The 50739-nt window shown below is 46.4% G+C and overlaps 1 protein-coding gene across 1 annotated transcript; it reads left to right on the forward strand.

Annotated features, from left to right (window-relative positions):
- Positions 1-5702: 5702 nt before the first annotated feature.
- Positions 5703-36381, forward strand: MICOS10 (mitochondrial contact site and cristae organizing system subunit 10). Its single transcript, XM_044237305.1, has 4 exons — positions 5703-5839; positions 32692-32739; positions 33818-33927; positions 36141-36381. Exons 1-4 carry the CDS (start codon positions 5776-5778, stop codon positions 36153-36155), a joined length of 237 nt encoding a protein of 78 aa, XP_044093240.1. The 5' UTR covers positions 5703-5775; the 3' UTR covers positions 36156-36381.
- The last annotated feature ends 14358 nt before the right edge of the window (positions 36382-50739 follow it).

Genomic DNA, 50739 nt, shown 5'->3' on the forward strand with positions numbered 1-50739 from the left:
ATGACACTTGAGCTCTGGCGGGAGAAACAGGACCGGGGAGGGGGTGGGGAGGACAGGAGAGGAGTACATACACAAGAATGTGATTGCAATTTTTGATATGCACTAGGAAGGAAACAAAGAGGGTGGTGGGCAGATAGAGAACAGGGACAGAGCGGGGATCTGCCGTGGGTTTAGCAGCCAGGGTCCCAGCAAGAAACACATGGTACACCCAAAGGGGGATGTGGAGAGTTTAATAAGTTACGCATTAGTAACAGTGGGAGGCATTGCCTGCATTATGTCCGCAGTACTGTGCAGCCTGGGTGGCTTAAAGTAACAGCATGTTATTCTCAGTGCTGGAGGCTAGACGGCCAAAATCAAGGTGTCTGCAGGGTCAGTTTCTTCGTGGAGGCTCAGAGGGAGAATGTGTTTCACGCCTCTCTCCCAGTTTCTGGTGATTGCCGGGAGACCTTGGCTTCCCTTGGCTTGTTGCCAGGTATCTCTAGTCTCTGCCATCATCATCCCCCTGTTATCTCCCCCTGCATCTGCCTGCCTCTGTATTTTTTCTCCTCTTATAAGGACACCAGTCATTTTGGATTTAGGGTTCCCCTTATTCCACTATGATTTAATCTTAACTAATACCATCTGCCATGACCCTATTTCCAAGTAAGTTCACATTCTGAGGTTCCAGAAAGGATGTGAATTGGGGAGGACTATTCAACCCAGTGTACCTGCTTTTTTTTTTTTTTTTTTAAAGATTTTATTTATTTATTTGACACAGAGAGATCACAAGTAGGCAGAGAGGAGGCAGAGAGAGAGAGGAGGAAGCAGGCTCCCTGCTGGGCAGAGAGCCCGATGCGGGACTCGATCCCTGGACCCTGAGATCATGACCTGAGCCGAAGGCAGCGACTTAACCCACTGAGCCACCCAGGCGCCCCGTACCTGCTTTTTTGATAAAGATTTAATTTTGCAGTGTCTTCGTCATCTTCTTTTTCAGGGACACTTTCATTCCACTCAAATCTCCTACTCCTGCCATATTATGGATTCAGAACATACGATCGAGTAGTATCAACACTTGAGAAGTGAGGGTTATCCTAATGAGATGCCATGACACACCAATCACATTGGCAACAATTTTAGAGTGTAATTAAAAATCAACTGTTGGGGGGCGCCTGGGTGGCTCAATGGGTTCAAGCCTCTGCTTTCAGTTCAGGTCATGATTCTGGGGTCCTGGGATCAAGCCCCCCAGGGTCCTGGGATCAAGCCCCGTATCAGGCTCTCTGCTCAGCGGGGAACCTGCTTCCCTTCCTCTCTCTCTGCCTGCCTCTCTGCCTACTTGTGATCACTGTCTGTCAAATAAATAAAGTATTTTAAAAAAATAAAAATAAAAGTCAACTGTTGGGGAGGATGGGGAATAACAGGCATGTTCATACACTGCTGGTGAGGACATAAACTGGTGTAATCACTTTAGGATAAAGTTGTCAGTATCTAGTAAAGCTGAAGATGAGCATTCCTATTGTCCTCCTTAGTTACAGATGCTATAAAAATGTATGCCAGTGTGCATCAGAATACATGTACAAGAATGAGAAGTCTTGTGGGTAATAAGCCCCAAATGGAAACAACTCAAATATCCATGGACAATAGAATAAGTAAACACATTATGGGTAGAATATAATGGAGTACTGTATAGCAATGAAACCAGGACAAATTATACACGCAACACAGGTGAGTCGTAAAGCATAATAATGAACAAAAGAAGTCAAATAACATAAATAGAGACAGTATGATTCCATTTATGTAAGGTTCGAAAGCAGCAAAATTAAACCATATTATTTAAGGATATGTGCACAGGCAACAACGCTTAAAGAAAAGCAAGGAAATGAGTCACATGAAAGTCAGGATAGCGGTTATACTTGCAGGGAAGGAAAGGATGTAATTGGACAAAGGACTCACACAAGCTTGGGCTTCCGAGATGCTAGCTATTTTCATTTTACACCAATTTATTTGTTACACTGTATTTAGACTTTTAGCACTTTTCTGTACTCTTGTTAACACATACACATGTAAAACGTGTATGTGGGCTTTAGAACCAGACAAAGAAGCTACTTAGTAGCTGTTCAACTCTGGATACACAGCTCAAGAGGTGAAACCATCTAAGACCCTCTGGGGGAAAGGAGATAGGAAGCAAAAAAATGTATATCTCCTTTTAAGAAAGGAATTCACTTTTAATTGAAGGGAAATGGAAGGAAAAAAAAAAACCCCAAACCTCCTGGAATCTAAAAGACCTTTATTTGTGCAGGTGCTGTGCTATAAAATATTCTAATCTGCGTTGTTAATGAAGCTGGATTTACAGCCTAGTAAACCAAACAAAGAGCTTATGTTTAACTGAGTAACCGGTTGAGGGTGACATCTTGACTCCTTAAGTGACAGTTTTCACTCTTTCATTTTTCTTCTGTTCAGTGTGAAAAGATGCCAGCTCGCTTGCTGTGAAATTGCTTTATTACAGGACTCTGTCTTTACCCACTTGAAGTGCAAACTTCATCTTTGTGAAACTTGTTCCATACAGTTGAGAGAAGTCCTAGCCACAGTAATAGTGACTTACACAAAGAGATCCAATTAGGAACCAAGTGCTACTTCAGGCAGTTTGGAGCTATGCAAACATTTTGACATGACATTGCTAACCTTTGAAGACTTCCTTACTCTGTGTTTGTGACACAAGAAGACATTCATCTTGTATTTTCCCTGCTTCGGCCCTGGAGTCTCTGTAATGTTCCTAAGGAGTCCTTGTATTTAGAAGCCAAGAGCCAGGCTTGCATATTGCTACTGATGGGTCATTGATTTTCTTTCTTCTTTTGTTTTCTTTTTTTCTGTTTTCTTTTCTTCTCTTTCTCCATTCCTTCCTTCTTCCTTCCTTTCTCTCTCTCTCTTTCCTTCCTTCCTTCCTTCTTCCTTTCTTTCATTTTTAAGTGGATTCCATGCCCATGTGGAGCCCAACATTGGGCTTGAGCTCACAACCCTGAGATCAAGACCTGGGCTGAGATCAAGAGTTGGACTCTTAACCAACTGAGCCCCCAGGTGCCTGGGGTCATTGTTTTAGACCTTTTCCTACACAGGATCAGGAAATATGCATGCATATATTTGTATTTACCTCTGTTTTATTAAATATCATGAGTTCATACCAATACATTCAATTCCAATCCAAAAGCAAAGAGGTCTTGCAAGGGTTCCCCCATTCCATGTTTGTAAATCCCTTCGCCAGCACTGGGAAATCTGTTTCTAAACATTTCAAATGTTTACTAAGTTTACAATGAAAGTATTGCTGTTTTTTAATGTCTATGCTCCACACTTGTATTGGTCTTTGTTCTCCAAGAGCCATGAAAACACAGAGTTTTCATTTCTTTTATTCAACCAACACGTATTTATCTAGCAAACATTATGTGTCACATAATGTTGTAGCAGTGGGGATACAGCAGTGAACAAAACATTGTGTTGGGAAAGGGACAGAAAGAGAAAAAAATAGATACAAGCCTAGGAAATGACAAAGCTGGGATCTAAACCCAGACAGACTGACTCCAGAATTTATTCTATACCATCTGCCTCTGATTGCTTTTGTAAGTTGCTCTCTGCCTTCTACAAAAGTTTACAACTCTCTCGAATCCAATAAAAATGCCTCTGTCAGTTTCTAATTCTACACAACGCAGAGCCTTGTGCATCTTCCATACGACTTCTCTGAGACTCAGTTTCCAAATTTGTGAAAGTGAAGATACTAATTTTAATCTGCTGTGAGGATAAATGGAATTATATGAAATGACTGGTGCTATTTGTGACACAGCATAGGTATTTAGTGAAATTAGTTTTTTTTCCTTTTTCAACACAAATGCTATACTATACAACACCCCTAGAACAGTGTTTTTTGTTTTTTAAAGTTGGCTCCACACCCAACATGGGTCTTGAACTCATGACCCTGAAACCAAGAGGCTCAGGCTTTACTGACAGAGCCGGTCAGGTGCTCTGAGAGAATTTTTCTCTTTAATTCATCCAATCAATCATTATTTATTCATTCACCCATTCTTACATCCATTCAAAAAAAGCATTTATTGAGAATCTAATATATACCAGGCTCTCTGCTCGTCATTCAGGATACAAAAATGGCACGGACCTCATTCTCACAGAGCTCCCAGTCACATCCAAGAGATACACAAAGAATTAGAATATAATCTGATAATGTAACTCAGACGAGAGCTAGAAGAAGGGTGGTCATGGACGGAAGACTTCCTGAAGGAAGGGGCTCTGTCATGGCAAGAACTGGTCCGGCACTTGTACTGTTAAAGTTGCCAAAAATAAATGAATAAATTAATGGGTCAATGAATTCAGTTCAGTTCAACAAGTACTTCATAGAAGATTCATCCTGCTGTCCAAGGCATTGCACTCTGAACAGGGAGTGTGCGGACGAAGGGGAATGAGCTTCCAGTTTTACTGGCAGATACAATCATCTGTAAAGAGATGTTCTAATAGAATGTGGAGAATTCTATGGGGTACCCAAGCTACTTGGACAATAAGAAGATAGAGGGATCTCTACGCTCTATTAGTGGATGAAGAGGGGGCTCTAAGATCTATTAGTGTAGGCTTCCAAGAATGAACTCTGAGTCTTGGATATATATGGAATGTCATTGACAACTTTTTTTTTTTAAAGATTTTATTTATTTGACAGAGAGAGATTACAAGTAGGCAGAGAGGCAGGCAGAGAGAGAGGAGGAAGCAGGCTCCCCACTGAGCAGAGCCCCATGTGAGGCTGGATCCCAGAACCCCGAGACCATGACCTGAGCAGAAGGCAGAGGCTTTAACCCACTGAACCACCCAGGTGCCCCTCACTGACAGCTTCTAATCAGGATTAATATGGTCAAATTTGTGTTTGTTGGTAGCATGGGGAAGGCAAACGGGGAAGGAGGGCTAAAATCAACACCACCAGCAAGGAGGTTGGATTATGAACACGAGGCTTGAGCTAGACGTTTGAGCTGGAGATAGAATTTGAAAGTGGTTGCCATCACTCAGGGAGAGTATGCAGAGGGAAAAGGGGATGGTGGGGGGAACTCCTTGGAACCCACACCCTTTAAGCAGCTGGCGGAGAAAAAGCAACCCAGGAAGGACACCGAAAGATTAGAGTTGGGAGCAGAACTAGGAAAGTCTGTGTCCTGGAGGTCGGATGAATAAAGAGAAAGCGGAGACAAGGAGGACCAGGAAGGAGGGCGCAGTTGTGCCCAGCGCCGTGTAGAGGTTCCAAAGCATCCCTTTCTCTCTGGCCTAGGTGACCTTTGTCAGAGCAGTTTCCCAGGTCGTGGCGCAGGCGGGAGTCCCACTGCAATAAACGAGTCAATGAGGGAGTAGAAACAGTCCAGGGAGTACATGAATGAATAAATCAACGCTGTGCCCTCACTTTCCCTGGGACTTTCCAGGGCCAACGCCGGGCGCTGGTGCGGAGGACGGGCCTTCCCGACAGAGCTCTGGATGCCGCCCGGGAAGCCTGTCAGCCTCGCAGCCTTCAGGTAGGCGCGGCTCCAAGGTCAGGGTCACCTCGGGCCTCCTGGCAACCCGTCACCCTGACAACCAACTGAAGGGAAGGAAAAAAAAAAAACCACCCACAAACCGGAAAGGGCGGAAGCATTCAGATCATCTCGCGATATCTGTCAGGCCGGCGCCGGCCTTCCGGGCCTGGGCCCCGCGGCCGGCTCTCGCGAGACTTCCCTGCAGTTGGAGCGCGGGGCCCGACCTTAAGGAAAGCGGGAGCTGCGGGTGGGGAACATGTCGGATTCAGAGCTCGGCAGGAAGTGGGACCGGTGCATGGCGGACGCCGTGGTGAAGATAGGTAAGGGGCCTCACGCCCCTGGCAGGCCCCGCCGGGAGCCGAGCGGCCGGCTTCAGGTCCCGCTGACCAGGCCGGCGGAAGGGAAGCTCTGGGGGAGGTCAGGCCGACCGCTCTGATCCAGCCCCTCGGGCCGGGGCGAGCTGACCGAGCCGGGCGGGAGACCACTCGGGCGGCGGAGGGACGCGGCCGGAGGAGCCTCGGCCCCCGCGGGAGGCGGGAGGGGAGGAGTCGCAGCTCCGGGAGCGAGGGGTTGCGGGGCAGTCGGGCTGGCAGGTCGCCGGAGAGGTGCAGAGCTCCTCGAGTAGAAAGCGGTCTGCAGGGCGCAACCTCGTGCCAGAGGCTGGACATTCTCCTCCCCGGTGCCACATTCCCAGCACGGGGCGTGGAGCCGGGTCAGGGGTCACAGAGCTCGCCAGCTGAAACAAGTGCCTTCTAAAGAAGGTCATGGGGAGCGTTTTATAGACACTGCCAGGCCCTAACGAGCGTCGCTGTCATTCCGGAGTCGTAACCCGGTTTATTGGCAGCAGAGTAGTCTGCGGCCTGAAATTGGAGACCTAGTGATCTGGAGGGAGAATTGCCCTGGGAAGTAAGGGACTGGACACCTTTTAGTCCCGGGTGTAACTCCGCGGAGCCTTTTCACACGTGCTCAGTGACGACGCCGATTATGAAGTCACTGGATGGAGGGGAGGGAAAGATGGGAGTTCACTTATGGAGCGTGTACTAAGTGCCAGACACTGTGGTAGGTGTGCAACTCAGTACATTTATCTCATACAGGTCGTGAAATCGCGAGTCAGTGAACGGTTTTGTCCAGGGTCCAAGAAGTGACAAAGTTGCTCAGAAATGGCAAAGTTGGAAGTGTAACTCAGGTTTTCTGTTTTCGAGTCCCATGCTTTTTCTTTGATACTAATTCTTACCAAATTTGATGTTTTTTTTCTTTAATGGAAAACTTGAGTATTTAAGGGGATTTAGGATTGTGTCCATTGAATGACGGTGTTGGAAAAGAACGAAGATGGTAAGCGCGGTGAGAGCAGAGATGAGTTCTGGTTGTAGTCACTGCCGTTGCCCAGACCCTTTCTGGGTTTGCTTGTGCTTAATAAAAATTGTCGAGAAGGACTTAGTAAGAGGAGTACGTACTTGATCCCAGCTGTCGCTTCACCCTTGAATTCACTTACCAGCTGTGTGATTGGGGGCAAGTTGTTGAGCCCCTCCGTCCCTGTGTTTCCTCATTTGTAAATTGACAACAGCAATTATTATCTCACAGAGTTGTTAGGATTACAAGTTTAAGTAAAGGCTTGGGTATGAATCACTTATTAAGAATGGGTTATTCTGTAAGTGAGCCAAGAAATACAGTTTTTGCTATTGTGAACAGTTCACGTTTAGGAGAGATTTAACATGTGACTCTTAAATGACCACACTACTAAGCACCACAATGACAGTAGGTACACGAGTGGGAGGCGGACGGCTCAGTTTGACGTCATCCCTCTGGCTCTTCACCCTGGTCCCCATCCCCACTAGCTTTGTGGCTTTGGGTTGGCTTTCTTCTGCCACTATGAAATGGGGTTAAAAAGATTAGCTGAAAGAATTAGGAAGATTGAAGGATAGTAAAGTATGCAGGAAACTGAGCGCAGTGCCTGGCCCTTACAGAGGCAGCAGATGTGGTCATAATAATTGTTGATATTAATATTGTGTCACTGAGGATCACCTGAGGGAGTGAGCGGCATGGCTGTCATTTGTGAGTGGGACATTGGTGGGGGAAGGGTGTACACAAGGGAAATAATTCAGTGAGACACAGTGATACATGATTACCTATAAGACTTGAAATGAGCGCTTCAGGCTCCTTGCGTTGTAGAGCTGTATGAACCCAGTCATTTGGTGATGGGCTGAGGTCATCTAGTGAGAGTTTGCAAGGAAAATGGGCCTTCATCCGACCTTTGGAGAATGACTTGGACTTGGATAGTCAGGGAGCGTGGGAAAACTGGAACAGAGGCCCAGCCCAGTTGAACTCTTGTAGATTGAAGCATGGAGAGGTTAAGAAGCTAGCCATGGAGGAGCGGGGGTTAGAACCCGGGCATTCTAAATCCAGTACCCCTGCTCCGTGAAGAAGGCTGGTTTGGGTGGAGTCAGAATTGTGAACTGTCGTAGAGAAATTCCACTTTATCTTAACGGCTCCTGAGTTGCTTTTGGTTTTTTCACATGGGTGGTTCGGATTCAACACAGCTGCCCTAAACACCTCTTACTTTCTGCTTCTAGGGCTCATTAGCTCTAAGCTGGTGGGGAATCATGGGATGGTTTTAAGCAACAAATACTTACTGAATTCTGGGCCAGTCTGTGGGCAAATAGAGAAGCAGAAGGCATTTCACTTCCCTCAACAGGGAATTGGTGTGATATAAATGGAATTTTGGTATGATTGTTCTGGCAGTGTTTTATACAGAACAGGTCAGGAGTTGAGGAGGCCAGCGGTGCTGTGGATTTGAAGTGGTGAAAGTCTGCTCTGTTAGACCAGAGAGGAATGGGTGTATTGGAGAAACGTTCAACTTTGTTCCCCATTTATAAAATGGAGATAGAAATTCTCACCTCCTAGGCTAGAACAGTGCCAAGTTCATAGTAGGAACTCAGTAAATGCTATTTTCGTCATCTTTCTCTCCAACTGGTTAACTTTGCCTCATTCTTCTTCTTACAGAGAAGACTCCAAGGTTAGAATGTGGTTAAGGGGTGATCCGCTGATGGGAACTTGGACATAAAACACCTCGTTGGGGCGCCTGGGTGGCTCAGTGGGTTGAAGCCTCTGCCTTCGGCTCAGGTCTTGATCCCAGGATCCTGGGATCGAACCCCCCATCGGGCTCTCTGCTTAGCAGGGAGCCTGCTTCCTCCTCTCTCTCTCTGCCTGCCTCTCTGCCTACTTGTGATCTCTCTGTCAAATAAATAAATAAATCTTAAAAAAAAAAACAAAACACCTCATTTACACGAAGTAAGGAAGGACTAGAAACTGATCATGGGGAATGACAGAAGACCAGTGAGAACAGCGATCATGATTTTGGTCACTTTTTTACTTACATGATTGAGTTGTTTGAGAATGATAATGAAGCTGAGTAGAAAGTTTTAATTTTGTGGGAGAAGCTGAGTTCAGATTTGGAGGGTGTCGTCCCTTTAGTAGTGGCCTTAGAGAAAGGGCATAAGAGTGAGGAAGCACAGAAGGGATACTCGGGGAGCCTTTAGTCTGAGAGTCTTGGAGACGATGGAGATGAGCGCACTCTGTAGTGAGCAAATTGGTTCCTTTTCCCGTTGGCAGTGATGTGAGACCCTTCAAACCTCCTTGGCTGCTTGCTGCCTGGTCCTTCAGGATGGAGGTGGACACTCACAATGGCCGCCCGCCAGAAGTAGATGGGAGGTTTTGTCGAAAATAGAGGCTTTCAGCTACATATTGGTAATTTCAGGCTCTGGCTTGACAAGAGACTGAAGGGAATCCAAGGTGAATGGACAGCTCCCTTTGGGAGGGCTTCTCTGTGTTTGGCTGCCTTAAACCCGAAGGGTTTTTGTTCTTTTCCCTCTGGTTTGCTGAAAAATGACTTTTCACTGCTCATGTTTAGCCTAGATGTAGTACAGCTGAGTTAAAGAACATACAAGCTTGTACTTAGACGGTAGTTCTTTAGAAAAAACTGCTCTTCGCGGATCTCTTACTCTGAAGCTGGAGCAATGTCTCAACAGAAAATTCTGTGATTTCATCCTGTGGGAAGAGCTACATCGGTTCACAAATACCTTTTCCCTGCCCTTCGCCGTCATAAGAAAAGCAGTTTTATTTCCCTCGTTAATTTTGGTTTTAAGATACTATTTGTGTATAATAGGAGTGTGATAGGATAGGTGGTTTCTAATATAGCTTGACCTAATATATTGGGCCCACGAATCAAACAAAACAAAACACATGCCTCCCTGTAATAGACACAATAGACCATTGTTCCTTACACATCTGTTCTTTCAGCTCTTGTGCCTTTCTTTTCCTTTCTCCCCCTCACATTTTTACCCTTCTCTTTGGCCTGTGTTCTTATTCCTGCCACTCATATGCCTTGCCTAGCTAGTTCCTCCATAAAGCTTGAGCTTAATGTATTTTTATGAATAAATTTGTTAGCATTGAATAAGTTCCTAGGTGTCCTGTTTATTCTCCATCACATCACTAATTTTTCTTAGTAGCACATGGCACCATCTGAAATTTGTGATTTTTTTCTTTACTTGATTGTCCATCCTCGCTAGAATATGAACTCATGAGGCCCAGAGACATTTTTGTTCCCTGTTGATCGCCTAACCCCTGACACAGAGAAGGCATACAATAATTACTGTTAGAAAGACGTGAATTGCTGAGAATTTTGCAGACTACATTCTGTGCCTATATTTGCTTCTCGCTGTGTGTTTATTAACTGAATGAATTAGCATTTAAGTTGAAAAGTCAAGTCAGGTAGATTTCAGGTGAATTTTTGCTAGTTCACATGTTTGACTGTGTGTCCCTGTAATTTAGGGGCTTTTTACCAACTCTTTATTTCATCTGGGGATGTAAATTATTGTCAGTAGATCTTCATAACAAAGTAGTAGTAGAAATGTTTGGGAGTAGTCAGCTAAGAAACATGAACCAGAGAACACTTTTGTATTTAAACAAGTATAGGGTGATGTTGGTTTCAGTGGTAGTGCCAAAGCTTTATTGCAGGAAATTAAAAAGGAGTGAAGATTACATTTTATGAATGGCATGTTCCGTTAGTTTTTATGTGAATGCGTCATTAATCGTTTTTTGCTAATTTTATGGATTTACTTTTAAGTTTTATCAGATTTATTGAATGCTCTGGTTTTCTTTCTGCCCTCAGTTCACAGACTGCGCCGGCTGTTTTCCTTGTACATACCGAGTAATTTGTGTGTACCCACATGAATAAATCACACCTTCTTGTTAATGAGGCTAGAAGGCAAGATATCTTGCCAAAATAGAGGGCTTAAAAGCTCTGGGACAGAGCTGGTACCCTCAGCTTGTGCTTGTTTCCCTGGATTGGATGCGTGGTTCTATCTGTTTTCTGTTTCCCTGGGAAAACACGATTCCAGGAGATGAGAAAAACCCAGCTATAAGACTTCAGGAGGTGCTTCCCTGTGATCTGAGAATTTCTAAGCCCTGCAAGGGTGGGTCATGGAAGCACTGCCATTGTCCTCAGAGCCTTGTTATAACTCTCTCTTGAATGCTGGAGGTCCGGCTGGCTGGCTGTGACCTCATGACCAAGTCGATGTCTGCGTGATAGTGGCCGGGCCTCAGAGTTGCAGATTTGCCCAAGGAGGCTTGGAGGAAAATCTGATTCCAGTACTTCCTGAATTCATGCGGAGGTCCTGGGTTTCCTAATGTGACTTGCAAAGTTGTACAATGGGCTGTGTCCCTTTTTCCCGCATTTCTCTTCCACTGAGAGGCCAGAGTCCAGAATATCTAGTCTTACTAACTTGTGAATTGGCCAGGAGATCAGAAGGGAAGGAGATGGTCATGGTTGGGGCAAGGATGTCCGAGGCTGTGGTGCCTTCCTGGAAAAGGCTGTCTCTGCAAGGCAGGTATATTCAGCACAGCAGGGTTTTCATTTTCTTGGTAACGAGGAAAAGTGCAAGCCTGGGACATTGGGAAACAGCCCTGGAGTGTGTTGCGTTCAGTGGACTCTGGGGCATTCACAGTCCTTTCCTTTTCTTTTCCCTGGCTCAGTTGGTAGTGTGTGTCTTTTGATCCCAGGATCATGAGTTTAAGCCCCACATTGGGCACAGAGTTTATAAGAAAGAAAGGAAGAGGGGTGCCTGGGTGGCTCTGTGGGTTAAGCCTCTGCCTTCTGCCTCGGGTCATGGTCTCAGGGTCCTGGGATCGAGCCCTGCATCGGGCTCTCTACTCAGTGGGAACCTCTCTCTTTGCCTGCTTCTGCCTACTTGTGATCTCTGTCAAATAAATAAAACAAATCTTTAAAAACAAACAAACAAACAAATAAAACAAATCTTTAAAAACAAACAAACAAACAAACGAAAGAAAGAAAGGGAGGGAGGGAGGAAGGAAGGAAAGAATAGAAAGAAAGGGAGAGAGAAAGAAGTTCCTCTTTGTGCCTCAGTTTCCGCATCTGTGGGATGGTAGTGTCTTTCTCAGGGGGTTGTTAAAATTAAGGATAAAATGAGATATTCTTTATAGAGCAATTAGGGCATTACCTGTACTTGATAAATATTAGCTGCAGGCATGTGAATGAAAGCTGGCAGTCATAAGTTAAAATATTTACCACATTTGCTTTCATCTTGTAAGTAGTATGGAAGCCTGATGATCAGTATTCCAGTTTATATATGTAACAGTAATTGTTAATGTATATTCACCAGCCCACCACCCCCAATTTAATGCCAGGGATTCTGGAGAGCCTGGGGGGTGCGGGGCACAGATGGTCAGTAGCAGCCTTACCCTGGAGGGGCTTACCTTCTGGAGGAATGTGCAAAGAAGGTAGTGACCTTGTAGAGTGTGTAGGCATTTAGTAGGGGACCAGGTGGAGGACTGCATTCAGGGCCTTGCAGCTGTGCAGGCGTCGTCCCAGAGGACCGAGAGGCTCTGGCTTCTGCTGGAAATGATGACAGCGGCAGCCATCTGTCCAGCACTTAGCGCGAGCTGGCAGACCCTGGCATTTCCGTTTTACATACATGACCACACTTAAGCCTGATAGCCCTATGGCGGATTTCCCCTTTTTGTTCCCCCCATTTTTTTTTATTGTGATAAAATACACATAACAGAATTTACCATCTGATCCACTTAAAAATGTGCAGGTGAATGATAGTCCATTCGTAGTGTTTTACAGTTAACGCCGCCACCCCTCTCCGTGACTCTTCATCTGTGAGCCTGAAACTCTGGACCCATTTAATACTGACTCCCCATTCCTGCCTACCCCCAGCCCCTGGCCACCTCTGTTCTACTTTCTCTCTCTGTGATTTTGACTTCTCTAAGTACCTCCTGGAAGTACAGTCCCACAGTCCTTGCCTTTTTGAAACTGACTTATTTCAGTTTATGTGATGCCCTCAAGGTTCACCCACGTTGTGGCATACATCAGAATTGCCTCCTTTTTAAATCTGAGTAGGATTTTGGGGTGTGTGTGTGTGTGTGTGTGTAACACATTTTGCTTATTCATTCAGCTGTGGACAGATGGACACTATTGTGAGTAATGTTGCTGTGAACACGGTATACACCTGTCTTTTGAAGACCTTGCTTTCAATTCTTTTTGGGTACATACCTAGAAGTGGCATTGTTGGGTCCTATTGTAAATCGATTTTTAACAGTTTGAGGATCTGCCACACTGTTTTCCACAGCAACTGGACCATTTTACGTTCCCACCCGTAGTGCACCAGTGTCCCAATTAGTTCACATCCTCACCAACAGTTGTTTCCTTCCTGCCTTTTTTTTGACAGTAGCCATCCCAGTGGGTGTAAGCTAGTATCTCATTGATCTCGTTGTGGTCTTGATTTGCATATCCCTAATGATTAGTGATGTTGAACATCTTCACATGTGCTCACTGGCCATATGTATATCTTCTTTGGAGAAATGTCTGCTCAAGTTCCTTTTCCATTTTTGAATTGGTTTATTGTTTTGTTTTAGGAGTTCTCTTCTATATTCTGGACATTAACCCCTTGTCAGATAAATGATTTACAAATACTTCATTTATTTGAGAGAGAGAATGAGAGAACCAGAGGAGAGGCAGAGGGAGAGAGAATTCCAGGCAGACTCCCTGCTGAGCACGGAACCCAATTCGGGACTCGATCCTATGATGCTGAGATTGTTACCCGAGCCGAAACCAAGAGTCAGATGCTTAACCAACTGAGCCACCCAGGCACCCCTATCATGGGATTTTGATAAGGATTGCTTTGACTTTGTAGATTGTTCTGGGTAGTATTGACATGTATTAACAAACAGAATGCTGTTTATTAGTTTTTAATACTAATATTTATATTAATGATAATTATATTAATACTGTTAGTATTAATACCATTTATTTTGCTACCATAGAATACCACAATATGGATATATACAATATTTTGTTTATCCATTTACCAGCTGATGGACATTTTTGTTGTTCATACTTTTTTTTCTTTTTTTAAGATTTTCTTTGTTTTTGAGAGAGAGCACGAGTGGGTGGGGGGAGGAGGCAGAGTCCAGGACCCTGGGATCATGACCTGAGCCAAAGGCAGACGCTTAACTGACTGAGCCACTCAGGCGTCCAGTTGTTTGTACCTTTTGGCTTTTAGGAATAATGCTGCTGTGATCAAATATACAAGTTTTTTTTTGTCGTTGTTGTTGTTTTTAAGATTTTACTTATTTATTTGGCAGAGAGAGATCACAAGTAGGCAGAGAGGCAGGCAGAGAGAGAGAGGGGGAAGCAGGCTCCCTGCTGAGCAGGGAGCCCGACGTGGGCCTTGATCCCAGGACCCTGAGATCATGACCCAAGCTGAAGGCAGAGGCTTAACCCACTGAGCCACCCAGGTGCCCAGATATACAAGTTTTTATGTTGGGGTCTGTCTTCATTTCTCTTGGGTACGTATGCCCCACGGGTGGGTTTGCTGCTTGCTGGTTGTGTGGCAGCTCTTTGGGTAGCATTAGGAAAAACCATGGAATGTGAAGGCGAAGAGTGACGTGGTTGGGTTTCTGATTTCAGAAAGATCACTGAATAGCGCCAGGAGAATGAGTTAGAAAGGACCGAGATGAAGGCAGAGAGATTGGTTAGTATGTTGTTGTGAATTTATGCTGAAGATGGGGTGATCTGATAGAAGAAACCAAAACTAAGATGGGGACAGAGAAGTGGAACGGAGACCGATGTCCCAGTGCTCTGCAGCGGTCCTACTTACAGAACTTGAAATGTGCACCCTCAGGAGTCAGGGTCTATGTAAATGGAGGTGGTCTTGCTCTCGACAAATAGGAGAGGCAGGAGGGCAGCCCAGGCAACACTTTGCAGTTTATTAGTTTCTGGTACCTCTTGGGCTAGGTCGCTGGTTATATGTGGCTCAGTGAACAGAGATGAAATTGCTTTGCCATGCGTTCATTTTCATGAAAAGAAAGGGTTTGGCCTTGTTTTCTTCCTTGTTAAGAAAGTGGGACTTGAAATGACTTAGCAGGTGACCTCCTTAGAATTAACCAGCAGATTGTGTGTTTTCATCCAATAATCAGTTAAGTGTAGTGAAATTAATTGTGAAGGCCATCTTCATGTAAAAAAACAAAACAAAACCACTATACTGAAAGAGGCCAATGAATAAGGTCATGGAAAAAGAAAGCAAATTGTTGTTTCTCTGTAAATATCAGTTCATCTGATAAATGTGGGTTGCCACAAAGTATTGGTGGCTCACCAAAAACAGCCTTTTGGTAGCCTGTGTTTGCAAACTGATCTGTCTTAGTTTCATGGAGTGATATCACTTAGGCTACACTAAAATACTTCAAAGGGTTTTTGGCTGTTTATAGGTTTTGGGTCTCAAATTTGTACATGTTAATTGTTGAGTTAGTAGCCATATTTTGTTTGTTATATGTATTTCTAAACAGTTTTTGAGAGTAAAAATACTTTTTTCCGTCTGCGGCAGCAGTATGAATAATGGAACATTGTGATCTTGCTAGAGGGGAATTTTGTGTTAGTGTTATAGAATAATGTAATTAGGCACTATATGGGACTTCCAAACATATTTAGATTTTTGTTCTGGCTGTGGTTTCATGCTTTCCTAAAATGTGGCCTGAAACAGTTTATTAGCAAATATGCCGAATTGCTTTCTCTGGCAAGTGCATTTCAGTATTGAATCCAAGTGAAAACACAAATATTTACTTACAAAAGTCTTTTTGGTGTGGTAGTATTTTTACTGTGGCCATTGACCCACTAGTAAAATGTGAGGGCATTGCTAGATTGGATCTTGTTTATTTAAAGACCATGAGAGAGAGAGAGAGAGGAGGCTAACTTTGTGTGAATGCCTGGTATCTGCCACTGTACTTGGTACACTAATGTATTATCCCCTTTTTACCCTCCTGGCAACTCAGTGAGGAAATTTGTATTCTCTCTCTAGCAAGAAAAATAATGCTCAGAGATACTTATAAAAATTGAGCTGATTTTTAAATCTGTATTAAAGTGTAAACAATCCAAAGTCGCCAGAGCGATTTTTACAATGAAAAACAAAGTTGGGGGCGCCTGGGTGGCTCAGTGGGTTAAATGTAGCCTCTGCCTTCGGCTCAGGTCATGATCCCAGGGTTCTGGGATCCAGCCCCTAGTGGGGCTCTCTGCTCAGCAGGGAGCCTGCTTCCCTTCCTCTCTCTCTGCCTGCCTCTCTGCCTACTTGTGATCGATCTCTCTCTCTCTCTCTCAAAATAAGTAAATAAAATCTTTAAAAAAAAAAAAGAAAAACAAAGTTGGAAAAGTACAATCAATACCTGCCATCAAGGCTTATTTTAAAGCTGCAGTAAACGAGACAGTGATACTGGGGAAGGGAGACACACCTAGGTCAGTGTCAAGAAGTAGACCCATCAGGGGCGCCTGGGTGGCTCAGTGGGTTAAACCGCTGCCTTCGGCTCAGGTCATGATCTCAGGGTCCTGGGATCGAGTCCGGCATCGGGCTCTCTGCTCAGCGGGAAGCCTGCTTTCTCCTCTCTCTCTCTCTGCCTGCCTCTCTGCCTACTTGTGATCTCTCTGTCAAATAAATAAATAAAATCTTTAAAAAAAAAAAAAAAAAAAGAAGTAGACCCGTCAGTAGATGGTCAGTTAAAGATGCCAAGGCGGTTTAACGGGGAATGGAACATCTTTCCATCAAACTGTGCTTGACTAGCTGGGCATCCATATAGAGGGAAAAAAACTGAACTTCATTATCGTGCATAAAAATTAACTGGAAAGAATCATGAACCTAAATGTGAAAGTTAAAACTGTAAAACTCCAGAAGAAAACATAGGAGAAAAATTTCTGTGACCTTGAGTTCCGAAAAGATTTTTTTAGGTCACAACAAAGTCACAAAGAAAAAAATCTGATACATGGGATTTGACCCAAATCTAAAACTTTTGCTCTTTGAAAGACACCATTAAAAGCACAAAAAGGCAAGCCACAGAATGGGAGAAAATATTTGCAGTACATGTATCTGACAAAGGACTTGTTTCCATAATAAATAAAGAATTCTTGGGTGCCTAGTTGGCTCAGTCATTTGGTTGAGCACCTGCCTTGCTCTTGGGTGTAATATCCCAGGAACACTCCCCCCCACCCCAAGTGGTGAGTCTGCTTCTTCCTCTGCTTCTGCCCCACCCCCACCTTGTGCTCTCCCTTGCTTTCTCTCTCAGATAATATCTTTTTAAAAAATAAAGAACTCTTAAATTTAGTGGTAAGAAGACTGCATTTGAGAAAATGGGTAAGGGTGCTTGGGTGGCTAAGTTGGTTAAGCATCCGCCTTCGGCTCAGGTCATAATCCCAGGGTCCTGGCATCAAACCAGAGTTGGCTCCCTGCTTCTCCCTCTCCTGCTATCCCTTCATCCTGCTCGTGCATGCGCGCATGCTCTCTCTGTCTCAGATAAATAAAATCTTAAAGAAAGAAAGAAAGAAAGTGGGCAAAATGTTTGATAAGATTCTTCACAAAAGAAATTATACTAGGGGTGCCTGGGTGGCTCAGTGGGTTAAAGCCTCTGCCTTCAGCTCAGGTCATGATCCCAGGGTCCTGGGATCGAGCCCCGCATTGGGCTCTCTGCTCAGCAGGGAGCCTGCTTCCCCCTCTCTCTCTGCCTGCCTCTCTGCCTACTTGTGATCTCTCTCTGTCAAATAAATAAAAATTTTTTAAAAAATTGATACATGAAAGGATGTTCAATATCATTAGTCATTAGGGAAATGCAAATTTCAGTCATAATGAGAATACCCCTCCACACCATTAAAATAGTTAAAAAAGACAGACTGCACTAAAGTTTGACTAGGATGTTGGACAGGTAGAATTCTGGTGCACTGTTGATAGGGTTGTAAAATAGTACAACCACTTAGTAGTTTTTTGTATATATACCGTCTAGTCACTCTACTCATACGGATTTACCCAAGAGAAATGAAAACATTTGTTCACATGAAGTCTTATGCGTGAATATTCATAACAGCTTTACTCATAATGCCCCAAACTGGAAAGAACCCAGAAGTCCTTCAGCAGGTGAATGGATAAGAACAAAATATAGACTGTCTATAAAGTCGACTGTTCATTAATAAAAGGAACAAATACTAATACATACAATAGCATACGTACATTTCAAAATCATCTTGAGTAACAAGCTAGACACAGAAGAGTATATACTGTATTCCATTAAAAAAAAAAAAGTAGAATCCATGCCCATTATGGGGCTTGAGCTCACAGCTAAGAAATTAAGTCGCGCGCTCTACCAACTAAGCCAGCCAGGCACCTCCACTGTATTCCATTTATATGATGCCATTTGTATATAGAATTCTAGAAAATACAAACCAGTCTGTAGTGACAAAGTAGAGAAGCGGTTGTCTCGGGTAAGAGTGGAGGGAAGGGTAGGCTGCAGAGGGACACAAGGGAACGTCGAGGGGTGGCGGCAGTGTTCTGTTTCACGTTGGAGTGGTGGTTTCACAGGTATAGACATGTGTCCAACACCGTAAGTGGCCGCAGTTCGTTCTGCAGAAATAATACCTCCAAAAGTTCTTTAAAGCCCGAAAGAAGGAAAATACTCCATGTTGGTGACGATAAAAGCAGCCACAGCCTCAGACTGCCTGTGGGAGTCTTGATCGGTGAACCACTTTGGAAAACTGGCAGTATTTACGAGAGCTAACCAGATGTATACCCCGTGACACGACGATTTCAGGCCTGGGTATCTACCCAGCAGACGTGCCCCTGTGTCCACCAGATGACTTGCCCTGGAATGTTCATAGAACACTATTCATAATGGCCCTGCCTGGAAGCTCCCCAAATGCCCATCAGCGGAGAATGGATAAGTAAATCAGGCTACACTGATGTGATAGTGTGCTCTATGGCAATGACCGTGAACGACCTCCTGCAGCTGTTCATGGTGTTCGGCTAACATTCTCACTGTGTGAGTCCACTGCCAGAAGTTTAGAAACGGGCAGAACTACTCACTTGTCAGAATATGATTGCCCTCGGATGGAGAGCTTTGCAAAAGGGAGCCCAGGCAGGCTTCCTACGGTGTTGGTAATCTTCTGTGCCCTGCCCTGGCACACCGTGGGTGTTTTTCGTCTGCAAATACATCCCGTGGTGCACTGAATTGTGCAGCTTTCTATCTGTATGTTGTGATTTAGTAAAAAGTTTTTTTTTTTTAAATAAAATTTTTTTTAAGATTTTATTTATTTATTTGTTTGACAGGTAGAGCTCACAAGTAGGCAGAGAGGCAGGCAGAGAGAGAGAGGGGGAAGCAGGCTCTCCGCTGAGCAGAGAACCCAATGCAGGACTCGATCCCAGGACCCCGAGATCATGACCTGAGCTGAAGGCAGCGACTTAACCCACTGAGCCACCCAGGCGCCCCCAATTCAGTAAAAAGTTTTTAAAAGACATGTGCTGTGGGGTACCTGAGTGGCTCAGTCAGTTAAGTGTCTACCTCTTGATTTAGGCGCAGGTCATGGCCTCAGGGTCAGGGGAATTGAGTCCTTGTGGGGTCTCAGGGTCAGTGGGATTCCTCCTCTCTCTCTCCCTCTGCCCCTCCCCCTGCTCACAGTCTCTCTAAAATAGTAAATAAATAAATCTTAGGAAAAAAGATGTACTATTACAGAATGGTGTCCTTTATAAAGTGAGAAAAGCAAATTGTAAAACATGCATGACATGTGGTCCCATGTATATAAATGGAATGATAAACAATAAACCAAATTATCTCTTGGGAAGGATGATGATGTTAGGTGGGGAAGATTGTTACTTTGCTGTTTTTATAATGTAAGCAAGAAAACACATAAGAACAGTTCTGTTTAAAAAAAAAAAAGTTATTTAGGGGCGCCTGGCTGCTTACTTGGTGAAGCATGAGACTCTCGATCCTGGGGTTATAAGTTTGAACCCCATGCTGGGTGTAGAGATTACTTGAAAAGAAAGTTTTTTTTTTTTTTAAATTTATTTGACAGAGATCACAAGTAGGCAGAGAGAGAAAGAGAGAGGAGGAAGCAGGCTCCCCACTGAGCAGAGAGCCCGATGTGGGGCTCCATCCCAGGACTCTGGGATCATGATCTGAGCTAAAGACAGAGGCTTTAACCCACTGAGCCACCCAGGCACCCCTTGAAAAGAAAGTCTTAAAAAAAATTTTTTTTAAGTTATTTGTGGAGTCCGTTTGGTTCCTGTAGTTGAAGATTATGAATGATCTTCAAATGCGTATGTTACGTCTAGTTTGTTATTTAACAGGTTAGTACTTTAAAGTGAAAACCTTTTTAAGCTTTCTGGCCAATTTTGAAATCATATTTGCGCCTGTTAATGGAGTTTCTCATTGGGTGACCTGTTAGTGGGTTTGCTTTTGGTGGGTGTGATGGCCCATTGTTGCCTGAAGACCCCAGTAGGATAACCTCCCTGGTTGAGGAAGCTGAGGGCTGTTCGCCGGAGAAGCCGTGTGGGATAGTGAAAAGCCGAATGGGCTTGGGTCAGTTACTGACTCGCTCTGAGACTCAATTTCCTACTCTGTAGGAAACTGGTTGTCTTTTTTTTAAAGTAGGCTTCACGCCCAGTGTGGGACTCAAACTCATGACCCTGAGGTCGAGAATCATATGCTCAACCCACCGATCCAGCCAGATGTCGCTCTTCATCTGTATGCTTGCAGTGCTAGTCCCTACATGATTTTGATGAGCTCAGGATGAGATACTAATCAAAATGGATATGAAAGCACTTTATAAATTGTAAGCCCCTAGACGGGTGGTTCTCCGCTGGGAGTGATTTATAGCTACGCTGTGGGAACATTGGGCAATGTCTGGCGACTTGTGTGGTTGCCATATAGGGAGTGGGGGAGTGGGAGTGCTGTGGACACCTAGCGTGTAGGGACAGGGATGCTGCTAGTCATCCTGTCATGCGCAGAACGGCACCCAAGGGTTGTACACCCCGAATGCCGGTAGTCGAGTTTGAGAAACCTTGCCCTAGGCTTGTGTAACTTCCTGAACTTCTTACTCTCTGTGGTTCCCCCGCCGCAGCCTTCCAGACTAACGCTCACACAACATGGGTCACATATTCGTGTATCACGTGCATGTACTTTCTCAGCAGCTGAAATTGATGTGAGAAACGAAGAAGAAAAAGTAACAAATAGAATAATTAGAATGATTTGAAAGAAAGCATAGCCCATTATTTTTAGGGCCTTAAAAAAACACCGCATGCATGCATATGGGAAGGATAGGGCATATGAGAATATGAGTCCATATTGATGACGACAGGAAGCCAAGTAGCAGAATGGTGTGCGGCACGGCTGGGAGAGCCGGCTGGCCGCAGGGCTTTTTCCCAGGGTGCTTCAGTTGGGTTTCTGCAGGTAGAATTTAGAACTATTTGATTGAGAGTTAACAGTGCAAATGGGAGGAATTGAAATCCCGTGTGTTTATGTCAAGTTTCTTTATCCAACCTAAAGCTGCATTAGAATGCTTAGAATAGTTTATAATTATTGTAACACTCTGACATAATTGTTGACAGATTTGTAGACTTATTTTGACAAATGTTTACGAGTCAGAACAAATGTTTCTGATTGTCAGAATTTACACATGTAAACCACTCAAAATTTCTGTCTGATTTTCAATGATTAACTGGAGTGAATGGTTTAAGCAGCACATTTCACCTTTTGCTAAGAAGCAGCCCTAAGAAAGCTGCTACTTTCTTGGCATCATCTCAAATGATTAAATTGAAATCATTAGTTCAAAGGCTTTTTTTTTTTTTTGACCATTTTCTTATAAGCCTACATGTGACAAATCCTGAACTCACAACCTCATAAATATCCCATTTTGATCAGAAGCAAAAATAGAGTATATTAATGCTCTAGTCTCACATTGTCTTGACATTAGAATATGTGCTACCAATCTTAGGAATTCCCAGAAAAGACTGGCTCTCACCATCAAAAACCCACAGCGTATTTTTCTTCTTGTTCCCACTACAACTTGAAATTCATTTTATTTCAGCTCATAACTTGTTTTAGAAGACTTTTTTTTTCTTTACTCAGTTTATGAAAATTAAATTCTTGGCTTTTTTATGTATGCAAGTGCAGTGGTTTGGAGAGGTGTATTTATGGGGCTCTGTGGAATAAGGATGCCTTCAAGAAAGACTGCAGACCACTACTGGAATATAAAGTCAGCTGGGCACTGTTGCTTGTCTTGGGCCCCTTATGAGAGTCAGATTTGAATAGCAGAGAGAAAGATGCTTTCAGAAGCCCCGAAACTCAGATGAATCCTTGCAACACCTTTGCAAAGGCTCTTTTGGGATATATTCCCCATTTGCACCAGCAGGATCTTAAATGCAAAACCACTGGTGTATTTTTCAAATATTTGAGCCCCTTTTCTATCTCTGCTCACCTTTGTCCATGACTGTCTTAAGGATCCCTTATTTAAGAGTCGTTACTGAGTGTGGTCACTCCCACTGCTTAGAAGTTCCTAACCCCGGACCGGACCGTAGTCACGCCTCTAATGCCTTCCCTTTCCATCCTGCCTAGCAGGGGGGACAGGGGAGCGAGAGACCACAGTATATAAACTACCATTTTCCAGGCAGATGGGCAGAGGAGAGTGCGGTCTGGACCTGTTTCCCCCTTGGGCTGCTGTGACAGCTTTCTCTTGTCGGCACCCCCCGTTTCTGATGTCTCTGATGGGGGCCCCTTCACATCTATCCCCGTTGCCACCAAAGCAGGCATATTGTCAAGTGCTCATTGGGTATGTTGTTTCCCTCGCTTGATTCCCATTAGTTTCCCTCCTGCTTACAGTAGAGGCCGGGGGTGGGGGGGTGCTTAGTGCAGCAAGAAACACCCTTGCTCTGTTGACCTCACACTGGATGACTTGGCAGCAAGGAGCTCCTGGGAGCCCGTTTCCCTTGCCCCCTCTCTACCCCCCAAGAATGGTTTGGGTGTCTTCCTCAGTGCTTTTCATGCTTTGTACCTGTTCCCGTCATCGTACCTTGCACCTCAACCTCCCGGTTACAGTCAGTTCCAGCCCCGGACCACGAGCTGACCGATCGCAGGGCCTGGCCTGGCAGCTGGCACATAGTAGGGGCTCAGTTTGTATGCTTAAGGAAATACTCACGCATAGTGTTGGCTGGCACAGCTTGGGAAGGCATTTCGTCTACTTTAGGGTGTCAAAAGTATTTAAATAGCTTTGTGTGTCTGTGAGGGGGACAGTCAAGCACAAGGCCTCTGGAGTCAAGCTGCCTGGGTTCAAATCCCAGATGTGTGCCCTGGGGCAAGGAACGTACCCTTTCTGTGTCTCTGTTTCTTGACCTATAAGATGGGGCTAATGAAGGAAGTTTATCGTGAGGATTAAATGAGATAACGGACTCCTGAAGCATAAGTGCTTAGGGAATGCTTTTCACTTAATGTTCTGTAGTGTTCCTGAAAACATTGTAGATGTCCCCCCCCCTTTTTTTTTTAGGATTTTATTTATTCATTTTAGAGAGCATGGGGGCAGGGATTAGAGGGGGAGGGACAAGCTGACTCCTTGCTGAGCTCAGAGCCAGACATGGGGCTTGATCCCACGACCCTGAGATCATGACCTGAGCCGAAATCAGGAGTCTAACACTCAACTGATGGAGCCACCCAGGCGCCCCAACTGTTGCCGTTTTATAAACCCAGTTATGTTTTAGATAAAGGGGATTTGGTATTAAAAGGTTAGTTGATGAATGTTATAAATATATATAACTATTATAAATAGCACCCATCTTTTTCTAGTTATCCAGATAGAGGTTCTCAGCATTTTCTTTGACAGCCTGCCCCAGTGCGGCCCCTAAACCCCAGACTCACATATACATAATCAGTTGTTAAGCCTGTAAATTCTGCCAGCAAAATGTCTTCTTCCTTTCCAAGTGATCCTACACACCTTAGTTAGACGAGTCTTACTAAAGCACGGGTTCAATCAAGTTACATATTTTTTCTTTCAAAGATTTATTTATTTGACAGAGAGAGAGGGAACACAAGCAGGGGGAGTGGGAGGGGGAGAAGCAGGCTTCCTGCTGAGCAGGGAGACCCATGCAGGGCTTGATCCCAGGACCCTTTTTTTAATCTCAAAGCCAGCTGCTTAAGGACTGAGCCACCCAGGGACCCCTCATATTACATATTAAAAAAAAAAAACAAAAACTTTAGGGCAGCCTCCTGCCTGCTAGAGTAAGTCCCGTGATATTTTGGGGCTTTCAGAATGGCCCTGATCCCTTTCTAGCCTTATCTCCTGCTCTAGGACATGCTTCATGCTTCAGGCAGGTTCTCCCCGCCCACCTCCCTGCTCCCCTGTTTCCCTGTATGAGCCTTGGGTGGATGGAGCACGCACCCCTGTATATAGACTTGGGCTGTTAACTGTCTGCTCTTTAAGACAACTCCAATGACACTTCTTTCGCAGGCATTTAAAAAAGTCTTCCCAGCTAGGGGCGCCTGGGTGGCTCAGTGGGTTAAGCCACTGCCTTCGGCTCAGGTCATGATCTCAGGGTCCTGGGATCGGGTCCCACATCAGGCTCTCTGCTCAGCAGGGAGCCTGCTTCCTCCTCTCTCTCTCTGCCTGCCTCTCTGCCTACTTGTGATCTCTCTCTGTCAAGTAAATAAATAAAATCTTAAAAAAAAAAAAAAAAAGTCTTCCCAGCTAAGTGTGTTCCTCCCACTGTCTTCCTCTGGACCAGCGGAACATGGTCCCCTCCCAGTTTTCTGGATACCTGACTTATTCTCCTTCCCTGATGAGAAGCTCCACAGGGAAGAGACTCTGTCTCACTTATTTCTGACCTAAACTCTTGTCCTTCAGCACTCAGTAAATATTTGTACTTTTGATTTGTTCTTGAACAAGCTCACCACCTTCTCCCTACTCCCTTCTCTAACCCGCCGAGATGGTTTGGCTGGTTGGGAGAGGAAGGGGGTGACAGTTACGCTGTGCCGTGTGCTGTTCTTCCAGGCTTTTTACACACACTGTGATGTGTCATCCTCGCTGTTCCCCGGTCGGGGACAGGTCCTGTCGGTATTCCTGATTTCCATATGTAGAAACAGATGCCGCGGAAGTTCTGTCCTTTGCCCAAGGACTGAGACACGCTGAGACTAATAAGTAACCTAACTGGTATTCTCCTTCATGTCTGGCCGGTCTTACCCCAAGTCCACACAGCCTTATCGCTGAAGTAGACCGCCCTGTAACAATTCCCACCTTCAAAGAGGAAACACCTGTGCCTTCTGCTTAACAAATGCTCATAAACGTGGTTTAAGTAGATGCACAAGGAAGAGAAATTACCGGTTCTTGTTTCTCCATTGAATTTGTCACTTGAATCGGGAGTAGGCAACCTCGTAGTCGCTATCATGACGTCCATGTTGGTAATCCCGAATCCCTGATTCTTACATTTCCTTTCCCAGAGATGAGAATCCAGTTACTGTATTGATGGGGATGGGCTGGAGGGATGGCGGTGTTGGGAGGGAGGACACTCACTGGAAGTACCCTTTTGAACAGTTTGGATGAATTTGGATTCATTTGATCAGCTCTCAGCTCATTTGGTTTCATCCAGTCTCGGCCAGTGAGCAGAGGGAGTACTTCCCAGTTTGAGTTTTGAGTTGTGGACTCTTTCTCATTGATTCTGCGTAATTTCAGGCTTTTGTTATCCCTTCTGAAAAGTCAGACATCTGTGGTTTCTGTTGTTTTCTTGAGGGACTGAAGAGTGCCATAGTCATAAACTACGTGTCATAGTGCAGAAGACACGTTATCATGTAGAGCAGGGGACCAGTTGTCCTGCTGTTTCCACCCTCCATGAAGTTGATCCCTGCGTGTAGGAAAGAGCCGAGACTTTGGAGTCAGACAGCCTGGGTTGGAATTCTACTTTTTTAGTTGTGTGTACTCGGGTAAGTCAGTTCCACTAAACTGTTTCCTTTTCTGGGAGACAGGATTGTAGTACATCTCCTAACGCGGTTCTGCGGATTCAATGAAATAATACACAGAAACAGTCTACAGTGCCCGACACTGTCAATGTTAGTACCTCCAAAGCCTCCTCTCCCAGATAAGTGTAATGCATTGCGTCTTTTACTGTGTTTATTGAAACTTAGTAATTCTGCATTTTTTTCAGTCTCCCTTAAATTAGTCTAAAGAGCGTTTTCTCATTTTCCTGCATGCTATGCCCACATGTGAATTTATTAGCTAATTATATGTTAGTAAAATGTGTACCAAACCTGTTCCTTTCTTTGTGCATTCTTGGAAAGCTGTATGGCTGTCAGAATTCCCAAAGTTGGATCATGTGCCACACGCACTCAGTTAATGAGTTTGGCTGTTCTTGAAGCAGAGCACCCCAGTAATGACTTCCACATTTGCCTTCCCTATCTTTATTGTGTTCTGCTGACTGGCTTGCTTGTTCTGATCAGGATCCTGGGAATTGACGTCCACCTGAGAAATTCCCTCAGATGTTCTGGCCTCCGTCTAGTCCGGAGAGACCCAGGAAGGTGGAGGACTTGTACAATATGACGTTCTTGGTCTGGTTCCTGTATACCCTGCAGCACCGCAGACTTTGGAGAGGCTGGTTAACACAGACTGAATTTACCATCGCTGGGTCTTTGGTCCAGCCCACTTTCTTGGTTAATTCACACGACTTGGCATTTACATGTGAACACCTGGGTCCGTCCTTCTTTGCCTCAGAGCATTAAGTAACACAGTTTGGAGCTGACTTAAAACTTTTTTTTTCCTCATAAATTGGGCCCTGAGCATCTTTCATAAATCAGAAATGTTTCTTGGAAATGTAATTCTCACTAAACTCAGTCCCAAGGGTACTTTTTTTCTCTATAAAAGCACATTCTTGTTTGTTCTGTCATAACAAATGCATTTGATGATTGTAATAGCATTGATCGAAACATGATTGAACAGGAAAGCGTGCCCATTATAAATAGATCGGTTTGATATTAATCCGTGTTCAAAGCATAGATAGAGCTTTATGAAACACCAGGTAGCTCTAGGAAAATTTTTGTCATATTTTAAGCAAAATGTTCTAGTTAGCCGTGAGTCTGAAGGAATCCCCTCTTTTTAAAAGAAAAAAAACCCGCCTGTCAAAGCCTGAGATGTTCCTGTAAAAAAATTGCTGATACCCATGCAGAGTTGGGGGGTGGCGGCAGGGATTGTGACTTTCAGCCATGGCTCCCCCATGGTGTGATCTTAGGCAAGCCAGTGGGTTGTATTTTATTTTATTTTTAAGATTTTATTTATTTATTTGACAGAGATCATAAGTAGGCAGAGAGGCAGGCGGGGGCAGGTCCCGGTCGGGGGTGGGTGGAAAGCAGGCTCCCTGGTGAGCAGAGAGGCTGATGCGGGGCTCGATCCTAGGACCCTGAGATCATGACCCAAGTCGAAGGCAGAGGCTTAACCCAGGTGCCCCAGTGGGTTGTATTTTAATAGAGGATTAACTATTACATGACACTTTTGAGTTTTATTAGACGAGTAACAGAACTTACTACCACTTGTTGAGTTCTGTCCCAGATACCTTACATTTTCCTGAAACAGCAACCCTATGAGATTGTTTTTACTCTGTAGCCTAGCAGGTTGAGGCCAGGTGACGTTAGTAATGGCTGTGAGGTCAGAGCTAGCTGCTGAACAGTAGTGGGAACCATGGTTGACATGGGCTCATCTCGTGATGGCACCTGTCCTCTTGCCATGCCACTCAACCGGAGACCAAAGCCCTCCTTGCTTTGGGAACCTTTATCTTTTACATTTACAACTAAAGTTGGCTGGCACGTGGCTTCTAGGGAATCTGAAAAACTTGCTTGGAATTCCTGAAGCTTCTCATGGTCACAAAACTGCCAGTTGCAATGATACTTAAGTTTTTACTCCTACATTTCGATATAAGTTAAAGAAATTAAAATGGAGTTGCTTTGCAGTTTCACTTAATTTTTCGATATGAGTCAGATCTTACCATTGATAACTATTCAGTAGGCTTGTGAATCTAGGCACTTTGTTTAATATGTGAAATCTGAGTCCAGTTCTCATGACGAGCATTGAGTAATGTAGAGAATTGTTGAAATCACTGTATTATGCATCTGAAACTAATACAACACTGTTAATTATACTGGAATTAAAATTAAAAACTAATAAAAATGAAAAATCAAAATAAAATGCTAAACGTAAGCTGGAAGGAGAGCTAAATTATCGTGTAGTAAGTTATTGCTAAAGTGGGCCCATGGTCCCCCCCGCCCCCCACCAACATCTTTCCTAGAAATGTTTTCTAAGTGACTTAATGAGGATTTTTTTTCTGTGCCCCTCCAAACAAAGAGTCCCTCGCCCTGGCCTGCAAGTCTTTTGGCAAGTGCAGCTTTTACCAAGTCAGTGCTGCAGGAGAGTGAATTGCTACAACTTGTTCTGTGTAGGGGCTCGCATCCAAAGTACACTTCTACCCCAGGACTGCAATCCGATTGTGTAGTCTGCTTGTTAATTCTTGCTGATTGTGCTTCTTAACGATTTGCCGTGAAGTAAAGCTTTATGCTAGGTGGCATGGCGCGAGCAAAGACTTCTCTAGATAAAGTGGGAACCAGAAGTTGTCCTCATGTCACCATAATGGCTGTCAGCATACATTTATGTCCTTCCCTTCCTTGCACAGAACGTGGCTTCAGGCATCCACGGATGTACTGCCTTGGGTTGTTATTCTTTTAAACCCGTTAGGAAATCTACTTGGGCATAAGATACGGCAGTATTTTGTATGTATTTTATGTGTCGATAGTGGGAGTGAGTTCTTTCTTGTTTTGTTATTAAAATAGTATCTGATGAATGACTAAGGAATTGGTCCTCCCTAAACATTTGTGCTTCTCCACTAGCCAGCTCTATGATGTCCTTTCAGGCACTGGGCATGCACTGAAGTGCCAGGTTAGATTGATTTGGAGTAATTTCTTTTTGAAAGAGTTGGTGCCAATTCTTTTTCCTCTCCAAAAGAAATGGTTTTGGAGCTTGGGCTCCTTGCCTAATGTCAATTCCATAAGGCTCCTCTGTGTGTGTGTGTGTGTGTGTGTGTGTGTGTGTTTGCCTTGCCCCCGCTCCTTCCCCTCATAACTGGACTTTGCCACGAGGAAGATGTGTACCTATAATCGGGCATTTCTTTCCTTTAGGGTGATTTATCATTCCAGACAGCACAGAGCAAAAAACCAGGCTTGAGGTGGGGGGAAGGTGAAGTTATATAAACTTTATTCATAGTTAAATATTTGCTTCCAGGGAAGGTGAAAAATGCTTTGTACTTTTTCCTTTGGCTTTTTTCCTCTAAGAGAGCTTGTCATGCAACAACACAAAAAAGTGGCCAAAGGCGGAGAAAACTCTTCTCTTTTCCATGTTGGTTTGTTTTTATTGTAAGACAAACCTTTCATGTTTTATTGTTATGAAGTTTAAATGTGGCCTAGAGGTGCCAATCTTTAGTGGAAACAGCTGCGGAGTGGGTGTCCCCGGATCAGGTGGGACTTTCTTTGAAGCAGCGTGTTGCCTTTTAAAAGAAATCCAGCATGTGAGAACTTGAGCCTGTAAACTCATCGGCGGCTCCACCATCGCTAATCTCGCAAATAACTCAGATAGCTAAGTTTAAATAAAACATTGGCATTGAAAAAGTCAGTTTCTGTATTATATTTTTCTGAAGAGAACAGTCTTGTTATTTTGGGTCTTAAAAGTACAGAAACAGAGGGGGAAAGAAACTGCTGTTAAGATTTGAAGAGGTAGCAGCCCATTTGGAGAATGTGGAGCTCACTCTGTCTTTCGGTTAGTCTGAACCGGGATTTGGATCTCAGACTTGCAGAGAGGTGCCTTTGCTGGGAGCAGAACTGGGTGTTGGGCATATACCTGAGCTTAAGTGTCCAGTAAAGATTTCCTGGGCTCTGTTGATTGGTGTCGACACATTTCTCATCTCTGTGATGAGCGATTCTCGTAGACCATTCTTGGTCTACTATTTGGAAAAACTGAGTGTCTGAGAGCTTTCTTTCCTTGGGGAAAAGTAGGAGAGACAGGCATGGAGTCAGAGGGACAAGAAAAATGCTGAAATATTTTCCTTTTGGGCTTTTGATTTGTTTGCCAAAACATTGCCTTCCAGATGGAGAAGACCAAAAGCTCTGATTGTAAGCCATTATGTTTTTACTGGCCTACCTCCCCATCCCATTGCCTGGTTTGAAATCTGTAAGCCAGTCCAAATCCTTTACCTCATTTTCTAGTACCAATTTACTGTCTTACTCATCTTCCAGCTGCGAGGGGGTGAGGCAAGTTGCTTTGAAATTGAACCCGGTGCCATTTTATAAATCTGCAACAGCAGATTCTCGCCAAGGAGTATCAGTCACGACAGCTTGTGTTTCTCTGAAGCTCTTGGATCTCACCTACCAGGTGGACTTGTGTCTGTGACCTGTGCAGTAGGATTAGTCTGGGAAGGAATCTGAACAAGCCCTTTGGGCCTTGTGCAGACTTGTTACTGCCCTGGTCGCCCAGCGTTCTGGGCTGTTGCATGATAAGCACCATTTGGTTTTTGGCTATATCTCACTTCACTGACAGTAGAAATCCTGACACCCCAGCTTTCTCTTGGGAGGTAGGGATTGTGTGGGGGTTGGGGTTGTAGGAGACTCCAGTGTCAAGACAGCTGGGAGGGTGGCTTTGGAGTCCGGCAGACCTGGTCCCTACTCACTGCTCTTCCGCTCACCGGACGGAGTACCCTGGAGCAAAGTATTTTCTGCACCTGAAAAATGGGGGATATTACTGTATCAGGTTGTCGTTTGGTTTGAAAGAGAATTTGGGGGCAGGGTGGGGAGAGAATGGTGGGTACTCATGGGAAATACCAAAGCATTAATTCCTTTTCCTTCAGATGATGTCCGCTTTGAGCAGGTTTAACTGTTGTGGTCTGTAAACTGATGAGCTTTCCACTGTATTATAAATTATGTGAACAGTAGGGTGACATGAGTGATTTTCAGATACGGCGTTTTAAAGTTGAGCACCGGGCCTCATGCAGGGTCTATCGGACAGGGCAAAGTCACGATTTGTGATGAAAACTCCTATTTGTGTAGGATGTAGTCATAGGGAAGAAACCTGTGCTGTGGCCACATCTATGTGGCAGACGAGAATAATCAGAAATCGTTCTCAGTAAGTGGCATAAATACCTTCTTCAGGCCGCCATCAGCTGGGCGGTTGCATGGGTGGATAAAAACTGATGTGAACGAGGTCGCTTGGGCCGACGTTCTGCGTTTGGAGCAGAGAGGTCAGGCCAGTGGCCGGAAAGTACGCTGAGTGTTTGCACTGCAGTAGCCCAAGGTCATGGTTAGAGAAGATGCTCGTGGAATTCCAACAGCCAAAATCGGAAAACTATTAAGGCAGAGTGAGAATCAGGACTTTCTTGTGGTGCTGAATTGTAAAGAGGTTGGTTGGGGGCTCAGTTGGTCTCTGGAGTAGACTCTTTGTCAAGAGCCTCAGAATACCCTGGAAGGGTATACCAGGGTATACCAGAATACCCAGTTGTCACGTCTGAAAAACAAATAGAAAATCAGGCCTTGGCACTCTTCTTGGTGTATATAACTGTTTCGATAATAGAAAAATTAGTTACTTCAAACTTTAGGCCATGCATCGCTATTGTATGGGCAGAGGGGGTGTGATTTTCTTTTTTTTCCCTTAAAATGGTACCACAGACCCAAAGAAAAAAATTTTTATTTTAATGGTTCTACATTGATGTTAACACATTTTGTTAAAGATTTTATTTATTTATTCATGAGAGACAGAGAGAGAGGCAGAAGGAGAAGCTGGCTCCCCACAGAGCAGGGAGCCCAATGCGGGACTCAGTCCCGAGACCCTGAGATCATGACCTGAGCCCTCGACTCAGCCACCTGGGCACCCCTCATTTTAACACATCTTATGAAAAAGATAGAACTTGTACTCAAAGCTATGATTACACAAAATTCACTTAATTTAACACATGCATTGATTTTTCTTTTTTTTTTTAAAAGTAAACAAGTAATTGTGAAGATAATGTAGATTTAGCGAAAATTGTGATGGCAGTGCTCAAATGACTAGGTTTGAGAAATACTGGTAAAAATGAGGATCTGGTCATTTTCCCCCACAGGCTTAGGTTCCTATGAGTGAGGTTTGATTGAAAATTACACATTCAGTTTTTTTTTCTACCAGACCATTAAAATAGGCTTGCATCTGTTCTTATATTTTGAAAGATCGTGGTTGAAAATGCCCTGTGAGTGAAAACAAGGGAAGGGGACTAATCTCCACATTCGGGACTTTTGAGGAAACGCTTTTCCCTCTGACGGAGGATTCTGACTTGTGTCTTGACATGTGACAGCCTTTGGGAATGTTCTGCATCACTCCTTTCCCTATTCCTCAAGAAGTAGCTATCACTCAAAATGCTGCAATGACAGGGGAACTTCCGGTGGACATTGTTTACAGTCTGATGTTCTAGCTCCGGCACCCCTTTGGAAGAGGGCCTGGCGCGCCCAGAATGCCAGACACTGTTTGCAAGCAGGGCCCAGAGCGTGGGCTCAAGCATTGTCTCTTGGCTCGTTCCCCCTGCCCTGCCAGACTTGTCTAGACAGAATTGGGAGTAAAGTTTCTCTCCCCTGTTATAGGCAGAAGGACCAAAGGCATGTGTAAAGCCTCTGACGATAAGGTTAGAAATGAGAAAATCAACTCCATACCAAATTATTTAAGAAAAGAATTTGTTTTGTCGATGTTCACATTTATGAAATGCTCGTTTTATTTCTGTTAAGTTATTGTTTTAAGATTTAACGTGTTTCTTCTCCTTCTTTGTAGGTACTGGTTTTGGATTAGGACTTGTTTTCTCACTTACCTTCTTTAAAAGTAAGTGTGACTTTTACTGTCTTTTCAACATCATGTTCTTGGGCATGTGTGCGTGTGCACACACACACACAGCAGGCACACTTCTGGAGGGCACAACTACTTGGTTGCCACCCCGTCCGTTTATGGGTGTAGGTAGGCCACTGTCAAAAGTTGCTAGACAGAGAACGTGGACTTGGAAAAGGTCAGAGTGGGTTGGGTACCTCTAGAGCTTCCCCCTGGGCGTTGAGTCAGGGTGCCTGATATCTTCAATATGATATCATCTGAAAAGCCTCTACTTTATGCCAGTGAGTCACTTGGCCAAATCTACATGCTCAAATATTTCTAATTAATTATAAGTTTTTCTAAAGGAACTTGAAAATGAGTCTTGCTGGTCATAAAAACAAGTGGACCAGAAACACACATACTTTTTGTCCAGAAATTCTCCTAAGCAAAGTTCAGGCAGTATCCCTTTCATTCTGAAGTTTGATTGTTGAATAGAAGCCAGAGGGTTCCCTTTGACCCCTTTCCGCAACGAATGGGCGGGGAACACATGACCAGAGAATCCTAACACGCGGGGCTGATACGAACTAATCACGGGCAGTATTGGCATATATAGGCTTTATGACTTGCTGCAATCAAAATTTACTCGATTCCATTTAAAATTCAAGCACCTTCCCAAAGGGTGGTATTTCTGATAAGGTTGAGAAATGAGTTAAAATGAGCAAATGATGAGAACGGATATATATAAAAATTAAAAGGTTCAACCACGTCTGCTCTCATGTTGCGCCACTTGTTAAGACCTCAAACCCAGCAGCGTAGGTACTTAATAAATATTGGCTGGATTAATAAATTCAGTATTAATAATTAATATTAAATAATTAAATAATCCAAGTATTAATTCAATTCAAGTATTAATTAATAAATTCAGTGGCATTTCGCTGTTGATTAAACCCCGATAGAAACGTGTGGTGCACTACGGTTATCAGTAGGAGGCATGCTGAATGTTTATTAGCCCTAAGCAAGTGTATTTAAGCCAGAGAAAAAGCTTTATCTTCTTTTAATGGCTCCCTATTGGGATTTTCCTTTTTCTGTTCACCAGGGAGAATGTGGCCGTTAGCCTTTGGTTCTGGCATGGGATTGGGAATGGCCTACTCCAACTGTCAGCATGATTTCCAGGCTCCGTATCTTCTCCACGGAAAATACGTCAAAGTACGTACAGAGTTGATCATTCCCTTTCTTTTAAAAGGCAAGGAATTTCCCCAGAGGACCTGAAGAACTCTTCGGAGCATATATAACTCATAAACGGGGCGCGTCATCGTGGCGCCACCGAGCTCCTAACTGCTCTTTGGCCTTCAGTGATGGTGACACGGCTTTGGTGCCTGAAGTCCCTCCCTTCCGCTGCGGCCTGAGACGCACCTGTGCATTCACGCGGGTGCCCTCATGCTAGCAGCGGAGCGGGACGACCTGTCATCGCGGCAGTAGCTTCGTCTTGGTGTCCGTAAGGGGCACCGAGGTTCAAGATCTCAGAGTGCTGTGTCAGCATCTCAGCACGGGCTCCCGCCAAACCAAAGGACAGCTGGGACTCAGCATTCTTCCACTGTTTGTTGCAGAAGGGAGGTTCTTGACTCTCAGTCCCATCTGATTCTGCTGCAGTCCTGGTCTGCAGGACAGACAGCAGGATGAGAACCTGTGGCCCGCACTTCGGGAAGGAGAAGGTAGCCCTGAGGCTCCTCCCGTTGCCTTACTTTTGATGACTGATTCCTGCCAGGTTTGGGGGAAAGGATCATGGGAGGCTGGGTGCCCAAGGACAAGGGTGGTATTTACTTTTGTGTCCCCAGGGCCTGGAACAATGTAGACACTCAAATAGGAAATGATGGAGTGAAGCAAACCGTGTATCCTAGTAGATGTGGGTGGCCTCAGGCTTCCTAAGGCATAGTCTTCACAGCAACACCAGCTTCGGTGCAGAGCGTCCCGTTCCCTGGACGTATGGAACCCTCTCCTTTCTGGGTCACCCTTGAGCCGTAGTTGCTAGGATCTGGGCACAGCAGGGAGGTGAGGGGAAAGGGCTGAGAAGCCAGGAGACTGGGGTGTGGGTCCTGGGCCGCCGCACCGCTCGCCTCCTGTGTGTTTTCACTCGTGAGGTTCTGGCTTCTGTCTGTAAAATGAGGGTCATGATTTCCGCCTACGTGGTTGCTGTGAGCAGGGGTGTGAGAATGACCAAGTGACCGGGAGCTGTGAGGTGCCGCATCTGTAGAAATGCCGGCGGTAATAGTCGAGGCCCGCTGAGAAACCGCGATTGACTTCCCCATCGTTCCATTAAAATGACAGGTAGAGCAGAAGATGCTGTTCCGTCAGGTGTCCCGGTTCTGCTTGAAAGCTGGAGCCATAAGGGTCCCCAAAGCTCAAAGGACAGTCCCCAGCACAGCTCAGTGGCCTCTGTTTTAGAACCTGCTCGGACCGCCCGCTGCCGGCCGGGCCCCCAGCCCGCACGCTTTGCCAGAGAACTGGCAGTGGCGAGACCAGTCGGCCCGGGGAGCCTGGGCGCCCTCCCTGGGTGGTCCCCGTTCCAGAGCCCAGGTGAGGTTCTCGAAGGGACGAGAAGAGGCACGGCTCTGTGACACCAAAGCCAACGACAGGCAGTTTCCACCAACCCCGACCCTTTGCTTTCTTGGCCCCACAGCTGGATTTGGGGAGAGCAGAAGGGAACCAGAGAGGAGCTTCAGGTCTTTTAATTGTTTGTTTCAATTGGTTTTAGTTGTTGCAGACTTGAGCTGTTGTGGATAGTGTGGTTTGGGATGATCATATGCATATTATACATTTCATGGCTGGGAGCTGCTGTGGAAAATATTGTTCCTTTTTAACAGCCTTGTGTGTACTGCTCCAAAGTAGCCCTGGAGCCGTATCTGGACTCGAGTCTGTACGTCTGGGCAGCCTCCATTCTCCGCAGAGGGGGGCACGGCGCAGGCGGTCCTCTCACGGCCGTTGGCAGCCGAGGGCGCACTGCACCTTTGTGGGCCCTCCTAGGTGCCTCGGCTATCTGTTCTTTCTCGAGACTTCCCTCCCAGTAGACTCGTGGGAGAGGTTTTCCTCACCCTTCTTCAGCAGACGAGGAAACGCAGTCTTCCCGCCAGTAGTCGGCTGATCGGTTCCAGAGCCGCGCAGTGTCTGCTCACTGGTGATGCAGCCCTTGGACGAGTTTTAGGAGCAGTTGTCCGGGTCCTGACTCGGGGCCTTCCCCCCGGCCTCCCCCCAGCATTAGGGAGCCACTGTGGAGACCCTGAGATCGGTGTTCACAGTTCTCTTGTGAGACCGCTCTGTAAAGCAGGTCGGGCGTCAGCGTTTGGGGCCCCTTGGTTCCGTGGGTGGGACATGGTTGTGCACATGTGGTCTGTGCACTTCTAATCAGTGTCCTCACTTTCTAGGAGCAGGAGCAGTGACTTACGCCTGAGAACATCCCAGTGGGAGGAAAAGAGAAATCGTGTTCATTCCTCAGGAATACTGAAGTGCCTGGAGTAAGCTGACTTTCTTCTGTAACGATGTTATCAGTAATGCTTCAAACTCCAGCACGCTGTTCTCGTATTTGAAATGAAGTCTGTTTCTTGTTTTGTATTTTCTCTCTGGAAATTGCAAGGAGGTGGTCTTAAAAAAAATAAATTAAAAATAGGCAGCCCCGTGCATCGCCTGCGTTTCTTTGCCTTTGGTCTTTGAGCCTCAGGAAGACTGTGTCAGAACTGCCAGCAGCTGTCACCTCCTGGTCCCCCCGAGCCTTCCTGAAACCACAGCCCTTGTGCGTCCCGCCCCCTCGTCCCCTGCCGGTGTTTTTGCGGCCGCCTCTGCCTCGCTGAGTTGGTGCTCGGAGGCGGCGGCTGCGTTGTCTGCCCACGAGGACAGGCGTCTTGAGGTACCTCGCCTTCCGTAGCGGCTCTTTAAGATCTGTATGTTGTCCTCACCGTAGACCCCACGGGGCATGCTCCAGAGGTGCCTGCAGCCCGAGGCCCAAGGCTGGCTGTGGGGAACGGTGCACACGGGGCTGCATTGGTGGCTCACTCCATCCCTGTCACGGTTGCCAGCAGCTTCGTGGGGCTGGGCCCAGCCCAGGCTTCACCTCGCTGGGGGCTTCATCCTGGGGGCCAGGGAGAGCTCGAGGCATTCGCACCCTCCGGGCTGGAAGGCCATGTTCAGGGGTATTTCATCTTCATCCATCAGTTGAAGGTTGAGGACAGAGGGGCCACTTCTCATGGCGTTTGTGAGTTTATCTCTTTAGTTTCACTTGAACCAGGGAGGCTGGATGCAAAAGTAATATCGCAGCAAATTCTTCTGAGAAAGTGTAGAAACCCGGAGAGAGCTCAGTCTTTCCTATTGTGTCTTCTGTCTACAATAAAGTGAAGATGAGCAGAGCCTCGATCCCACAGGTCCCTTCATCCTGTTACGTGTGGGTGGAGCATCTCTTGTGAGCCAGGCCCTTTTCCAAGCTGCAGAGATAGAAGGAAAGGTAAGACACAGCCTCTGCCCTCGAGCCACTTGGAGTGTGCTGGAAGGCCGGGCCTGCAGTCTCTTGGAGGAGGGATACCGTGGACCTTAAAGTTGACATGGACGTTCGAGCCAGGCGAGGAAGAGCAGGAGGGTGGCTTCCGTGAAGGCGCTGGGTCACGCGGTGCATGTGGTCGTTGGGGAAGGACTAGGAGGTCCGCAGGGGCCAGGAGAGGTGTGGAGGGTGAGGCCAGGCACCGGGGTGGAACTAGCGTCTGACCCCAGTCCTGGAACATCAATTAGACGGTTCTTGAAGGTGTCGTAATGCGTCGATTCCAGGTAGAAACACCGTCTCTTTTTTCCCTCTGTCATTCTTACCCACCCCTTCCCTTCCAGAAGCGGATGCTAAACTCTGAACCAGAGCAGGCAGCAGTGGCTCTCTGCCCTGAGAACTGTCCAGACTCCTCTGCTCTCTGGGCCTTTTTGTTGAGTTGAATCACTTAAAGCTCAAAGTGGGCCTGAGCCCAGGACTAGAAGTCCTGGCTGTGGCTCGCCGTAGCCATTCTGCTGGTTTGCACTCCGCCCCCTCTCATTCCGTGATCAAGACCACCCATGTCATGAAAAGAAAAAAATGCCTTTGCAGCCCGGCTCATCCCTTACTCTTGTCTTCATATTTGCTTTAAAAGTTACTGTTTCCCTCCGATTTTTCTATCTTCATTCAGGCAGAGAGGAGAATAACAGGTCCCTTTCCCCAAAAAAAGAAAACACAGCATGCCCACTGGTTCTCTGAACGATAGCAGAAGAATATGGAGGGGAAATGGACACTGAAGGAGGCTTCCCTATCTTGCTTTAGTTATCAGCTTGGGCATGATGTTTGGAGGGTTCCTTTGCCCAGCATCTTTGAAATGCCACTTCTGTGTTTGAGAAACTGGTCAGCCCTATGAGGGAGTGATTCCCGGCAAAGGCTGGCTGGAGGAAGCATTGGCTGTTTGCTTTAATTCCAGAGCACTTTGTATTCCGGCCTTGGAGCTCTGAGCAGACACTGGCCCAAAGCACGGTTGCCTGATCTTGTCCCCACTCCCTGCCCCCATCTCAGATCAACCTTCCGAAAGTTCCAGCTTGTTGGCAAAGGCACACGTTCTGTTCTACTTTAAGTTTCATTAGAAATTCAAGTCCTCTGGGGCTCTTTTCCCTTGTGGGGCTGTGAGGCGTTGACTTTGCTTCTTGTCTGCCCTTCTGGAACCAAATACAAGGAAATTCATGGGTTCGGGAGAGAGTGATGGGAACCCAACTGGGCACAGGATACTTGGATAGGGCTGTGGCGCCCCGAAAGTGGCCTGCTCTGCCAACATATATAAATTCATACAGTCTGAGCTTGACACTGTATAATTTGGCCCAGAACAATATGTATTTTGAACTCATTTAGGTGAATGACTTTGGCATTCCCAGTACCCACTGGGGGAAACCTTTATCAGGCTGCTTTGGCCTTAGGCAGAAGTGGGCCTTTGTTCTGAGAAATGGCCTCAAACATACTCTTGCTTAGCTGTCTCCTTAAGTGAGTGTCATCCCCTTTTCATCCATTTCAAAAGATCCCAGGACTCCATATTGAAATCATGCCTGTAGGAAACCCTGAGACTGGGAAAGGAAGGAGAGATCTATGTAGATTTGCTTTTAGCTTTCCCAAGCCTCACTGTTTACTTTTTTTTTTTTTTTTTTGTAACCAAGCCATAATTACATTTTACTTGTCATGGTTCAGTCTGATTGTATTGTTGAGGGACTATTTTTGAACACGTCCATATAAAGTCTGCAAAGTATTTCCACAAGGACGTCGTCCGTGGGGCTGGGGCAGCCTTCCTCCGGAGCGATCGGGAGACTCGAACACGCTTCCTGGTGCACGCTTTCTAATTACAGAAATGCGAAGCTGTGGAACGGAGAAAGTGGAAATTCTAAGTACCAAAAGGAATGTTAAATTTAGAATAACAAGCTCATCTGGAAGCTATCACCACTTTTTTTTTTTTACAGTGTGCTGCAAGCACCACTTCGCCTGGGACAGCAAAGGATGAGGTCGGGGGGACGGCGGGGGGGGACACCGACCTGGGCCAGAGTGGGGCGGAGGCTTCTGGGTTCACGGAGCGGCCTCCGTGTGGAGCCGGTGTGAGCGTCAGCAGATCCCTGTTAGAGCCGGGAAGTGCCTTGGAGGAAGAGGACAGGTGGGGGGGGAGGAAGTGGCTGGAGGACTATACAGGGAAGAGCATAGGATTTGAAACCAAGGAGCTGGGTCCGAGCTCCCATTTCCACCACTCACTCCCCAAGCAACTCCCTTCTCTGTAAAGGGAGCAGAAAAGAATTCCTACGTTCCAGGCTCTGAGAGGTAAACCTATGTGCTAACACAAGAACTAAAAAGAGGTGGTTGGTCTTTGAGTCAGAACGGAGCACATGGTATTAAGGGTGGGAAGGGGGACTGTTGCAGAACAGAAAGGGCATCATCTTTGGGCTCAAGGAGTCCGGTTCTTAGAGTCTAAATGAGCAAGATGTGAGAAAGAGGATGATGTGTCCAATGAGTTTCTCGTAATCAAACTCAAAGTAGTTAGAAAACACTGCATCTTCGTGAGTAAGTTTTAATGTCATCTGTTTTCACTCTGCCCCATGACTGTGGCATCTCCCCTTCCGACACCGCCCAAGCTAAAAGTCACTCGCTGTGAGCACCCAGTACGCAGCATGGGCAGGGGGACAGGACACGGAGGAAGGAGAAGGGAAACTTGAGACCTCAAGGAGCTTTGGGGCTGGTAGGAAACAGCATGGGGGCTGAGCATTCGTATTCAGGATAATTGGCTTCAATTGTGTGACCCTCACTTTGGAGCCCGGAGCCAGGAGATGTAAGTGGGGAAAGGCGGTGTCAAGAATTCTTGGAGGAATTCGGGAGTGGGCAGAAGAGAAGTCTTTAATAGGGAAGAAACTGGTACTAGAAAAAGGAGCTCATTTATCAACTGTCGGCCAAGTCCTCTTCTTCCTGGTCCAGCCAGTCTGAGCCAGACAGAACTAAAGTTGATCACTTCGGTTGAATATATAATGGTATTTATGGGGCACGGGCTTGGTGCCGCTTACTGTTCTCAGGCTTTACATACGTCATGATGCTTCATTTTTATAACTCGATAAGAGAAGTACTCTTATCCTCATTTTATAGATGAAGAAACAGATTTGGAAAGAATAAATAAATTAATGTGCAAGGACTAAGAGCTAAGGAGTGATACAGGCAGGGTTTTTATCTAATTCCAGGACCCAGGCTCTGAACTGCTCAGTTGAAGACTTGTAACTGGGAAGGGTCATTCAAAGGGGACTGATCCAGTTTAAGTCCAATATGAGACACTTGAACTGGTTGAAACCGGAGCAGTTTTGTTGAGTTTAAACTGTTAAGAACAAGTTGATTCAATTTCAAATCAGCTGTATTTATTTAAAAAAATAATTCCTTTGTTTATTAATCAGAAACATAATTGTCAATCAGAACTTCAGGTGGGTGTTACTGATGAGTTTTGCTAAATCCTTGCAAATGTGGTAAGTAAAGCATCATGACATTTTATTGACCTATGCATACCCTTTCAATTAGGTTTTTTTTTTAAAGACATTATTTACAAATAGTAAAATACACCCATCACCTGGTTCAAAAATGATAGAATATATATCGTATACCTTTATTTTATAATGTATACCTTTGTATTTTACTTGTAAGAGGGTAAATATTTTTGTAAGTTGATTTAATTTTTACAGAAAGGTTGTGAAAAGAAGGGGCTCCTTCGTACCTTTACCCATGCTCCCCAGTCATTCACACTTTTCCTCATCTACTGTACCACTCTTCGTGAGTGTATAGTATTTTTTGAGCCATATGAGAGTAAAATGGAGACATCATGTCCACTGACACACAAATATTTCAGCGTATGTTTTCTAAGAATAAGAACATTCTAGATCACCACAGCATGATTATCTAAATCAGAGAATGAATGGGTGCCTGGCTGGCTCCATCAGTAGAGCCCGCGACTCAATGTCGGAGTTGTGAGTTGGACCCCATGTTGGTTGTAGAGATGATTTAAAAATAAAGTCTTGGGCCCCTGGGTGGCTCAGTGGGTTAAGCTTCTGCCCTCCGCTGAGGTCATGATCCCAGGGTCCTGGGATTGAGCCCCGCATCGGGCTCTCTGCTCCGTGGGGAGCCTGCTTCCTCCTCTCTCTCTCTGCCTGCCTCTCTGCCTACTTGTAGATCTCTGTCAAATAAATAAATAAAATCTTTTAAAAAAATAAAATCTTTAAAAACAAAAAGCCACCTGGGTGATTCAGTCGGTTCAGCATCTAACTCTTGATTTCCGCTCAAGTGGTGATCTCAGAGTGTGAGATAGAGCCCTGTGTGGGGCTGCGTGCTGAGCATGGAGTCTGCTTAAGATTCTCTCCCTCTCAAGAAAAAAAAAAAAAAAGATGATCTCCCTTCTCTCCCTTAGCCCCATTGCTTGCCCGAGTTCTCTCTCAAAGGAATACAATCTTAAATAACAACAATAAATCAGGGAATTAACATTGATACAATAGTATCCTATAATCCACAGTACATGTTCAAACTCTATACATTGTTGCAACAGTACCCTGTCCTGCTCTTTGCGCAGGCCAGGATCACCCACGAACGGTATCTGGTTGTCAGGTTTCTTTCTTTAATCCAGAACCCCGCATTGGCCTTACTGCTTGCTGTTGACATCTTTGAAGAGTACAAGCCAATTATTTTGAAGGGTGTTTCGCAACTTTGGGTTTGTCTGGTGTGTTTACTCACAATAGATTCAGGCTTTGCAGTTTGGGCAGAGTGTGTCTGCCAGTGCACAGGATGTCCATGTGTCCTAACAGTAGTGGGGTGAACTTCAGTTACTTGGTGTAAGTGCTGCCTCCCTGGTTTCTCCAATGTACACTGACTATTTTTCTTTCTAATTTAGTAAATAAATTGTGGGGAGATACTTTTGAGACCGTAAATGTCCTCCATATCAAGTCATGGTGAGTTTTAGCATCCAGCGCGATTTTCAGAATTCGTTATTCCTTATGACCTGCTGGTGCTATGAGGGAGAACTTTCCCTTCCTCCCACTTGATTTGTTCGTTTATTTCTATCATTATGGACTCATGCATTCTCATTTTACTAAATTGATTATAATCTGTGATTGTCAATATTCTAAAGATTTTATTTGACAGAGAAAGAGAGAGAGATCCCAAGTAGGCAGAGAAGCCAGTAGAGAGAGAGGGGGAAGCAGACTCCCTACCAAGCTGAGAGCCCGATGTAGGGCTCGAGCCCAGGACCCTGGGATCATGACCTCAGCCGAAGGCAGAGATTTTAACCCAGTGAGCCAGCCAGGTGCCCCTGATAGTCAATATTTATTACTCAGTTTGTCCAGATGCCTGTTGGGAGCTCTTCCCAGCTGCCACCTGTTTCCTTTAGATGACCCACTCCATTCTCAGGACAAGGTAGTCCAGACCCTTCCAGTGTTTTCTTTATCTTAGCCTTGGAATCTGGCCATTTCTCGGGGGAGCCCTGGTTCCTTTTAGAAGAGGGCAGTAGTCAGAAACAATGATCCACAGGTGCACGCTTTGCTGTCCATGTGCCATTGTTCAGCAGAGCTAGGAAATAGGTGTGTGCGTGCGTGTGTGTGTGTGCATGCACACGTGTCTGTAACCTTGAGTTCGTATTGATAAGCGAAGTCCCAAACCAAGGGTTTTGTCTGGCCTTAGCGCATCCCAGTTTGTGACTCCCTCATCATGGAGAATCCTGGCTTTGAGGGTGCAATTTCTAGAGAGCGGTAGCATCAGCGAGATCCACTTGGCTCCTGTGTGTAGGTGTAGAGATGAGTGGAAATAAGCTGGGATTCTCTGGGAGGGAGTCAGGGTGTGAGTGCCCTCTGGGCTCTTGGCGTGTCTTCCAGTTCTCTTTCCTTACCTTCTCCTCCTTCTGCTGTCTACCCCTTTGGAGGCCATCAAGGCCCAGGGCACATTTTTCTTGTTGTGCTGTTTATGAAGCAGTTTTACCCTTACAGCTTGCAGTTAGGTAGTAGAGTATAATGTTTCGTATATTTTCAGAACCCCTAAATTAACTTGCTTTTTAAGTGGGTGGCCCTGACTAATCATTTGTATGGGTCAGTGACTTTCAATGCGAAGAAAGGCTTCCCCAAATTCTTACTATAGGGCATCCTCTGTTCTCTTCTGAGCTGCTTCCCTGGGTCACTGTGTCATCATGAGCAAGTCACTCCATCTCTCTGGGCCTCATTGTAAGACGGTTGTATGCTCCCTTCCTGCCCCTCTGTACGAATGTGAGGTCGTGCGCCCTGTTATTTTGGAGAAAAGTGGAACAGCCAGCCGAATATTATTTTATGGTATAATCAACTATGTAACCAACTATGATCAAATGAATCATTTTCCCAGTTAAAATGGGGGTCTATCAATTGTGACGTCCCACGACAGACTCTTAAAGCGCAGAAAGGAAAGGCCCGCCCCTGTTGCAGACTTGACTTCCTCTTCTCTCTGTGGGGGACTTCATGCATAAAGCTCAAAGTTCCACTTGGTTTACCAGGAAAAGCCCTCCTGTTGAGGAGTATAAGGTAATTACAGATTTTTCCTCAAGCCTTTTAGATACCAGGGGATAGAGCCATAGAAGGTGAACGTCAGAACATGGTTGTCCGTAGCCACATCCCTCCAGGTTTGTTTGTTTGTTTCTTTCTTTCTTTCTTTCTTTAAAATTTTATTTATTTATTTATTTGAGAGAGATAATGAGAGAGAAAGAGAGCATGAGAGGGGAGAAGTCAGAGAAGCAGACTCCCCACTGAGCAGGGAGCCCATGTGGGACTTGATCCTGGGACTCCATGATCATGACCTGAGCCGAAGGCAGTTGCCGAACCGCCTGAGCCACCTGGGTTCCCCCCCTCCAGCTTTCTTGACTCCTCTCCTTGGGCCCCAGAAACCAGCCATAAAGCTGCGTTTTTGGCCCAAAGCTGTTATCTGTAAAGCCTTGTTCAATCAAGGCAGGGGAGTCTTGGGGATTTTTTTTACCTCCCCAGAATCTCTGTAAGACTTCCCATGGCCTCTGAGCCTCCAGCCGTCCTCCTCCCCCCCAGGTCTTTAGTTTTTTGTTTGTTTGTTTGTTTAATATGTTATTCTTAAGTAATCTCTGCACCCAACATAGGGTTCAAACTTACAACCCCGAGGAGGTGCCTGGCTGGCTCAGTTGGAAGAGCATTGCCACTCTCAACCTCGGGGCTGTGAGTTCAAGCCCCACGTTGGGTGTAGAGATAACTTGAAAATAGAGTCTTGGGGTGCCTGGGTGGCTCTGTCGGTTGAGCGGCTGCTTCTCCTTCTCCCTCTGCCTGCTTCTCTGCCTACTTGTGATCTCTATCCCTCTGTCAAATAAATAAATAAAATTTAAAAAAAAAATAGAGTCTTAGAACAACAAAAACTTACAACCCCGAGATCAAGAGTCGCGTGCTCTGCTGATGAAGCCAGCCAGGCGCCCCTGCCTCTCCATCAGTTTGTTTGTTTGTTTTTTTTAATATATTTGACACACAGAGATAACAAGCAGGCAGAGAAGCAGGCAGAGAGAGAGAGAGGAGGAAGCAGGCTCCCCGCAGAGCAGAGAGCCCGATGCGGGGCTCGATCCCAGGACCCTGGGATCATGACCTGAGCCGAAGGCAGATGCTTAACCCACTGAGCCACCCAGGCGCCCCTCTCCATCAGTTTTAACACCGTTGTCTATCCATCGTTTCAGTTTATAAATTTTCAGTGGTTCCCCACTAACGCACAGAATATCGGTCCAAATCTCTTAGCTTAGCATTCAAGGCCGTCGTCCACAACCAGCTCCTACCTCGGCCTCCTACTCTGCCCACTGCTCTCTCCACAGTGGAAGTTACAGGCTAAGAGCAGGAACCCTTAGTGGGGGTTGAGGGGTTGAATCCCAGTTCCAACGCTTACTTGCTGTGGAGTTCGGAAAGTTACTTATTCTGTCCATGCCTCGCTTTCCTTGTCTGTAAATGGAACAAAGATGATTTCTTCAAAAGATTATTATGAGAAAAATGCATCCACATATGTCTTCATTACTGTAAGAGAAGCCTTGATCTATAGTAACATTGGATTATATCATCACCCCCCCCTTTATTCTCCACACAGCAGCCAGTGTTAAAGCATAAATTTGATTATGTCAGTCATCTGCCCCAAACCTTCCAGTGGCCTTTCATCCCATTTGGAGAAAAAGCCAAAGTCAATCCAGCGGCCTCCAAAGACCTTGCAATTTCTGGCCCTCCCGGTGCCTGTCTGCCCTTGACTCTTCCCACCCTCCCCCTGGCTCCTCTGCCCCAGTCCTTCCGTCCTCACTGTGCCCGAACTCACTGCTGTGCTCCGACCTTGGGGCCCTGCGACTGGCTGTACTTGGGCTGTGGTCTCTGACCTCTCCTCGCCCAGGTACCCCCAAAGCTCCTGCCGTCTTCTCTTGCCAGTCTCTCCTTAATGTCTCATGCTCAGTGAGATCTCCCCTGACCACTTCAGTCTTTCTAACCCTACACACACCCTAACCTCCCTACTCTGCTTGATTTTTCTCTCCGGCCTTTCCCCCAGTCTCCCACGGTCTGTGTCTTTATCTACATTTATTGGTTGGCTGTCTGACTCCTCTTACTAGAATGTAAGCTCCCTGAGGGCAGGGATTGGAACGTGTTTCTCAATAAATATTTGCTGAGTAAGTGAACAGTAGTCTATTAACTCTGTTTCCATCGAACTAGTTATTTGCTCTTGATACACAGTTTCCTGTGGCTGGTACATTCATTCAACCAAGCTTCATCTCACAAACCAAATGCATCCATTTGGCGGTGACTCGTAGAGGAGCTGTATTCAGGACTCTGGGGCAAGCTTGTTTTGTTACTTTTGTCCACTGGAGCGCTGTGGAGGCCCACGGGCCACGTGTTGGTTAAATACCGCTTTCCCTGGCTTTTTCTTTCTTAGTACGGACAGCTTTCCCGGCCTGCTCGAATCTTGCTCCTATCTCAAGCCCCTGTTCAAATCCCGCCACCTCGAGTGAGCCTTTCCTGGGCCCATCAGCCCCCTGGGACTTTACTGCTTTTCGCTGTGTGTCTGCCCTTTTTCCTTACAGGGCAGGCTTTCGGCTTTTTGCTGTCCCTAATACCTGCCAGACACTTAGGAGCTGGTCCCAGAAAGGCATTGTTTCAATCAGACTTTTGGGGGAGGTGAATGATAAACTGCAAATTAGCTTAACTCAGAGATTCCAAGGACAGGTGAATGTCAAGGATGTACAAGAACCAAGCCCTCGCCGGCTTCTTCAGGAGCCCAGAGTTCTCTAGAATCCCACTTGACTGGATTCAGCTGCCCAGCGTGGCTCCTGGGCCTTACAGTTCAGAATCTTGGGAGAGAATTTGATCAGCGCAGCCTCGATCGGCTGTCCACTCTGGTCCCACCGCTCTGGCCAAGAGGGCAGGTTCTAGGAGAACCACTCACTGCGAGAGAACCCTGTTTATTTTTTTTTCTTTAAAGATTTTAATTATTTATTTGACAGAGAGGGAGCACAGGTAGGAGAAGTGGTAGGCAGAGGGAGAAGCAGGCTCCCCGCTGAGCAGAGGACCCCCCCCCCCCCAGTGTGGGACTTGATCCCAGGACCCTGGGATCATGACCCGAGCCAAAGGCAAACACTTAACTGACTGAGCCACCCAGACTCCCCAAGAACCCTGGTTATTTGTAGATATAGTCGGAGGCCGTCGCCCTAGTGGAAGGGCTGGGCAGACACCCAGATGATACTCTCTTGTGCCTTCTTTTTCTCCCCCAATCCCCACATTCCTAAAAAGGGGATTTTTCAATGAATTTATCTGGAACACAAAAACCTTAAGGAAGAAAAAGCTGTTCTGTAGGATATTAAATGCGCATCAACTGTTGAGGAGGGAGAGAAGCTCTGGTCTCTGGGTTTGTGTGGCCGCTGGGAACCGAGCAGTGGAAGAAACACTGTAAGGGAACAATGGACAAATGACACAGTCGAGGAGTGGACGCGCCCTGTGTGGGCCCCGCCATGGCAACCTTGTTTGGTGCTTACCACAAGCAGCAGGGTGAGACGCTCATGCCCGTTTCTGGACAGCCCGGCTCTTTTGCTGCCGCACGGAGGTGGCAGTTTGGAGAGAGGGTGAAGGGAGGGAGAAAGCAAACAAATGAGGGGCAAGGGGGTGGTTGGGGACAGCCCCGGGCACCCCCTCCCTGGCAACACCAGGGTGTTCACTGTCGCCGCGGAGTGAACAGCCACGACCACCGTGCCAGGCTGCCTGCCCCTCGAGCGGAAAGCGGCAACCACTGGGGTCAGAGGGACTTGGGCTGAAATTTCTACTCAAAAATTCCCAGGATTCAGTTCTTGTCTCTGACTCTCTTCTCTCCCCTCGTCTCTGCCATTCTTAGCACGTGATCCCTCTTTTTGGTTCTTTTTTTTTTTTTTTCCCCCTCTTTTTGGTTCTTGACCTCCCACCCCTTTTGAATTTGTCCACGGGGCCGAGGGCTCTCCCCACCCCCCCGGGGCCTCATTCATGCTCTCCCATCCAGCCAAGGACACACCTCTGCACCAGACTCTGCAGTGCATCGCCACCTTCTTGTCCTCCCACATGGGGCCCCCAGAGCCCTCCTGAGCCTCCAGAGACAGGGGAAGGAAGAGGCCAGGGGACACAGCCCAGGGGGCGGGCTCAGAGTCCTAATATCTGATTCTGTGCCTGCACCTGATCCTACTCACAGGGCAGACGTAGGCAAATCCTTTTCCTCCATGGGAGGGGTGAATACACGAGCCGCTCCCCCTTCCTGAGAGGGGAGCCCGTGCCAGGCTCTGGGCTTCGTGTGCGTGGCTCTCCGTAAGCCTACGGTTGGGCGCTGTTAAAATTCCTATTTCACAGATGAAGAAACTGAGGCTCAGGAAGCGCATTAGTTGAGTCAGAGGAGGAAGCTTTGTGCTGTAGCCCAGCTGTGGTCCAGGGGAACGGACCCCCCGCCTCCCCTCTGCTGTACACGAGCCTTCCAAAGATAGCTTTCAGTTTCTGGAGCACGCACTGTTTTCCAGAAACTGTACCAAGCATCCATTCATCTCCTGGAGTCCTGACTCCTTATCACAACCTCACCTTAAACATCACCTCTGAGCCCCTCCTGCGGCATCTCTCAGCCCAACACCCCCTCCAGCTTCCTTCATCCCTTCAGAGCCCTCGATGAGAAACCCATTTGTCTGTTCCCTCGGACTCCGCTCCCTGTGCAGAACACGCATCTCGAGGCTGGGACTTCATTGGTCTTGTGCGCGCTGTGTGGCACATAGTAGGCACGCTCCGTATCTGTTACATAATGAATGAGTGCTAACCAACGACCCTGTGGGGTACCGTGACCAGGTTCACTTTGCAGGGAAGGAAACCAAGGCCCAGGCAGGAAACAGCTTGCACAGAGTCCCGGAGTCAGCAGGTGATGGAGCAAGGATTCTGACCCAAGCAGGAAGATTCCACAACCTTCTGTGATGAGTCCTGGCGGCCCCTCCCAGCTGCGAACATGGATGTGTAGAAATGCTTGGTCTTTATCTCATTGAAGAGGGTGACCCTGTGCTGCTCTCCGGGCGGAGTGGGGGAACCCATCACCCACCCTCTGACTGAGTGGGCCGCACTGGGAAGGAAGGCCTTCTGCTTGTTTTCACTCTCCAGGAGAGTGCAGAGGTTTGCACCCCTGTCCAGGCCAGGCTGACGGGATTAGAGGAAACAGCTGGCCCGAGCCCGTGCCCTGCGGGAGGGAGCTCACATTCCCCGGACTCAGGGAGGGAGCAGCTCCCCACAGCCCAGCCACATTCCAGGTCGGTCATTTTCTTGAGCCCAGATGTTTGCTAATGAGCTGGGGAGAGAGGCTTTCAGCCCTCTACCCCGGCTCTGGGCCCCACATTACTCGGCCCCCAGAGGCTGGCCAGGGGCCAGCAGGCTCTGGCTTCGGGCCCGTGCCCTGTGCCAGCCAGGCCTGTCGGGGCAACTGGCGGGCTGCTGACGACCAGGTGCAGCTCCGTGAGCTCGGGGACTCTGGCGTGACAGGTTCTGCCTTTCCTGCAGGGGCCCCGTCACCCCGGCTCCCGGGGGTATAGTCTCCTCACCACAGCCTGATGGGGAGAGGCTCTGAGGCAGCCAAGAGGGTGTGGCGGGCGAAGGAGCACAGGCTTTGGACTTGTCGGGTCTGGGTTCAAGGTCGACTCTCACTAGCGGTGTGATCTTGGGCAGGTCACTCCACTTCCTGAGGACTTGACTTTTCTCACCTCTAAACCAGGGATAATGTGGAGACTGTGGTAAGGATTCGATACAATAAAGCGGGCGGAGTGCTTGGCATGATCCCGGGCATGTAACGGTGGCTGTTGGTATTATCGACAAGTCACCTTCCAGACCCCCTGAGCACATTGTGGTCCTTCTGTGATGACCGGTCTTCCCCAGGCAGGGGTGACTCAAGACCCAGCCCCGTGTCCTTGATTAGGTGGTTGGGATTGTTCTTGAACATCCCTGGGTTTGGGGGGAGTCATGTCTAAACTGTCAAGGACTATACTCCCTGCTCGCTGTGCCATCCGACAAGCTCATGGGTCTACATAATTAGCTTCCTGAGTGTTGGAGTGGCAGAGATCCACAGCCCACCCTACCCAGAGTCTGCACTGAGAACTGAGTAAGCACAACAGTAAAGATTTCCCAGGTGCTTACCGAGCTCCAGGCAGCAAGGCTAGGCTCTGCAGGTCGTGGTCATCCAACAGACAGTAGCTGGCCTCATCTCCTGCTGTGTGACTTTAGGCCAGTTACTTAACCTCTCTCTAGGTTTTTCTCCTTTCCCTGATAAAATGGGGGATAACAATACTGTTTATCTTCTAGAGTTATTGTGCGGGTGGCAAGTGCCTAGAATGGGAGCAGGCACCCAGTCAGGGGCTCAGTATGTGTGAGCTCTTGTGATTATTATTATACATACGAATACCCATCATAAGTAAGATACACATTCTATATCGTAGGATTGTTATTCTTGTATTCTCCTGGAACACTTCTCAATGGCGGTTAATAATTACTTCCATTCAGCCAAATACATCGGGGACACGTCCTTAGACACTGGGGACACTGAAATAAACCAGCCATCACTGCCCTCACGGTGCCTGTGGTCTAATGGAGGAAAGAGATGTGCCCAGCCAGCTAGAAATTGCCAGTCTGGGAAATTGCCAGACTTCTTTTCCATGCCAAGGATCACACCTGAGGAAGGAGAGGTTTAGGCTGTCCGAGGGTCTTGGGAAGTCTTTCCAATCTGGTGCTCAAGGAATGACTTTGCCAGGAGAGGAAAGGAGAAGGGAACTGCAGGCAGAGGGAACAGCATAAGCGGGAGCTAGGAGGCATGGGGATGCGTCTGGGTTTGGAACCACCGGAGCACACCGTGGAGTTACCAGCAGACTGCCTGGTGCCACCCGGGATGCTCGGCCACCCGTGACAACCATCGGTCTGGGGTAAAGTAGACGGACACGCACAACTCTGGCAGAAAGCAAAATG

Source organism: Neovison vison, chromosome 2, assembly GCF_020171115.1.
Source record: "Neovison vison isolate M4711 chromosome 2, ASM_NN_V1, whole genome shotgun sequence".
NCBI classification, from domain to species: domain Eukaryota; kingdom Metazoa; phylum Chordata; class Mammalia; order Carnivora; family Mustelidae; genus Neogale; species Neogale vison.

Coding starts and splice junctions, on each gene's coding strand:
- MICOS10 (XM_044237305.1), top strand. CDS start 5,776: ATGTCGGATTCAGAGCTCGGCAGGAAGTGGGACCGGTGCATGGCGGAC. Junction 5,840..32,691: donor GGACGCCGTGGTGAAGATAG/GTAAGGGGCCTC, acceptor CCTTCTTTGTAG/GTACTGGTTTTGGATTAGGA. Junction 32,740..33,817: donor CTCACTTACCTTCTTTAAAA/GTAAGTGTGACT, acceptor TCTGTTCACCAG/GGAGAATGTGGCCGTTAGCC.